This window comes from Mytilus edulis, chromosome 2 (assembly GCF_963676685.1).
Source record: "Mytilus edulis chromosome 2, xbMytEdul2.2, whole genome shotgun sequence".
Lineage (NCBI taxonomy): Eukaryota > Metazoa > Mollusca > Bivalvia > Mytilida > Mytilidae > Mytilus > Mytilus edulis.
The window spans coordinates 38,212,890-38,284,978 of NC_092345.1; the positions used below are offsets into that span (position 1 = coordinate 38,212,890).

The 72,089-nt window shown below is 32.5% G+C and overlaps 4 protein-coding genes across 4 annotated transcripts; 2 read left to right on the forward strand and 2 right to left on the reverse strand.

Annotated features, from left to right (window-relative positions):
• Positions 1–800: 800 nt before the first annotated feature.
• Positions 801–3,281, forward strand: LOC139510558 (spore coat protein YeeK-like). The gene is made up of 3 exons (XM_071297121.1): positions 801–1,014; positions 2,357–2,415; positions 3,005–3,281. The coding sequence occupies exons 1-3, from the start codon at positions 963–965 to the stop codon at positions 3,242–3,244; spliced, it is 351 nt and encodes a 116-aa protein (XP_071153222.1). The 5' UTR covers positions 801–962; the 3' UTR covers positions 3,245–3,281.
• An 18,182-nt stretch (positions 3,282–21,463) lies between these two features.
• On the reverse strand, positions 21,464–26,584 carry LOC139510559 (homeobox protein ceh-31-like). The gene is made up of 3 exons (XM_071297122.1): positions 26,075–26,584; positions 24,346–24,547; positions 21,464–21,928 (listed from the first exon to the last, which is right to left on the reverse strand). The coding sequence occupies exons 1-3, from the start codon at positions 26,442–26,444 to the stop codon at positions 21,664–21,666; spliced, it is 837 nt and encodes a 278-aa protein (XP_071153223.1). The 5' UTR covers positions 26,445–26,584; the 3' UTR covers positions 21,464–21,663.
• A 22,188-nt stretch (positions 26,585–48,772) lies between these two features.
• LOC139510840 (putative ATP-dependent DNA helicase Q1) lies at positions 48,773–67,294 on the forward strand. Its single transcript, XM_071297378.1, has 4 exons — positions 48,773–49,084; positions 64,833–65,774; positions 66,413–66,554; positions 67,188–67,294. Exons 1-4 carry the CDS (start codon positions 48,773–48,775, stop codon positions 67,292–67,294), a joined length of 1,503 nt encoding a protein of 500 aa, XP_071153479.1.
• A 1,044-nt stretch (positions 67,295–68,338) lies between these two features.
• On the reverse strand, positions 68,339–71,320 carry LOC139510841 (uncharacterized). Its single transcript, XM_071297379.1, has 3 exons — positions 71,291–71,320; positions 69,651–70,737; positions 68,339–69,081 (listed from the first exon to the last, which is right to left on the reverse strand). The coding sequence occupies exons 1-3, from the start codon at positions 71,318–71,320 to the stop codon at positions 68,339–68,341; spliced, it is 1,860 nt and encodes a 619-aa protein (XP_071153480.1).
• Between the last annotated feature and the right edge of the window lie 769 nt (positions 71,321–72,089).

Consider the following 72,089-nt stretch of genomic DNA (forward strand, 5'->3'; position numbering starts at 1 on the left):
TATGGGTTATGTTCTTCTCATATATTTTCTGATGGTATGAAACTAAACCGTAAAGGGAAGAATTGTGCTTGATGGTATAGGCATAATCTTTCAATTAGTCAAACTGAGGTCTGTATTATCATTCTCATTTTGCTTAGTTTCTTTTGTTACCTTTTCTGACATCAGACTCGGACTTCTTTTGCTGTGCGTCTTGCTGGGTGTTTATTCTACATTGGCTATAGGTATAGGGGAGGGTGAGATTCACAAAACATGTTTAACCCCGCCGCATTTTTTGTGCCTGTCCCAAGCCAGCTTTGGCCTTTGTTAGTCATGTATTTTTTTCCGTTTAATATATGTTTTGGAGTTAAGTGTTACGTCCATTTTATTTGAACTAGTACACATTTGTTAGGAACAACCTGACGCCTGCCCCCGGGTGCGGGATTTTCTCGCTAATTTCTGCTTTTTGGTCCGGTTTTTATCTCTATGACATGTTCCCCATTTCCATTCTTAATTTAAGTTTTTTATATTGATCTATTGTTGTTAAATTCTGTGTCATTTGGTGTCTGGTTGAGAATTGTCTCATTCATGGCAATCATCTTTTTGTTTTTATATGCATTCATTTTTTTGATTTTATATGACTGCGGTTAGGCAAACGCCGATCCTTCTTTTCAAAGTTCATTGTGGTTTTTTTTTCATGACATATTAAGACATAACCTGGCTACCCTTGTTTGACATTCTTCCTTCGTAAAAAATAATGTTTATAAAAACAATAATCAGGTTTATGAAGATTACAATGACAATCTTAATGTTATCTGTAAACAATTCTAAAGATTCATGTCTTTCACCTTGTTCTCATTCTTGAAAAATATTGTTATGGTCTACTTATGTACATATTCTACAGCTGTCTACATTTTGTTGCTGTGTATATATATGTAACTGGAATTATTTGGAGCTATATCGTGTTCCTTTCTTGATACTTCATCATGAAAGTCACTGTAGCTCTTGGTATTTTTGTTGCTGTTTTTGCTTCCATCGGTAAGTTTTGTTTTTATTATCAATTTGAATGTAATTGTAGTTTTATATTCCAGTTTATGGATACTCAAATTTGCTTAATGCATAAACAACTTTTATCATATTTTTTTTATATGATTTCACTTTTGATCAAAACTGAATACACTTTTTACAAAGTTCTGATTTAATTGAAATTATATTATCGTAAATAGTGTTCAGATTATACTATGCATTTAATTAGGCAACGACAACACTCATGAGGCACTCGATATCAAATGTTATTTCCAAGGCAACTACATCTACACGTTTGACTGCACGTGCTATGACCATTGACAATGTTTAAACAATGCATCAAAAATTAGAGAAAAGCTTAAAATGTAGTTATATTAATTGAATAAATTTTATAATCCTATTGAGATATACATGTAATAAGGTTGACCTAAGCACATTTTGAATAAATTACGGATTCCGAAGCGTTTCAATTTTTTGTGCGCACGTTAAATTCTTAGATAAAATAACAATGCACACAGGCATTCAAATAAAGTAACTTTACTTTTCAAAAACATAAAAAGATTTAAGCGATTTTTTATTTTTGAAAATATATTAACATTCATACAGTACACTCCTACAACTGTTCTACTTTTTTCGCAATATTAAAAAAAAATATCGTCTTTCTGCTTTTCCTGACATATTTCGGTCCTACACACGTTCAGTGAATCAAGTTCTGGATCATCTTCTCGAGAAATAAATTACTAATGAATCCAAAACAGAAAACCTAAGACCTTCAGGTGAAATCTACACCAATTTCTGCATATATACGCCTTAAATTAAGAGAAAGATGTAACTGCTGCCGAACTTCTTGATGCTAAAATATATAGTGAAATAATATCTTTTGTAAGTTTTAGACTTTAGGAGGTACACACAGCAGAAATCACTTTACCAGACACATCCGGGTGTTTCGCTTTAATACGACTCTGGGGTTTCATTCTTTCAGTTTTTTGTTTAATTTAAAAATTGATTTGCGAATTTGGTAGCATGGCTATTCATTAAAACACATAAACAAATATATAGAGCGAAAAGATCTTTTCTCGCTGCATTGAAGACCCATTGGTGGCCTTCGTTTGTTATCTGCTCTATGGTCGGTTTGTTGTCTCTTTGACACATTCCCCATTTCCATTCTCATTTTTTTTCTCATAAAACATCGCAATATATAAGCTGCGTTGAACTTGAAGTTCAAGGTGTAACAGTTTTGTTCGAACCAAGTGTACGTTAATAAATGTTAATTCGCATATGAAACTATATGAATTTTTTTTGCGTTTGCGAAATGGGAGCATTTACAGATTGGTCGTTCTTTCTTTTATTTCAGAAGCATATGGTGCGTATAATGGCTATGATGGTGACAGTTATGGTGGTAAAGGTCATGTCGTAAGTTTTCATAATGCTTTAATACAATAATATGTCGCAAATAGTAACAAAACAAGTGGCCCATGATGTTTTGAAAAGTCGCAAATATTTCTGTACGAAAAACATACACGAGCAACAATGAGTGCTTCCGTTTATTTAAATGAAGTCAAGTAGAAAATATTCCTTTACTTTTATATGTCTTTAATCTTTTTCAAACATTTTAATTTAGTCTTTGTTACAAAAGAAGATGACATAACAACAACATAGCATGGTTATGTTTCAAGTTAAAACTTGCTATATGAATGCATACTGAGCTGTTTAGATTCAAATCATTTAAATATTTAATTTTTTAGTTGTTCGAAAATTAACTTTTTTTTATGTTTATGTCCCTTGGGTTTTTGTGCTTCACAACGTTTTATCGTTTTATCGCTTTATGCATAACTTAAAGAAGGGTATTTCAGAAAACACATGGAAATAACAGTATGTGGGTTTGCCCACTTCTTAAGCACGTTTTCTGCAAAAATAACAGATCCAGAATGACCGCTTAATCCTTTGCCGTAAGCTTGCTTTCCTTTAAATGAACTTAATAAACATTTTACATGTTTTACAGTTGACCAGTATTTTCCATGGTGTACACCATGGAGGTCACCACGGAGTTATTGGAGGACACCACGTTATTGGCGTTCCTAGCGTTTGGGCTCGGCCATCAGTTGTTGTTCATCACCATCATCATCACAATGGCGCCTCCCACTACGGCGGGCATCACCATCGTCATCATAGACGTCACAGGAAACATAAAGGGTCTGGAAGCTCATCTAATAAAGGATACGGGCATGGAAAATCAAGTTAAATATATTCATATATTGAGTAAAATAAACCACTTTAAATTATAACGTTGTTACATTGTTTATTATTATTTGAAGTCGGTGCACTGATTTATGTTTGTTCTTATGATACAAATTTTCATGGACTTCATTGGTAAAGGTAATTCACGAAATGAAATATTCAACTAAGTATAAATTCTCTCTATGTCTGTAGAGAGTCTTTGATACAACCACAGAAACACAATTTTCCTCAATCCACGAAAATTGGTTTCCAATTGACTGCATGAATTAATCCGGTTCATTGGTAGCCATAATGTTGAATTAAATATAAAAAACGCAAGGTAAAAGGATCTTATTTACCATCATCTATAATGTTTCTATGGTAGGATTCATTTGACGTCACGTAACATATATATTCACATACAGAGGATATGAATAACAAATGAAATTGTGAGCTACTGCTCAATGATAATATTATCCCCGCCTAAATAAATCGGTACACAGGACGTTGTTGAGAATCTGAAAACGCATCACACGGTGAAGCTGACATATATCATCCCTGATACCAAATTTCAGAAACCCATGTATTGTAGTTCCTGCAAAAAATAACGACAATTTTCAACTTGGCTATCATGTGTAAAATAAAACAAGTATTCGCTAAACAGGAAGTTGTTGGGTGATGAATTTGATAACGCATCACAAGGTTAACGTTTAGCTGACTAGTATAATCCCTGAAACTAAATTTCATTATCCCTTGTATTATAGTTCCTGAGAAAAATGAGTCGAAAATTTTCAACTTGGCTTTCAAATGTAAAATGAAACAAGACTTAGTGTTCGGTAAACAGGAAGTTGTTGAGTGATGACTCTGAAAACGCATCACACGGTATAGCTGACTTTTCAAAAATTTCAGAAATCCTTATGATGTAGTTCCTAAGAAAGATGTGACGAAAAAATATTCATGAGACAATGAGACAACTCTCCACAAGAGACCAAACAACACGGATTAACAACTATAATAAATCGCCATACGGCCTTTAACAATGAGCAAATCCAATACCGCATAGTGAGCTAGAAAAGGCCCCGAAAACTAACAGTCTAATTTATGTACAAAAAAATTAACGAAAAACAAATAAGTTTGTTTTAAAACAACATAAAAAAAAAGACAACCACTGAATTACAGGCTCATGACTTGGGATAGGCACATGCATACAGAATGTGGCGGGGTCGAACATGTTAGCGGGATCCAAACCCTCCTCCTTACCTTAGACAGTGGTGTAACAGTTCGACATAAGAAAGAACTATAAAAATCAGTTGAAAAAGGTTTAACTCTGCAGATGGATAACAAACACAGAGTAGACGTTGACTGGTATTTGTATATCCAACCTACAAAAAGAAACTAAGTTCTGATTTGAGAGTATTCGCAGTTACTGACAGCTAGTTCAAAGCCACTAATAACGTTAAAAAAAATCATGCATCTTAAACTTTATTTTCAGTCAGAACACATCCAACATCCAATGGATTTAATGTAAGGACGCCATAACAGTCAGAAAAACATGACCTTGTGCAATGCCAAGATACAGGTATCGACAGATTGTAGATCCATGAATGTGTAAATGTATATTACAAAAATATTTAGTTTGCTTTCAATTTACTGATCACAAAGTAAATATTAACATCAATAAATACAATATCCAATGAATTAATTACAGTGTCGAAATGGTAACCTTTAAGAATATCAAGTTTATCTAAAGAATCGATAAGTTTATCAGGGTCGTATTTAAATTTCGGGCACGGTAAACAACATTTCTGTAAAAATGAGGATGTGCTTTCCCGTTTGAAAAAAGTTTTTTAATGGTACAACCAAACTTCAAAACCAAATCTTTATATCTATGGAAGAATTTAGTAAAAGTTTTAAGTACTTTGTGGTAACGAAATCCCTAGCTTAATAATTTACCAGTAGTTACATAATTAACGTTCGTTAAAGTCAAAAACGTAACAACAGACACGGGAATAGCTAACTAGTTGTGAAATATAAAACCATAAAATGGTGCAAAAACTATGGGTTAACAGAATAGAGAATAATAGGCACAAAAGGCAGAATAAATTACTTAAAAAATAAAAATGATGGAAAAAAAATCCGAATAAATGGCTAAAAAAGTAAAGAATACAGAAAAATGCGCAAAATTGCAGAATAGATGGCTAAAAAATAAATAATATAAAATAGAATAGAATGATTGCGTGCTAAAACATTAAGAATAGAAAACAATTGCAAAAAATGTATAAAGAATAGAGAGAAATGGCTTCCAAAATTTAAAGAATTTAACCTGACCCTCAGGTATGGACTAGAACAAAATGGAATGACACCACCTTCAAATATTTTATAAATTATTGTAAACATTATTTGTCGCATTTAAAAACAATGGCCATATAAGGACGAACTCACCTTACTTCATTTCACAACAAGGTCATTAAAAAAAAAAATCTTCAAATTCTTATTTCTACCCATAGTATCACTGTTTTTAAATGTGTGCATATGGATATGTGTTTAATGAGTGCCAAGGAGAAAATTCTCCATCCAAGTTACAATTTGTCAAAAGTAAACCATGATAAAAGGTCAAAGTGTGGTCCACAAAACGGATCATTGGCTCACATAATTTATGTTTAAAGTTTGAGCTTTTAAAAATGTTTAATCCAGACACATTCTGTATGTCTTTGTTCTTTGTTAGGAGCTTGTAATTCAACGGTTGACGTAAAACGCTGTCTATCACGTAGAAGGTTTATATATTTGTTCTTTAGTACATAAATCAGGTCGTTGATTTTCTCTTTTGAATAGTTTTACGTTTTGTCATGTCCAGGCCTTGTATAAATATCTATATGGTATGGGTATTGCTGCTGAGTGTCGTATGGTGACCTATACCACATACTCCAAACTTTAAATGGATAATTATAAACTAGACCAATATTATGGGAAAAAATTAGCCTGGCCACCTTCAAAACGTTTTGATATTATCACGTAAAAAAATTAGCTTGGCCATCTTCGAAACGTTTTTCAATTATCACGTAAATTGATGGTATAGAGTGAAGCTATGTTGTGTATGTTGGATACACAGATATTGATTTTGATTAGCGACGTCCTTCGAACCTTGTGTCCTTCGATACAACATGTTCATGACAAAAACATGTAAAATTTACATTAATTGTGTACCAAAGTACCTTCAACAACAAAATTTAGGACTTAGTCTAACCAAATATTTTTGAGTTTAAGAAAATATAATTTAAAAAAATCAAAATTGCTGAAAATGTCTGCGTACGTTTAAAACTCTTTAATAATCGTTTTCTAGGAAGGTATGGAAACTTTTAGATTCTGATCATGTGACTGAAACATAAATCTCCATGGGTACTCTAAGGTCGTAGCAAAGTTATTGCGAAATTATAGATCATAGAATGCCAAATCATCAAAGCATAAAGTTAGCCCATTAACGCATGTTTTGCAGATTTTGACAAATTGTGAGTAGTTATCAAAAAAATGTCAAAAAAGACATTTACTCTTTGATCGGGTTGCTGTCTCTCTTTCACATTCCCCATTTCCATTCTCAATTTTATCGTTTACAAAACAAAAATTATGTTGGTAGTGCAGCTATGTTTTGTATGTTGGATACACAGATATTGATTTTGATTAGCGACGTCCTTCGAAACCCGTGTCCTTCGATACAACATGTTCATGACAAAAACATGTAAAATTTGCATTAATTGCGTACCAAAATACCTTCAACAACAAAATTTAGAACTTAGTCTAACCAAATATTTTTTGAGTTTATGAAAATATAATTAAAATCAAAATCGTTGTGTAATATTCAAAATCTGGTTTAAAACTCTTTGATACAGCCCGTAACAGAGAAGTGATCGAATTGATGTTTCTTTACCGTCAAAATTAGCTACGTTATCGACAAACTTAATTGAGTAGTGACCGAACTATTGGTACTTTAACGTCAAAAAGATTGACAATGCTGACAAACTTTCATGTGTCAATAATCAAGTTTAATACCGATAATATTGAAAATAATTCTAATAATGTGAAACAAAATATGTCTATGCACCATTTCGATTGGGCTAAATGTATTCATTTCTTCAAAGTCAGAACAGAAAAAAAAAGATTTATGGAAGGACGTCTTGATAGTATTATTTCCTTTACAATTTTACCCAAAACTAAAAGAAATATACTGCAGGTAAACAATTAAAAAGGTGTTTGATAGGAATGAAGTTCTTTATTTTTTCGGACTACAATTTGTACCGTATGTGTGATGGATTTGAATTCAATCAATAACTTTGAAATGTTTTCTCATATGTATACATAGTAACTTACAGTAAACAGACTACTGTAACATTGACGCACTCGTCGAACTGTTTAAAAGATTTGTGTTTATGACCAAAAATTTATATACAACTTCATTTATAAAATAATCTGAATTTCATGGCGCGTCGTCACAATAATGAAAGTTATAAAAAAAAATCTATAATCAGCAGATCTGTACTTCTATAAAGAAAGTATTCTTGTACAAAAAAGTATTTATTATAAAACGGTCCTAACTATAGAATAGATAGTTTATCACAGAAATCTTAAACGGAAGTTTTGGCAATTTTAAACAGAAGAGATTTGAAAAAAAAATTAACTTTAAATAAACACTGAAATAATTTTAATACCTCGAAGGTGTAAAGAATAAACCAACAATCTCAATCTATAAAAGTGTCTTCATTGCACTAACTGACGAGTTTATGTTTACAGTAGAAACAGTGGATGTGACTCCAATAAATTCATTATCGTTGTAGTCATGAATATTTATCGCTTATATTAAACTGATAAAGATTTTATCGAGGTCGCACCAACTGTTTCTGCAGCTAAGATCAGTTACATATAACATGATCTCGTCGATTCGCACGACGAAGCCATTGTTTATGACAGAACACACATTCTAGATTATGTATTTTTGTTTCCGTCAGTTCGAAAGTATTTGATCATTTCAACTCCTTTGAATTTCATAATATGTGTTATGAACAAAGACATATGTTCGATTGAACAATGATTTCCTCGTAACAAATGATAGAAATTTCGGAGATCCCGTATTTGATCCTTTACCGTTAAAATGAAAATGCCAATGACAGAGGTTGATTATAAAAAAAAACTGTTTACTGTGTTAAAAAAACTTCGACTTAAACAATGAAAACTTACACGTTGGACATGAAATATTTTGTCGATGAAGAAAATTAAATTATGTCACTTCTGAAATAAGTTTGTCGATAACGTAACTTATTCTGACGGTAAAGAAACACGAATTCGATCACAACCTCTGTTACGGGCTGTATTAGATTTTTAGGAAGGTATGGCAACTTTTAGATTCTGATCGTGTGACTGAAACAAATACAGGGGTTATCGGTCCTACTTCGTTCATCATACTGTTACAACATATACCTAGGTATACATGCATGTCATAGAATATTAAATAATTGTTATACAGTTATACAGTTATATCAACGTTCAATTAGTATATATATTGGCAATCCATATTGAATATTCATATAAATCAAATTGGCATTTTTTTTAAAGGCATAACTGTTACTGCTGTTACGAGGTATACGAACAATTTACTGATAAACTTTTAAATTTAATTACAAATGTATCTATTCCCGATATTTGGAAATGTTACTTACAGAAAATATGATATTTGAAATAATTTAAGAAGAATTGATGTGAGTGCCAATGAGACACCCTTCCACCCATGAGTAAAAAGTAAACAACTGTTGGTCAAAGTATGGCCTTCAACATGGAACCTTGGCTCACACCGAACAGCAAGCCTGTCTTAATTTCTTCTTTCAAGTATATTTTTATTTTGTTATACAAATTGATGGACATGTATTTTTACATACAAGTTTATCAAATATTATTTCAAACAGAAACGCAATATTTGAGGTATCATACAAACAAAGTTAATTGAAAAAGAAACGAAATTTATATTAAATCATACCATTTATTTCTTACGAAACCTAAAAAAAAAAAAGAATGTATACTTACGATTCTCGAAGTAAACTAAATTAATGAAAATGTTTAAACTTAATTTATGTTTTGAAAATTATTGAATATTATACAAGACTTTGTATATTATAAGACGAAAAATAAAAGTCAAGCGGTGTGATTAAAAATATCTGAAATAATATTCAGTAACCCTATCATATTTAATTCTCAATTTTCACTTTCTTTTAATTTAATTTTATTTCATTCTATCTACTTTTAGTGAGTTAAGGGGACCAATATTTCTTTTGGTGTGTTTTTCTCTCAATACAAAGACACCAAGACCTCCAGGTGGAGACTATGTGATTTATATTGTTACTTTTCATGCTTATTGAAATTCACCTCTTTCCTACTTCACCACGCGGATAATTACACCTGTGTCCTTAGTGTTATTCATGTTAGTGGCTGGGGTAGACACGCCCATTTTTGATAGGGTTTGTATGGCTACATTCACTATTTACATGCGATTAGTGTTTATTAAATCAACATTAACATTTGTACACGAGGTCTCCCGGTGTGGAAGGATTAATAGTAGAATACCTTTTACTCTCCTGAAAAAGTGAAATTTTAAACATATGCCTTTTTGATTGTATGGGGCGGGACTATAATCATAATTCATTGTCAAAGATCAGTGTAATGGAGTATCTTCTTGCACAATATTCGTAAATTAATTCAATAGATTAAGATGTTTATTAATTTTTACCGGTGAAAAGTTTTCATATATTTGTCTATTTCTTATGATTAATCTCGAGAATATTGGACTTAATCTTATTAAATTTAGCATAAATCTAAACGTTTTGCCGTTAAATTGTCAAGTGAACGTTAAATGGTTCTTCAAGTCAACCAGTGCTCTCTTTTCTTTACGTCAGTTCATACCTCTGTATTATTAACTTCAGAGGATAAGCTTGCCGCTTTATACTTGCTTTTCATTTTAACATTTTCTAAAGAAAGTTTTGTTAGCGTCTTGTACATGAACTATCAGGCAATATTTATCTTCAAGAAAAGAAAATTTTAATAGAGAAATCTAGTAAGATGGTGAAATGAGGTGGAAGAAAGATGCGGGCATCTAGTTCGGATCTTTCATTTACAGGTGGGATCTCGATCAAATTAGTATTCATAAAATTCTAAAGACTAAGACCTTTTTAATCATCGTTTAAAACACAAATGTGTATAACTTTATGATTGCTTACAAATTTAAAAAGTTTTAATTTGATGTGATTAATTTGTAAATGGTGGGAACAGTTCACTTACGCTAGCAACATTAACGAATTCATTATACCTGTAATAGTATGCATTGAAAGTTTTTAGACTTCAATAAAACATGTCGATCTTATGTCAGCAAACTATCAGTTTGTGTAAATCTATGCAATGAGCAATTATTTCTTTTAGATTGAATTTAATTCAAATCACATATTTCGTTACATCACTTAAGTTCTCAACTCGATGTCTTTTTAAGAAATTTGTGATGCCTCAATGACCATAGGCGATGCAGTTTTTGATGTTGTTTAGTAGTGTTTGATGTGAATATTGTTTTTTTATATTATATATAAAAAAAAAATGAAATTCAAGATGGACAAATTACTTTAATATCGATGCAGATCTCTAAAATGATGTCATATCATAATTGAGAAAGTCCATTGATAAACTTCTTAAACGAATATTGATGATTTATACCATTTGTGACCTACCTTGACATTTCTATAAAGTTGTTGTTGGTTCTAATATATGCTAATGAGTCAAAACTGTTCTTCATTTGGGCGTTTGTATTCTTGTTTTCTACAAGTTTGAGATAGGAAAGTGGACTGCTCTCGATATTAAGGATAACGCTAGCAACTCCTTTGTTGTAATTTTGCTTAATCTCAAATTTAATGACAGTGATCTATTTCTTAGAGCAAAATTATGACAAAATCAATTTATAAAATTGTTGATATGATTTTTATGTCCTTTATGGTTAAAGCTTCTCAACAGTTTTTATACATCCTTTGTGTTGAGCGTACCTGCTAAGGGTAGATCCAGAAAAGATCTTCGGGCGCATGCAATTTTTTTAGTTTTTAGTTTTTATTTTTTTTACCTTTTGGTGTGACTTTCACTCTGACTCTATGTTAATAAATTGATGTTGTAGGGATATAAAAAAAACAATAAAAATATCGTAATACAAGAAAAACTTGAATCAATATGTCTTTTATAAAATAGAAAAATCAAAAGCTCAAACACATTAAAGGAATGGAAAACAACTGTCATTTTCCTGGCTTGGTAAAGGCATTTCCTTATTTAGAAAATGATGTATTTAACCTGGTTTTATATCTAGCTAAACCTCTCACTTGTATGACAGTCGTATCATAAACTCCAATTACGTTGACAATAATGTGTGAACAAAACAAAACAAGCAAAAAGTAAAATCACAAAAATACTGAACTTAGAGGAAAATCAATTCGGAAAGTCCATAATCACATGGCAAAATCAAATAACAAAACGCATCAAAAACGAATGGACAAGAAATGTCATATTCCTGACTTGGTACAGGCATTTTCAAATGTAGAAAATGGTGGATTCAACCATATTAGGTAAACATGTCAAAAATAGAGGTACATCAGTCACCATTGTGTTATAATGTTAATCATTATAAAGAATTTCACTTTGACATTGAAACTTGCAAAATGTGTGTTAAATTATGTTGTAGAAGGATAAGACTCATTATTCCAATGTATGAGTTACTTCCACATATTTTCTCTAAGAAAGTACCTAGTAATAATGGATGAGATGTTATCAGTTATTCCTCATTATATCGTTTTTCAATATATTGAAGATTGTTTGTATTTCGCATTCAGTCTTGTATTTCGTATGTAAAGTTGGAAATGGGTTTACAAATATGTATCATGATTTACTGCCACTAATTTAAACTATATTTTCATAAAGCATTATGAAGGAGTTTTGCTACTTTTTTTTTTTTTTTTTTTTTTTTTTATCAATTATTTGGAATCCTCTTGTTTTATCTATGTAGTGCCAATAAAATAATGGGAGCTAACCCCTACTTTTCTTTTCAAAATCTTATTTATCATAGTTTAAAAAACCTTTTTTGTAAATTTTATAAAATCTTTGTTATTCAATCAAAGTTTTTGAAAAATAAAGTTGTTAATGTTGAATTTATGAAAAATCTAGAGATAAACATTGTCCACAAAATTTTTAAAAGCGAAAACACGGACCTGCAATTTTCTTCTACTTTTTAAGTTCTTTTATCTACATTTTCGCCATGCATTCGATATTGGTATGCATTGAATATGATATCCATATAATTGGTGTTATTAAATAGATAAATGAGAAAGACTGGATTGACAGATTGTAACTTGCTTCACATCCAGTGGTGGTAATTTCATGCATTGCAAAGTTACGGTGGTATGGGTGTCTTTCGCCATCTTGGATTGTAAAATCAGAGAATCTAAAGTCCAGATTTTCAATCTAGTTAGCAAAATTTAATACAGGAATGACCTATCCTTTTAATTACATTGATGACATATATCAATATATACTACGTTTTGGCAAAGTCTGAACAAATTCTATCATTCTTAATTAAGACTCCAATGTCACCTTAAGAGAAAATTGGAAAAGATTTATATTGTTAGGTAACTTGGTAAACATCGTCTCATTTCGTATGCAAGGTATAAACCTACAATTGAGCGGTTTAAAACTACAACTTATAAAACTTACTTCATAATTATTGCTGTACCAAAAAGCATTTGTTGCTAATTTTAGGGCACCAACGTTTTTAAATCATAGTAACATCAATTTAACAAAAATGTAGTGATTGCTTGGTTTGTATACATCTGTTCGCAATCTATCATAATAATAATAACAAATTGTAAGAATATAATTAAGTAATGACTGTAATATTTTGTTTTGTTTATAATATATGCACGTTATTAAGTGTGCACCATATTTTTTATGTTATTTCTTCATGAACAGAAAAAATATTACAGTTATTTCGTATAATTTAATTCTAAATTCCATTTTAAACCGGAGAAAACCACGAAATTACGTTGGTGAAATCATGGTCACATGACTAAATTATGTATATGAGCTGATAAACAAAACAATGTCAGCCAATCAGAAGACGCGTTACACCCAACATTAAATTATTAAGGCATATCTTTAATTTTTTTTATATATAAAGATTACGGATGTTAATACTGGTAATATATATTAGACCACAATTATCCAAATAAATAATTTATGTATCTTTACTTAATCTAGAAAACATGATGTATATCTGTAATTAGCTATAGCAATTAAACTATGTTTAACCCACCATTTTCTGTATAAAATTATTGTGCCAAGTCAGGAATATTGAAGTTGTTTTGCACTTGTTCTGTTGACTGATAGTAAGTTCTTGATTTGTCGGTTTTATGGACATCCCCTTTCTGAATTCGCCATAAAATTCAGTATTTAAAAATAAAAAAATCTGAAATTGGCTGTATTAAACGTACTAACTATCGGTTTGACTTTAAAGACGGCCTATTGAAAATATTCAATTATGAAAAATCTTGTGATTTAATTGATTTCTCATTAAAATCATAGGTGATATAAATTTAATCCCGCTAGTTTTTAAAAGACACCACACATTGACATGCTGCATAATTCCTAACAATATATTTTTAAGGACTCGTTTAATACGGTAAAAAAAATACAAATTGATTAAACACAAAAAAACATGTTCAAATAATGTTACAATGTTCCGTTTTTCTTTCTATTTAGAAATATTTTTGAGATTTTTGAGATTTATTGTGCAAAGTCACCTTCACCTTCAACAACTTAAAGACAGTATTTTCATTGGTTTACGTATTAATCACCAGAACAGCAATATAAGATTATTGAAAGCGAATTGATAACTCAGAAACTGTACTTCAATCAGATCGACAAAAATCATTAAGCTAGAACAAACAGGAAACACGACAAGACATGGACGGAGCAAATAACAACGTTGAAAACACAAAATCACCAAAACGGATACAAAACAGACAACCTTATAATTATCAGTTAATGTGCAATGATAAAACTCGAAACATCAAAGTTAAAGAAATATAATGCAGGAGAAAAAAATCTGTATACCGTAATGACAAGAAATACTCAGCATCCCGTATGCGTCACCTGTCATATATGTTACTATACAAAGTCATCATAGATCGTTCATTGTAAATATTATTTTAGAAAGAGACACATTGTACTTTTAAAAACTTGTTTCTACTATAACAGACAACTATTTATTATGGCGAGTAATTGATTTAAGATTATTCTACTTATAATTTCTGCCTGCAATTGATTAACAGCTATTTTACCCATAGTCGCTTTTTCATCCCTGCCTATACAAACTTTATATGAAAAAGCATGTTTTACATTTTATATTATATTGTAGAATCTCATATCCAGAAAGTGCAATTAAAAATGCAATTCCGGGATGTTTTTTTTTAGATTCCACACTGTCTCCACCTCACGCGTTAGACATATATGTACTCATGTACGGTGACCAGACTCAATTTTTTTAAGATTTAATCGTCAAAGATACTATATGGCTATATTATATATCATTGGATTCGGAAAAATGAGTACTTTTGAAATATCGATGTCGTTCAAAAAAAATGTGGTAACAGTTTTGCATAAAATAAGGTCAAAGATCAAATTCTGTTTTTATTTGTTTTCTTCCACACTTCCAAAATTTGAAGATATATACAACAATTTAGGTTAAATTTTAGAAACAGACATTTCTTCAAATCAATTAACAATGAATTATCTTGAAAGTGTAAAAAACAATTAATTAGGAAATCGATTTATTCTGGAAATAGGCGTTTTTCAAACGCTTGATCTATTATACACATATTATGTTAAAGTTACAGTAGTTACCTTGCCGGCTGCCATTCGACCTCAGCAATAAAGGATAAATATTATTATTTTACCCGAAGCCTACTACCATGATTGAAGGCGTGTTTTGCATAAGTTCATTCATGTAATACTTTTAATCTAAAAAGCACTCAATACCTCGAAAACAGTTACAATTGAAAACTCAAATCAAACAAATCCACACAACAGAATTATGCCAGGAGTATCTTTTGATTCATCTGTCAAGGAACATGATTTGAAATATCTACATAATTACGACCGTTTACAGGAGCAAAGCTCAAGACATGTAAAATTTTGTTGCGAACAAACAAATGACTTTTCACATGGAGATTTTCCCTTCAATGAAATCACAAGATCCTGCAAGAATTCTGCTGACATATGCCCTTTGAAATACACGGGGTGTAATGAATCATTTAACTCTCACCAACCGTATTCTAAAATTGACGGAATAGGGGGTTTAGCAATGTGTAATGCGGTCCAAATTTTTAGTTTGAATCGAAGTAAGTAAAACATGCTGCTTCAGTGTCGCCTCATGGGGAGGTACTCTGACTAAACTTACATCTTTTCTGGTGGCAAGCTTGATGTGCATTTGATAATTATTATGATTGGATGGTTTCAAAGAGATTTTTCAAATCATAAAGCTTTGGAATTAAAACTTTCATGCCCAAACAAGGGCTTCATCTTTGTCAATATTACACAAACTCTAAAAACCTATGAAATAGTCGTGCGTGTCCTTCAAAGTCTTGTATACAGTTTGCTTACCTACTCCAAACAAAGACGAAGTTGTGTCGCATCCGGTAAGTGCATGTACAGCAGGCAATAGTTTACAAATTGTTGGGGAAAGACAGACAAATATACATGTAGTTAATGAATGGTGGAAAATCTTCGCTCATCCTTTACACTGCTTATGTTCCCCATCTTTACCCACAACTCGCTTGTGTGTCTCATATATTTATAGTAGTGAACACTATAATTTCTCACATTTGTATTAGAGGTCCGTATGATTGTTTTTCTGCTATTTCCCATTTCTCTTAACTCCGGGTCTAAGTTTAAGGCATTAAGTTTCGGCCTCCTCTTGATCATTAGAGATAGACAAGTTAAGAAAGCCATTGCTGTAACAGTTTTGGTATAAATAACTTTAACAATTTCGGGATTTACACAACGTTCTGGCAATGTAAAACTCACATGAGGTGGAATCATAGGGGATTTGTCAAAGTGTTCCAGTTAGGAATACTTCTCTCCTAAATAATCTGATGGAAGCTGTAGACTTTTTACGGCGTTTCCTTTCGACAGACTTCATACAGTTGTTCATGTCGTAGCGGTCAAAAACATCTGCAACATCTGCTTTTGTGTGTGTTGTAGAAATTAATTGGGACATATTTTTTTAATAGCTACAAGGTCAGCGAATGTTTTACCTTTCTTAGCATCAATACATGATCTCTTATGTAAGTTGTGAGTGATGGTGCAAAGGAAGGCAGGGAAAGTCCACAAGTGACTTCAGATTTTAATTGCTTCACAAAATCAGACTTGCATGACTTTCTCATGGTGCCGTCATCTTGAAAAATTAAAATTGGAATGGAACATACAGGGTGCGATAGCACATGTTCTATGGTAACATCATCTCTACCTTTTGTCAAAATCAGTGCACGTCTAAATACAAGTTATGGATTTATGAGACCTAAAATTATTTTCCCCAAATTTAAATATAAGGTTTGTTTTTGTTGTCATGTTAGCAAACGTTTTTAGTTTTGCCTTTGATATTGAACTATAAAACTCCGTACTGTACTAAAGAAAGAGCACACGTGATGAAATGTTTAGACATGTTCAAGCCTTCCCCGACAGCGGTGAGCAAAAAATCTCGAATAACTCTTGTAGCATGCATTCTAGAAGAGATATTGATATGACATGGAGGATGGGATTCAACAACAAAGGGATCAGATCAGTCATGGTTCTTTCAGATGGTCCACAATGGCAATTACATATTCTTCATCTCTTTTCATTGCTGTTAATTTTGTTTCTTCTTGTGAATTTGCATCATTTCTAGCCCCTTTCAGCGTTACACAACTAAGGGATTCTATGAAATGTCTAGTAAGGATCAATCTAACAAGCGCAGACTTTTGATTTGTTATGCCTTCAGTGCCACCTGATCCCCTTGAGGCTTTTATAACGTCTTTTCTGTCGCCATGTCGGTCCATGTACCGTTAAAGTGTCCAGATTTATGTCTAAAGGCAAAGTAGCCATCTATGAAAGGTGATCGAATATTCTCAGAAAGTTGAAGCATATCGAGTATGTAAACTGGCATCCACCTTTAGTAAATGGTACGGTTGGTAACAAAAAAATAAGGTAACATTTGAGATGACGATCTGAAGGAAGTGACCAATTTCCATCTCGTTCTGCTCTATCATTTGAGAGCAAAATGTCTACTGCTTCAAGGAACATATCCCAGTTTTTGAATGCATGTATGTGATACAGCACATCTCCATTACTTATATGTCTCTATAAGAGGCTGTATATATGAACTTCGAATAGATCCGTCATATGACTGTTAGGACTTGTGTTTTGCTTGAATTGCTAAAATAATGCTTCTGCGATAAATGAATTTGATATTATTGATTAAAAAGGGGATGAAATGTCATATAAATGTTAATTATATTACATTTTGCGTTAAAAAAAAAATGATAAAATTGAATTGAAACGTACTCTATTAAATGCAAAATATTCGTAGTGTTTATCTTTTCCATAGACTCTTTAAAACGGGTTAATTTTGCTAAACGTTATTTGAAATCGTTAAAATAAGGTGTAACAACAATGTATATAATAACTGAAATTATATCACGGATGTTATTTTACAATGTAGACCTCAAAACTTTTCTAAGTCGATTTTTCGTTCAAGTAAACTAACGTACTTCAAAGTCCATTTTACGAAAATTGCACCGTACGATTTTTTGACGACAAGTCAAAATGTTGAGTTTAACCTTTGAACTATCAATACTGTGATTTTTAGCCATATAGTCCGAATGACAATTAAACTCCTTAAATAAGCGACTTTTTCTGACTTGGTCACCGTACTATAAAGGCAATTATCAGGTAAAGGTAGACATATTTTATTTCCATGTTTGAACTTGTTTTAAATTGATTTTTGTTTTTCCTTTTAAAAACAATTTAAGAATAAATTGTTTTCAATACGATAGAATTTCGAACTTGATTTCATCATTCTACGTACGTACACATTTAGTGAATTATTAATTTAAAACGGTTCTTCCAATATCCTCAAACTTGTTGCAAAATGGTTTCAATGTACAATAATTTAATATTGTTGAAATGGTGTGTAAATCAATAACCTTCAAAATTATTGTTATAATTGTGTTTATCAAAGTTTCATCTCAACCGTCTTCAGTAACATATGACAATGACCTGGTTTAAGTTCTACTAGAAAGACTTTGGTATTTGTTATTAAAGAGGCTCCATGTGTAATACTATAAGTGAATTGTACCATAGTCTGATGTATAAATACTTATTTACTGTAGACTTCCGATTAATAGACAATTTCTCAACGTAGCGCGTTAATACTATTATTTTGGATAATTTTAGATAAAAGTAAACGCGAGACGGTGAGTACTAACGTCCTTCGATTAATGACGTATTATAAATGAATTGCAAGACTTTGTTTTTAGTTTAATTATTTCTTTTGACTTTGATTCTTAATTCGCTTCACATGAAATTTCTATACTTTAATACGATTAACCTGACGTACACGTGCATAGTTCCATGTAGCAACATAATGTGCATAAACTTCAACATCTGTGATGCAGTGGCATATAAAAAGAAACATGTTTGTTCCTTGTAAAATATATTTAATAGGATTTTGCCTTCTAACATGAGACATTACATCGTGTTTATCAAATAAACTTTGCAATTAACCATGTAAACAGTGGCTTTTAAGTTTTTAAAGCTAAATAAAAATATAACATGTATAATCATATGTCAGTGCACATGCATGAATATTGAAAAAGTAAAAATAACAGCTCATTCTTAAATCTCAAACATATGTTTCTTTTGATCTTAATTTTTTCATATTATCATTATTATTCTTATTATTTTAAAGAACATATTTAAATATTCAAATGCACTACATTTCTTTTAATTGAACGAATGAGTTTTAGAATCTAGTTGAAACCCTGTATCCTTCGTAGGTTTATCATAAGTGAAATATAACTAGCGTTAAAAAGGATAGTCAAGTAACTTTGGTGCGGATTTTCCCACTAACTTCTTAATTTTTTTTAAATATGGAAAAAAAGTTTTTATTATATATATAACCTAATACTTCTCCAGCGGTATGTATATGGACTTTGGCGTCGATATAATCTGAATTTTTGAGAATATAGCATGTGTTCTGCTTTAAATTTAAATATAAATGCATTTTGGAACTGAAATTGATTCACGCTTTTGCAACAAAACATTTATAGTAAATGTAGAACAATTTTGTATTACTTTAATTTATTATTTTGCTAAATCAAACTTTTCAGAAAATCATCAGGGCGTTCATTTTATCTTTTAAAATACAATTTAAATCACCATGAAATGAAGCACTCAGCTTACTTTGTTTTCAAGTTTTTGTTCCAAAAACAACACAAGGATATGGCAGACACCGATCAGTTAACATAAATGTTACTTTAATATATTGTGAACTAGGCAAACATATAAAAAAAAGCTTGTTAAAAAGATACCGTGATATATCGGTAAAACACATTGCAAGTAGTTTTTGAAATATAAAAGAAAGGTTTATAACATGATCATAGACCAGTCGGTTAACAGAAATATTGCTTTTGAATCAATAGATTGTCCACAATATGGTAAGCATGAAATAAAGATGTTTAAAATATTGCTTGTATCTGTTATAAAACTTCAGGCACTTTTTGAATGTGAAACATTTATTCGGATATTTGCAATCTAAAAGAAGTTTTCAAATTTGTGGATGTGAGCGTGCCTGGTGAGCATACACAAAAATGTAATATAAAGTATAATTTCCATGTGTTCTTGAATGAGTACTGTTTAATTGTTTTAGGAAGACTGAAACTATGATAAAGTAAAAAAAACCGGATTATATGTATACATGTAACATTATACATTCATGTCAGGAAAAAGTAATCCTAAAATGGCACAATTTCAACGCCTCTATGCTATTTTCGAAAGAATACTTTAAATCATGTCTTTGTTAATGATCTATTTACAAAATATATATTAAGAATATTTCCGTAAAAAATCAAAACAACACTATATTAAAAATGCGATACGTCCAAAGCGCCCTTCTTTATCTCCTTTCACCAGGAACGCTCAAAACCAAACATTTTAGCGTCGATGATGCATGAGAACCAAAACAGTTGAATAGTTTTTGACTAAAAATGGTAAACAAAAAAAATCAAAGCAGAATAATCAAATAATACGTAGAGAGAAACCAAATATTACCTCCCAACCCTACAATTCTACGAAAATTGTCATATTAATTAACCTTCCTGCGTTTATGTTTCAGTTGCACGAAGCTTGCTTATTATTGAGTTTGAGGTCGTATCAGTTGGTTGAATTCCTGTGAGAAGTGTTTTTTCAGCATGCAAAACATATCATGCAATACGTTTATTCGAATTGTGTGTGTACTTGAATGTGTTTCATCGTCAGAAAGCTTGTATAGACACAATGCTTGTATGTACAATAGAATGCAATTATAGAAATGAACATGTTAACTGAATGTGTTTCATAAACGATTGAAAATAAACATGTTCGCGACAAATTTTCTGGCCAAGAGTAAAGGTATGGATTGCATTAATATACCAGCTGCATTAAAAATAAAACATTACGATACACACTTAGAATTTACTGCAGCAGATATCTGTTGAGTACTTTTGGGGATTTTGTTTTTCATTTTGATTTTATTCTTTAAATACAGTCTTATATAGTTATAACATGATCAATATTGTAGTCTGAACGTGGAAAATTAGAAGATATTCTGTCATTTAGTTGTTTTAATAATGTCATTTAGTATCAGGAATTCTACTGTAGTAAAAGGTTTCTTAATTGTCGAACTACCATATTATCTAACATCACCGATTTACTTAAGCTTAATACTCCGTTTGGAAAAATTAAATAATAAGAGAAAATACTTAACACTCAATAGAAATAGATGCAAGTGAAGGTTCAAAGTAAAGAGCATAGTCAATGTTAAATAATAGTATGCATGTGAAGATAATACAATATTTTGTTTGTTTGTGTTTATAACAATATATATCGACCCATTATAGTGCAAATTAGTATATCAGAATTTCTTTTATTAGTTAAAACAAAACATTATTTGAATACAAAACTTGTGATGAATTCAGTTGAATTAAGACGGTAAAGCATCCATACCCATATCATACAAGCTATAGTCGATCTGAGCACATTTTTATTTTCGATAAGAAATAACAGTAAACAATATGCTATTATTTTCCTTGAATTCCACTACCTGTCTTCTTGTGGGCGTGTCTGTGACATAAGAGAAGGTAAAGCACCTGACATAAATAATGAAGATAAATACTGACTGCTGGTTGGTATCGGACATCTCGGTCTCACTACAGACTGTTCTATATTGTTCACCAGTGATGTTATATTCGGATGGAAAGTTGTCCAATAATTGTTACTGTGAATCATCCTTTGTACAGTGGCAAAATTTGTTGCTTCCGTTAATAATTCAAGTCCAACAGCGGTTTGTCTTTTCCATTTGGTTCTGGAAAAAAAACGACATATATGAGTATAAGCATCTATGATTTTGATATATAGTAAGTAATTCAAAATTGTTTGCTTCAATGAATTGTATAAAACGACAAAAAAAATACATACATGAAATTATGTTCAATTTTAATTAAAGGGTTTTTAAATTTGTATAAGGAAGTCAAACAAGGATCCACTAGGAAACCAATACTATACTGAATCTGACAATTTCTAAGGCTGAACAATACATGTTTGGGTCATGTTAAGTCTTTCAGTTAATTATCAAATGTATACACGATGGTAAATTCAGTACTATTCAGAGACAAAGCTTGTCGTCAATTAAAATAGGGTTAATCTTTGTGAAACTGCTTAGTAGATGTGCAAAACAACATACTGAATTGTCTGAAATGGTATTCCACGATTTCAGATTGAAATTAAAGTGTCTGGACAGTACTGAAACATTACAAAAATATCTGAAGATCAACTTAAACTCTTTATAAAACTTAACGGTTTTAGTTTAAGACTTTTATTTTCAAATGACCGCCTTAGCATTACTAAATTTGGTTACTAGCGGAAAGAAAACAACAACACAAAACAGACATGTACCGCTAGAATCATGAAAATAGAGTTTATCAATGTTCAATTCTAATACATTCATTTTAAAAGTAAAACCAAAGGCAATCGAATACATTAAAAAATATGACTGTATGCCGTCTACTGTGTGAGAATCTCTTGGTATGAATGACACAACGAACATTCCATAACAATGAATGGACTGATTATATGTATCTGCATTCAGTTTTTGAAATAAATTACTAGTTGATTGACAAAATTAACAAAGCGGTGTGCGTCTAGCTTTTGCAGTCATTATTAATGCTTCAAAATAGTACGACAAAACATAAGTGGATGCAGAACAATTATCGTCAAGTCATGGTGTTTATCTTCGACCTAAGATTGTTAATTGCCAAGTTTATTTCTTCTCTGCCAGTATATATCAAACATGAACTTCTAATTATATTATTAGTAAACGTTGATGAATAATGTTCATGTTTGATCTCAGTTTGTTTCACTAACATTGTAGGTAGCAAATATTATTAAACTAAATATTATTTGATGTAGGTATTTATTTGTACATAAGAATAATTACTCATACAAATTTTTTTTTTTAAATAAACTTTATGATACCTATCCTTCATTCTCGATGTCTCTTCTAAGAAATTGTTGCATGTATTTTCCGAAAGACCACAAGTATAAGGCTGTGTAGTGGTGACACAAGCATCTCATTATTATTTAGATAACAATTATCCTTTTATCAGTACAGGGTTTCAAAGATCTAATTATTGAATTACGATGAAACATTATACGTCTTGATATACATTGTTTTTATTTTTTCCTATATACATGACAGTTTAGAAGTCTAATATTATTGTCCGAGTTGTTAAATGAGGAAGCAAACAAGTCAAAATGCTTCAAAATGAAAAACAAAACACTGTGTCAAAAACGGCTGACAGCAAGCAATGACAACCACTGAATTAGAGACTTCTAACTTAGAACATGTTGATTTGATTACATATGGAATTATTCTTATGTTGCTTCTTTACCACTGTCCCAGGATAGGAGAGGATTGAGAGATCGCACACATGTTTAGCAACGCCACATGTTATATAAGCAACACATAAATAGGATTTATCCGTTATCATTTTTTATAAATGCTAATAATAATATGAGCAACCATTTTAGTGGTTTTCATTCTATATCATTATTAATTTAAATGTCATTTGGTCTTGTGGTACAGTAAACATGGTAAATATGATATCAATTTAGAATTTTTTAATTTGTGTTTCTTGTCTTCAATGTTCTTTAAAAAAAATGTTTACTGCTCCATGAAACGAAAAAATGTTATATATTTGTTTCGTATAACATCTTTGATATGTGACACTGCATAAGTTTAATCGATATCAATTCTTATATTTTTCGACTTTGTCTTACGCAATCGCTTTTATACTTCTAACAACTAACATTAGAAAAATGCGGAAACTAACAAATTTTCACATTTTCATACCATTCTTTTCATATTAGATAGAATCGTTTGCCTTATTGAAAAATAAGTTAGGATTTTTTGCCATAAGATGTCCTTTACATTGAAGTTCGAAGACTGTTACTATTTCAGCACTTTTGAATTAAATTCTAATTTTTCCAAAAGTTTTAATTTTGCAAAAATGTCATCGTGCATGTGAGTATGACGAACAAATAAATATAAGTTAAAGCCGTTAAAATTTTCTTACCAAAACGAACATTTAGACTACAACAATTACAATTATTATAGTGTTCAATTTCTAAAAAAAAACGCTAACAAACCATTGTAAAAATAACATTATGTATTATTCATATTATGTGAAATACGCAGCATCTTTATTGTTATAATATACAAACCTTCGATTTTGATACCACGTTTTGACTTGAGTATCTGTTAGATGTAACCTTTGTGCAAGTTCCATTCTATCCTGAACACTCAAATATTTTTGTCGCTCAAAACTCTTTTCAAGAACACGCAGTTGATTGTCTGAAAACGCAGTTCTTGCCTTTCGGGGTTTCTTTGGCTTGTTTAATACAAATGTTGGAGATTCAGAATTACCTGTTATAAATAGAAAAGGATCATGTTATTGTATTCAGTGTTAATAAAAAATTTGGAAAGTTTTATTTTTTTTGCAATTTTTGTGGATTCTTATTTTTATAATGGGACTGTCTTGTTTCGCCTTTTGGGTTTGTTGTTATCTTTGTTTTTTCATTGTTTTTATTTGATTTGTTAAAAAGTATCTCCTCGAAGATGCTGCATGTACAAATTGAATTTCGTACAATTTATTGTGTTATTATTTTTGGACTACTTTTCAATATATGTCAGTGTTGGAACATGTAAAAGTAGGCATGCTTATCGTGAATCTAATTTTAAACTTGCATCCTCCTGTTTAAAAAATGCTACGATTTTTATATACAAAACTTTCGATATCAATGTTGTTAAATTTTGATTTTAAAATATATTGTTTACGATCCATTTATCTTATTTATAGTAATTATATTTATATATATATTAACAAATATTAAATATAGTTCTGGGTTAAATTTTCATGATTTTTATAAAAACCGTAAAACTAAAAAAAAAAATGTATATAGATATTGATTTGAAATGTGTGTATTTCTGTTCTGTTTGTATAATATTCCAAAAATTGTATCGCTGAATTGAGTTAAAATAAATATAACAACTATTACTTAAAATGTATGTATATTCGTTTGCGTAGGAAATCAAACTTATCAAGTTTTCTTAGTAAAAATGTTTACTATATATTCACCCTTCATAAGGAAATTTTAAAAGATAATGGAAATTTTATATATATATAAATACATGGGTGGTATTTAACTAAGAAAAACCTAATCGAAAAGTTATCGTTTAAATTAATATTATTGTGCCTTTTATAAAATATTCTTTGTAAAACAGGCAGAAAGTATCTGTTTAATTTAATAAACCAGACCCATGTAAAACAATGTTTTACACAATGTTTTACATTCTGCGGTAAAAATTAAAAAAAAAACGTAAGGGAAACTTTAAAAACAATTTACTTCCAGTATGATAAAAAAAAAGAAAGTCCTAACAAAAGGCCATACAAATTTTTTCAAAATTTTAAAATGCCGTTTTTCATTCAAAATAGGTTTCCTGATTTAAATTGACAGGTCATACTGTTAGCAGATAATTTCGGTTTAAATCGAGTACAATTCATTTTTTTTAACGAAATCTCTATATTATTATCACTATACTGTTAAATATGACTTGATAATTAAACATTTCAATATTATCAATGTTAGGGAAAAGCATAATTATAAAATTTGAGTGTATTTTAATAAGATTAAAACATAATTCCTCCTAAATTTATCGATTTATTCATCATTCAGCAATATTTAATTTGTGTATTAGAATAATCATTAAATTTAAAAAAAAAAATCAGCATCGGAATAAATTTTCAGTTCTTATTGGACTTTATGTAATAATCTCGTCAACTTGCAAATAAGACATTTATTTTAGCTGCTTAAACGAACTATTCAAAAGTGAAGATATTGTCATATCAAAGTCAATTAACCCCTGACCTAGCACAAAAAGCAATTAACATACCTCTCGATCTATCGAATGGACTTCCTACTTCCTCATTACTACTAGAGTTCGAATTCGAATCAGATTCGTAATTTAATTCTTTTGGTAATTCATTGGCATCTGGTCGTTTAGATATGTTATCATCTTTACGCAAAATGTCATTAATAAGAAATGATGGTCGATGCTGTGGAATTTGAGGAACTTGTAACATGCCATGCGAACTAGCGCCACAAGCTAAAGGTCTTTGACTGTTTATGTTACTAAGAACCGATGGTTTGTTTTCTGAGTCAGGTTTGCCACTAGTTGAATCACACAAGTCCTTATAACCATGTGAAGAATTGCAAGAAGTGCTTGCCGTCTCCGAAAGAACTTCTGCTAATGTTGTAGACATAATATATATTTTGTATACTAAATTTTGAAACTCTATTCAATTATCAAGACGAAGTCATTATATTGATGTGTTAGATTTTCCATTTCCAGATGAATGTAAAAGAAAAAGATCTTAATATTTTTCTTAAACGAATCAGTTAAGAAGATTAATTCAGTTAAGATGTTACATGCAGTTCAGGGGTCACAGGCATTCATATTTTATTTTATTTATTTAGAGTTGATGAAAGTTCATACTAATATTATAATATTATTGACATGAAATTGATACCTCCCGTGGCTGTGAAATGATTGTCGTATTATATTGAATCAACCAATGAAATATATTTTTTTAACACAGACATCAAATCGTACCTAATACAGCTGTCAATGGGCGGGACCTATATTTCAGGTATCTAGTGAAGTTATTGGTAAGGCTTTAATATAGTTTATAATTCATGGTGAAATATTTACGTAATTTTAAGTAAATTAAGCATATTAGTCACACTGTACTCTGATTATATGCAATTAATAATAATTAATGGATCAATTTTCAAGTAATAAAATTTTCGAAAAAACCCTGATTTTACTTCTTTAAATTAAAACAAAATATTTATATACTTTTCTAATGAAGTATAAGTATCTGTATAAAAAAATTAGTATGACATTGTATATGCATGTAAAAAAAAAAAAAAAAGATGTTGAATATTCTTCCTACCAAAAGAGCTAACCTAAAAATAGTTATTGTTAGTTTGTTTGAGAAAATAATAGTTATTAAATTTACATTTTGTGCTGTAAATTTCATGAAGCATGAGATTTTTTAAGATACAGAAAGTTGGGCAGTATCCTGGATTGCATTGTGTACCAAACATGAAACAATAAAAAAATTTTTTTTTTAGTTTCTTTATAAAATGAAATAAAATATATGTTTTTGTAGTATCAAACGTATCTGATACAAAAGGAAAAGAGGTAGAGTCAATTTCCTTTGAATTTATTTTAAAGGCGATCCTTTTTTAATTTTAAAAGTCCTTAAATTTTTCTGAAATTCACAGTATCAGCAGTTCATATGAGGTACTTACATGCATGTTTTTATACTTTTATGTACATTTATAGATACCTATGTATGGTTTAAAATTTCAGTTTTGTGCAATGTTGAATAAGTATTAGGACATTTTTAACAATAGATAGCATTTTCAATATTGTTTATCAGATTAAAATTAATGCATTTATGTTAATGATGCCTTTCGGTTTCAAATTTAGAAACAACACGTTTAACTTTCTTTTATGTCTCAAAATTAATAATCAGGAGACAACCTTGTAAATTAATGCAAAATCTTGTTGTAAAGTTAAAATGTTTAGTTTATCGAAATACCATCAACAAAGTATTAGCCAATGTAAATGAAAAACAAAATTCTCGAAAGTTTATATATTTTGCCAATTTTTTTCTTTTCTTATTAAGTATCAATGGCTTTATTTATGTTTTACTTATCACGTGTATCAGTACAAATGATAGATAGAAAAACAAAAAAATCCAATAGATTCAAAAATCAATTATACTATTGTTTCAGTTCAAAGACAAATTGACCTTTAATTATTTCTTAATGAAATCACGATAAACAAGCCAATTTTCGGTCACGTGACATACGCTTTCTATGCGCTTGATACATTCAGTGTCTTCCCTCTTTTCGTTTAATAGCATCATAGATTCTACTGGTAGTGTAGTTGGTAACAATCTAGTACAATCGAGAATCATGCTAGTAATAGAGAGTAAGTACTATAATAGATATTTGAGTTCTGGTTTGCTCTTGAGTTTAATTTATATAAATCAAAATTAATATTTCACTACTAAATATTGGAATTCCAATATGTACTAGAATGGTTATGGATCACGTTGAATTCAAATTAGTACTCAAGCATAACTCTTTCAGATACAAACTAAATAATGCTGATTCTGGATGTCTTTCACTGCAAAACTTGACAAAATATTGATAAAAAATGTCGATTTCTTATAAAATCTCAGAAGTCTTTAACATTAATGTAAAATCACAAAAAATACTGAACTCCGAGGAAAATTCCAAACGGAAAGTCCCTAATCAAATGGAAAAATCAAAAGCTCAAAAACATCAAACGAATGGATAACAACTGTCATATTCCTGACTTGGTACAGGCATTTTTTTATGTAGAAAATGATGAATTAAACCTAGGGTTAAAGCTACATGTAGCTTAACATTTCACTTGTAAGACACCCGCGTCAAATTCCGTTATATTGTCATCGATAAGTGAACAAAACAAACAGACACAATAGGTAAAAATGTCACAAATAGGGATATGACTCTAAAACATTCCATCTTAACATAGATAGATTAAAATACGAATAACATTTGAAGTATCTAATAACGAAAACCAAATTGAACTAGTCTTTCAAATTTTCATTGACTTTATTAAGGTCAAAACATTACACCTTTGTAGGTTAATAGTATGAATTTTAATCAAACAATAATAGACAAATGTCAGAAATTTAAAAGGTAGAAGACTATTAAATCCAAAAAAACGACTCAACAATTGAAAAGGAGGCAACATGAAAGAACGAAATGAATGATGCGAATCCGTCAGTTTTGGATGTTTACTTTAATTGCTTTGTCTTTTTAGTGGATTGATGAAATTAGAACATCGGCACACTACTGCTTTTTCTAACTTGAGGAACACCTGTGCATCAAGTGACGGATGCGGGATTTTGTCGCTGTATTGACGACCGATTGTAGGCATTTTGGTTGTTAGTACTCTTTGTTCATGTTTTGTCTTTTTGGCATATTCTCCGTGTCCGTTCTCTATTCTATTGTAACATAGTATGTCTGTCGTATATGAGGATACTACTTACCATACTGTCACCTGAATATGATTTTAAAACTTTTTTTTAACAAAAAGAGCAATATCATGTTGTTGTGATGAATCATGTATAAAAACCCTCTCACATCCGGTTTGAGTTTTTGTTAACTGATCTTTTTATAGTTTGATCTTATGGTATGCTGTAACATCACTGTCTACGGTTAATGGTAGGGAGGAGCGTTCAAAACAATATTTTACCCCTCCACATTCTGTATGTGCCTGTAAAAGTCAGGAGCCTGTAATTCAATTGTTGTCGTAGGTTCATGTCTGTCATATATGTTTTTTGTTATATATAAGGCCGTTAGTTTTCTCAATTGAATTGTTTAATTTATAGACGACTAGACTGTATTCGTTTTTCATTGTTGAATGCCGTACGGTTGCCTATAATTTCTTATATCCACTTCATTTGAACTATGGTTGATAGTTGTCTCATTGCACATATACCACATCTCCTTATTTTTTATAGTATACAACACAATAAAGGAAAAACAAAGTTTGATAAACAGAGAAAAACGACAACCACTGAAATGTATGCTCATGACTTGCTACAGAAAGATACAGAAGAAAGATACAGAACGTGTCAGTGTTAAACATGTTTGAGTGCACACATACCTTTCCTTATAACCTAGGTCAGTGGGTATGAAAGAAGTATAGAAATCTGTTGAAAAGGGCGTTACTCATCATATCGATGCAAATCATTAGGTATAAAAAAAAAACCAAAGTAACGTGTAAGATTTTAATACTACATATTTATACAAAAACTCTATAAAAACTCCCTTAAGTTAATGATATTTAAAAGAGGAATTCTCAAGTGAATATAATATCACTTATTAAAGACTGTCTTGCATGTTTCAAGCCCTCATTCCCGTATGCTTTCATAATACCTAAAACGTGTCCTTTTTTCTTAAATCATTTCTAATGAACTATCGAATAAACTCTGAGCGGCCGTCAACTACCTTTTAACATTAAGTTTAGTCTTTTATCGTGTTTTAATTTTCCTGATGTCGACCATGGAGACAATACCCAATCATTCCTGACACGCGGACGTCTATTGACGGATTAACCGTACCTTTTGTATAGTGTATGTTCAGTATTTTAAGCCCTATTATAAAATTCAGTATCATTTAAATATGTCCAATCTGTTGAAATTATTAATTTGAAAACAACAATAAAGGCAGTGTATAACATGATTTACAAGAAGTGGGAATTACGATCTAGGTGATTCGTTAAAGAGTTATCGATATTCGAAACATACTACAATAAAATGTATTATTTTGATAAATAATAACAGTCCGTATTGACCTTCGCAACATGGCTGGTTAATTTGAGAAACTTACTAAAATGATAATATAAAAATTAAGTTATCTCCAACGTGCTTCCACTTTTTCACGTGTTGTCTAATTGCTTATTTCAGTTTCTTATTGTATTAATATATCTTAATATCTTATCATTAGGGAATTTTATTTGACAAAAAAAACCTACCCTTTTAAATTGCATCTTGCATTATTCTGTAAAAAACTACTTTCATACGTGTTCACTATTGTCCCAAGCCCGTATATTTGTGATTAATACAACGAGTATAATCGTTAAAAATCAGAAAAGTTGATAAGGCTTTTTTGCACTTTATATAGTTAAGACTCATATCATAGATTAATTTATAACATCGTATCTGTGCACTAAACTGCAAAGAACGCTAGAGTAACTGCAAGTTGCTCACTTTTCTGTTGTTTTCTTGGTGTTTTCGGGAATGAGCTTATACATAAAGAACGTTTCTGTTATTTCATCTGGATTACTGTTAATGTCGCTATTGATAATGTTTCTCTTGTTTTGACTCTGTTAACACGGTAACATCTATGGGACCTATTACTAGAATGTAGTGTTAACATGTTGTTTAGGTGTTCATGCATTTTATTTATTTTTTTTATTTTTTGGTTTGAATTTTATTTTTTGAAGACACGTTGCACTTTTAATATATGCAGTTTATTCCTTTTTAATTACATTGTAAGCTTCCATACTATTAAACGAGAAGACCTCATTTTGTGTGTCGCTTCTATCTTCCACAATAAATTAATCGGCATGTCTCTGTGTTCTATAGGTACCATGCATAGTCCCATTGGGATCTATGATGAGTTTATTGTCATCTATTCTTATGATTATTCAGTTTAGGTCATTTTGGGAGAACAACGAACATTAAGGCGTCCCGATATTGTTTCCGTCATCAGACCAACTTTTAAGTCATACAAGACTTCTGGTTTTAACTTTCACATTATTTTCATAAGAGTACCCGGGGACAGGACAATAAGATCCGCGTTGATAGAGACTCTTTATAATATAGCAGTGATCGCCTTGGAAAAGAAACTTGAAATTGAAAGTGTATAGCCTATACGCTTTATCTATAGTATACGTATGTTCATAGTATACAGAAACGCGAAAACAATGGAATTAAACAGAAAACAAAAAAATAACGGACTTTGGAAAAAAAAGGGAGAGGACTTAAAAAAAAATTGTCATGTCTCCTAGTACCTATGAATTTTAATACCTTTTCTGAAATTCTCCAGACATAAAGACTTTTACAATAATTCGATCTTCAACAGTTTACATCCTTTCAACCAATCTCTTAATTCTTGTATTCTAGTATTGTTTAAAATAACAAACGAAATTTTCTTTTCTAAACAAATGCTCACTTAAGACATGTTTTATAGATTTAATTCGTGCTGCTTAATCTTTTGTTTTTGGTGTTGTGTTTTGGGGAAGCTGTCTTTTTAGTTTTGTCATTCTATTTGGTCATCGCGTTGTCTGGTGTTTGGTTACTCCATCGGTATATTCTCATCCATTTTGAATTTATTTCATTTCTTCTATTGTGCAACAGAAGTTAGATTAAATTCCGACCAAATTGATTCATAATTTGTTTCATTTAATTTAATTTGTATCTCAATTATGAGGAAATAAAGACATGAATGAATGAATGAATGATTTGAATCTTCATGCGTCTAATACTATTGAAGGATAAAAACAAATAGATTAATGCATACATTGTCTAACAGTCACCAATAAATTAAAAAATGTATTTAAATCAAATTCCTTGTACACAAAAATTCAAACATTTTTTGAAAAAAAACAAAAAAACTAAACATTTTTTTTTTATAATTTATAGACTAGTAACAACATAAACTTCTCTAATAATTATTTCAAATATTTTGCCTATTGTTTCTGAATGTATAATGTAACGTAACCTTGCCAAAAAAGTTTATACCATGATTACTAATTATTATTAAAAAAATCCATGATCAAACTTTTTGATTTACGGGATTACCACAATACTGTTTGAATCAATTATCCAAATTTTAAATGAGTTCAAATATGTAAAGGTATTTTTGGTTTTTTTTTTTTTTTTTTTGGTGCAGGAAGCCGGAGTGACGGAAAACAAGACCGACCTTCGATAGAACAAGCTGACAGTCCTAGTCAATTAAGATTGCAGTAGGAACTACTTAGACCACTCAGCCCTAGGTATTTTTGAAATTTTACTAAAAGTCATAACATAAATTAAGGTAAAAGGACAATAAATATTCAATTATTACTTATTTTTATTTATTTACTGCAATACTTCTCTTCAAGTACAACAATAAACAATGACAAGAATAATATAAGAAGGCAAAAGTTAATATTCATTTTTCTCTTACACCCATTTATTTATCTTTTATGTGTATTTGTTTTTGTTTACTTCTAAGTAATATCATGTCTTGCCATGATAAAAAAAACATATATCAAGGTACATGTACATTTGCCCTCAAGTTGGCGTTATCAATTTTCAAAGTAGCTATACAATATGTTTCTAAAGTTAAAGATTTTGAAACGACTTTGAAAATGACATTTCACCTAAGAATTATACAGATGTGAACTTACATGGATTGCAAGAAATATCCATCAGATCAAGTAAGACGTTTAAAGATATAACTACCTAGCTATATGAAATATTTACACATAAAATAAAAGCAAAGATGTATCTATGCGACACACACGCACTTTAAATGCCATTGACAAAACCATGGCAAAGAAACATCTCCTTAATTGGTGTTCCTCATCTTAAAGTAACATGGAGACCTTCAACACGGAGCGAACTTCCTAGTTCAGGTTTTGACAGGATTCTAGCTTAAATATGAATAAAGAAGACATGATATGATTGCCAATGAGACAACTCTCCATAAGAGACCAAATGAAACAGAAATTAACAACTAAATTAAAGTCGACCAAAATACCTCTCTGAATAAAACAAACATATTCGTTGGTAGTATTACAAATGTACATGTATCAATAATTTCAAAGTATTTTTTTTATATGCAAACGATAGCGTCGTGAAAGAAAGGGTAATGTCAAGAAGGATTTTGGGGGAAGTTAAGGAGAAAGTACCATGCTCAATCTTAGCCACATTCGTTTTCTATTGAATTAATGGTTGTAAGTATATACTAAATTCGCCCTTTTATGTTTTGTGATGAAATATCTATTTGATTTTTTATCTGTTTTCGTTTAGTGTCTTTTTCTCATTGTTTATCTGTTTATAGGATATTTGAAGACGTAATCCCATTAGATGTTATGTAGCATCATGAACCGGTAAAATCGATGAAATTTAATGATCTGGAAAACAAAATATATGATGATGTAAAGATTGGAGATACTTTAAACCGTTGTATGTATGATTAATCGCTTATTATCATTTTCCGAACATGATTCCAGTTTCATGGCTTTGTAAGATTAAATGGCAATGTTCACAAGATTACTGAGGCCAATCGTTGAATTCAAAAAAGAAATGCCATGTTGGACGCGCTAAACATGTATCCTAATTAAAATTTCATGAGCAATCCAATACCAAATAACTAGAATCAAACTTTTAAATAAATTTTTGACGCATATGTTAATTTATTGAAGTCGAAACTGCTCATTTCAAAATAAGACCTTTACAACCTATTTGTGGCATTACATTCATTGAATAAAAGTTGAAAAATGTTTTTTTTTTTGCAGACTCTAATTAACATGTAGCTTTTTGAGAAACAATCAGACAAGTGTTGCATAATTGCAAAACCTTATCTTCGATTCAGCAGTGAGACAGGATAACAGGCAAGACCTCATACGAAAACTCCAACATTTTTATTTTAGAAACGAACTATTTCACGTAAAGACCTTTATTTTGTACTCAATATGAACATGTTTCTTGTATACTAGCATACATGAAGCTGGAAATGTTTATAAGTTCACCCTGGTGCTGGTACATATTTTGGATCGAAAATATTGAAAGATATTGAAAGACACCTAATTATACCCCTTTGAAAATTAACCGCTGTGGTTTGTCAATAAAACTCAGAAACCGTAAGTCATAGACACTTTATATCATCATCAACGATTATCAATTCGTGTGACCTTTAACATGTCTCAAGGTCAAATCTTAAATTGACTTTGACATTTTGACTTTTTATAATGTTAGGAGATACTCTCTAAAACATAAGGATTATACTTACAAATCCGTATAAAGTGGCAAAAATTTGTGTGATTTAGGAGCAACTTGTTTTAATTTTGGCCGTAATATGATCTATTCTAGAAGGCATAACTCACATTTACGGTCTTCGAAAAAAACATTATTAGCTCTAACTGTGAAACCAAAGGCTCTAGACCTATGTGGTATTTTGCAATGACATTGGGGACCAATGCCTTTCACAAGACTATATAAGGTCAAAAGTTATAGTCATGTTGTAGTTTTTGTCCTAATTTATGGATTTTATGTGTGCTTTTTTTTACGGCACTCTACGTCTATTTGAATGTCTAGTTTGCTATAGAAAAATGAAAGACTTTTCAATTGTTCACGGACAATATTGACATTTTAATTGGTTATAGATATGTATGTGTTCTTTTTAAGGGACTGTCTGGTGTTCCAAAAGTATACATTCGGTCTGATTATATTATTTCCAAGTGTTTATCAGAAACTGAGCTAACGTTAGCGAAAATTGAAACATTTTATTATACTAGTTATCAAAATCTTTTGTCCAAATAAAGAATTATGACAGATGTTGCATTGGCTTTAACTTTCCAGGTATTAATATCAATAAAACCAACAAAACGATTGTATGTGATTGCATTGACAAACAGTAAATATGGAGTAAAGTAGATACTATCATTGTATACAAAACATTAAGCTAGTCTGGCTTGAGCGGGTTGTCACTACAATGCCTGATATTTCAATCGTCGATGGTTAATGTATTATCCTTTTTCTGTTGATTGTTTATTGTTTACAGCTGTAATGACTTAATTTGTTTCTTTAATTACGTGCCTTTTCGGGTTTAATTTGATTTATATGTTTGCATTGTCTTCGTAAGTGTTTTCAGAAATTCCAAACATTTGAATTCATTAAAGTCCATTGCTCATACACATGCATACACGAGTGTCAATTGGATCATATATTAGATTACGTACAATATACAATACACGGAATAAGCTGTTTGACAAGACTCTTGATCTTACTTTACCTAATAAATAAAACAATTCTTGATGATTTTCTTTAGATCTGAAATATGCGTTAATCGATTAAGAAAAACATGACAATAGAATAGTATGTATCATATAAGTCGGTGTATATACATGAAGCATGAAGACGCCATTTTGTTCACATTTAGGCAGATGATGGTGGCTGTGGTGAAAACATCAATCCTCCAGATTTTAACAAAACGTTCAAGATTGCTAATCCTCTTCTCTAGTAATGTTCGAGATTAACATGACGGAAATTCAAGTTTCTAATATAGATATTTATATTCTCGTTCAAGATCTTGAAATAATAATAATAATGGCGATGGTACTGGTTACGGAAATTTCAAATATTTTTTCTTTCCTATTTAGTTTGAATTCTGTAAACACTATAGAAAATTAGGGAACGAAAATTAGTCATAGATATTGTTTCCTCGACTTATATAACTCAGTTTAGTAAAAAGAAGTAACAGTAAAGAGATACAATAGTAATTTGTACAAATAGAAAAAAAAATAAAATATTACGGTGGCGTCATGGCTGCGATCATATCATACATTATCAGCAATGCTATTGGAATACCAAGTTCAAAATGCTCTTAAAATTTACTGTGTCTCCAACAAATCCTAAATCTTAATAGTCATTTCAGCTTATCGTCCATCTAACAGTGGCATTGAATATGCAATGTCTCTGTGTTCCATTGTCTGAGACATTTTTTTTATATACAACAACAATCTGTATCGAATGTGATCTCAACCTCCCTGATATCAACTGGTCATCAACACAATCACAGGTAATCAGTACAACAAAGACATCAATGACACCTCCTTTTCTCAAAAGAACGACCTTGTGCTTACACAATCGGTTTAATTTCCAACAAGACATCTAAACGTCATGGAATTATTCCTCACCAGCAGACCATCCCTCATAAATATGTGTGAGGCAGTACCTGTAATAAGCGACCATGAAATCGTTTTCATAGACTTCAGCATAGCTGTTATTAAACAAAAACCGATCAAAAGAATAATCCAAATGTTGAAGAACGCAGATATAACATCCTTCAAAGACGATGCAAAGTTGTTGACTTCAGAATTTAACAACACATTCAACGTACGGTCCGAAATTAACAACTTGAAGAAAAGCAAGATTGGGAAAGCAAACAGAAGTGTTGTGACATGCCATTTTACGAAAAATCGACGATTTGAAAAACGATGAGGAGTGGGCCAGGGTAGATCTATTAGCAACATTTTGCAATCGATTCGGAGGATATTGAAAGAGGAATTCTGAATACAGATGAGTATACTTAGAAATTAGACTAAACAATTGCATATTTTCAAGTTAAGACAATTCGAACAATCATACAAATCAACAGCCTTCTTCATCTTATCAAACATTTAATTACAAAGCACCACCTTTTATTCCAATTTCATGTATTGAAAATCAACAACATATTTATATCATACCATCACTTTCAATGTTTAGGAAAAAAAAGTAAAATCGCCATAGTATTTAGCAGTATTGTAAAATCCCTAAAATACTGAACTCCGAGGAAAATTCAAAACGCAAAGTCCCTTATCAAATGGCAAAATCAAAAGCTTAAACACATCAAAACAAACTGTCATATTCCTTACTTGATACAGACATTTTCATGTGTAGAAAATGGTGGATTGAACCTGGTTTTATAGCTAGCTAAACCTTTGACTTATATGAAAGGCGCATCAAATTTCATTACTAGTATATTGACAACGATGCTTGTACAAAACAAACAGACATTATAGGTAAAAATTTCAATATATAGCAGTCAAAATTATGTTATAATTTTAATCGCTAAAAAAAATGTAACAAAGAAGAACAAAATGGCATATAGAACAAGCATATTAGCAAAAATTAAAGACAATTATCCACAAATTTACCATAGTACAATAACACCGCATACTATAATTAACTTTGCCCAATTTCAGTGGAAATATTCTCGAATAGCAATCTTTCTGGGACTCATTCGAATCTGCAGTACATATGAATCCAAGTCTACCGGACATTCAGAAATTTGATGATTTAAAACCACAACTTGAAGTTGAAGCATCTCATACTATTGATGGTTACACATTGACAAACGCTAATTTCAAGGCCGCAGTTAACGTATTAAAAGAAAGATACGGACAATCTAGTCAGATAACGCAAGCACACATGAAAGCAATGCTAGATATCACACCACCAAATAATGGTTTATACGTTTTTAATGACCGAATAGAGGCATCGTACGCGGATTGGAAGCTTGTGGCCATGCGGAAGACACTTACGGCATATTGCTGGTCCAATTATTTTGCGCTTGATTCCAAGAACAACATCTAGCACGGGAACATGGATCAAATACTTGCACTTCAGAATAAGAAAAATAAAATCGAAACAGGTCAGGATTACGGTTTCCGACAAAGCTATTCTACCACGGCTACATGTACTTTTCTCGTTAAAACACAATCTTACGGGAAAAAATCATATACGCGAAGAAGAGTCGATTATGTTAACAATAACCAACGTCTTTATATATACTGTCAAGAAATTCACACACGGGTGAACTATACAAAGATTACAGACTCAGACGAACATATGAATATCGTCAAATGCATCAATATTTGCATTAATTGTCTCGGTATGCACAGAGTCAAAGAACTCTACACATGTTAATTATCAAAATCGTTGTAATAAATTACTTTGCTCTTCATGGGCCCTTTAATTGGAATAAAAATATCTTACCTTATCTGTATGCCGTCATTGCAAGAAAAACCAGCATACTAGCTTATGCAATGAATCAATACTCGGAAGAACGGGACCATGGATCAAATACTTAGACTGTATCTGATTTACGAAAATCTTTTTTGTCAAGTACACTTGTCCAAAGTCGCACTTACTTGTATTAAATCGAAAACGAAGAATATGAACACGAACATTCTACTGAACTATCACAATCCTTAAGCCCCAGTCCCACTAGACCACGATCGCACCACGCTCACCAAGATCTAACATAAATTCAGATCGTGGTGAGGTCGCGGTATGAGCAGCATGAAAATGTCAATTTCCACTGCTTTCACGATGCTGCTACGTCCTCAGTTTGCTTCTACAACGATCCCCCTACGATTATACGACGTTTTCACCGCGCTTATTCTGCGACCTCACTACGCTTATCAAGATCTTTCTACGCTCATCACGTTCTCACTACGACCATACCACGAGTTATCCGATTGCAACACGATCTTACCACGTTTCTACTGCGCTTATAGCACGTTCTTACCACGATTATACTACGTTCATACTGCGATCTTACTACGTTCTCAGCAAAAACGTCAACATCGTGTTCCATATCATTACAGTTCCATTCCTTCTGTTTCTGATTAATACGTAGATTTTTCTGAACCAATACAGTCATGCCACGAAAATCTACTAGAACACGTGGGCGTGTTGGTAGGGGTTGTGTAGAGGCAAAGGGAGTTCTGATAGTAACGAATCCTGATCCAGCAGAGATGACGGACCGATCAATGCAACCTAAATTACAACCTATTGCTGGTTCATCAAGCTCAAATGACGATATTTTAGTGAACGATAGCAGAGATGACACACATGTGTCAATATTAGTAGATATAGGAAGATGTGGTATGAGGCAATGAGACAACTCTCCATCCAAGTAACAATTAATAAAAGTAAACCATTCTAGGTCAAGGTACGGCCTTCAACACGGAACATTGGCTCACATCGAACAGCAAACTATAAAGGGCCCCAAAACTACTAGTATAAAACCATTCAAACGGGAAATACAACGGTCTAATCTATATAAAAACGAGAAGCATGGTTGGGAAAATGGACAAAAAGTTCTTTTTACAAACAGACAAACAAAACCTTGAGAGATTTCATATATTTTATGTGAAAATAACAATAAGAATGAAAGTCGTAGTATGAACGTAGTGATGTCGTACGAAGAGCGTGATGAGGACGGCAAGGGCGTGCTATACTCGTACTGTGGTCTTGAACAGCGTGGTGTAAACGTGGTATGGTCGTAGTGGAAGCAAAGTTGGGTGGCGTTGAGAACGTGATTGTCGTAGTGAGGTCGTAATATATAACGTCGCTGTGAGATCGTAGCACAGTCTCTCCGAATAGAATCACGCTTTCGCTACCCTCTCGCTACGATGGGACAGCGACCTTTGTGATCTTTTGACGACCTTATTGCGCTCTCACTACGCTTCTACTACGACCTGTGTTCATCACGACCGCACCACGATTGTTTTGAACATGTTCAAAGTTGGCCACGCTCATCACAATCTTGAAGACCTCACCACGTGCTACGACCTTAATGCGATCTACACGATCGTACTACGATCATCAAAATTTGCATTTTTTTCGCAGATCGTAGTGCGATCGTAGCCTAATGGGACTGGGGTATTAAATGCAAACATTTGTGAATGATAAAGTGGGAAATCCAGACGACGACTATAAAAATACTCGACTCATCACATCAAACCAGCGTATTATTGAATACCACATCTGCATCCGTTTGGTCCGATAGTATAGGTATTGACGTAAACATCTTTTTCGATGAAGGTGCCCAACGAACGTTCATTACAGGAAAGCTTCGGAAACACAAGAAATGACATACAACAAGTAGGTAAAGGTACGTTACTGATCGAGACAGAAACGAAACAGAAAATACCAATTGATGTACTTGTGGTAACGAAGATAGCTACTGTTAAAAAATCATAATCGAAAATTCGACTTCAAGTTGAACTATCCGGTCAATTAAGGCAAACAAGTATCTTAACACCTTATGACTATATCAATAAGAACAATGCACATATAGGTTTCGTTGAAAGGATTGATAAAAAGGGATATAACAGAGGAAAAAACAGTACATACCACAAAGATGCATGTGACGAAGTACCGTACAAGACATTTGTCCAAGACGTCAAGCAAGTTTAAAAGGTGGCGAGGTCGAATCAAATCGAGATATGATGGAGGACATATGTAAACTGTTAGAAAAACCAACAGAGCCATACCTCATACCAACAGTTGTTTCCATTAGAGGACATACCATCAGATACCTCCAACCACACTGTCGAACCCTAGTATCCCATCATTCCTTCTTTCTGAGTGTAATCAGAATTTGGAACTACCTGTCACAGCCACTGGCCATTTTGCCAACCCTTGATGGGTTTAAACAGGCACTGCATACCTTCACCATTTCCATAAATGTAATTATTGGATTATAACTTTAATTAACTGTATATAGAGGAGAGCTGTTCTGCTATGGTAGACATATACCTATGCGTCAATGTGAATATATTTAAAATGAGTCCTACACTTAATCAGAAGGAGAAGATATTTTATTGTTATGCGTTTACTTTTCTACATTGGCTAGTGGTATAGGGGAGGGTTGAGATCTCACAAACATGTCTAACCCCGCCGCATTTTTGCGCCTGTCCCAAGTCAGGAGCCTCTGGCCTTTGTTAGTCTTGTATTATTTTAATTTTAGTTTCTTGTGTACACTTTGGAAATTAGTATGGCGTTCATTATCACTGAACTAGTATATATTTGTTTAGGGGCCAGTTGAAGGACGCCTCCGGGTGCGGGAATTTCTCTCTAAATTGAAAACCTGTTGGTGACCTTCTGCTGTTGTGTTCTTTTTTTCTATGGTCGGGTTGTTGTCTCTTTGGCACATTCCCCATTTCCATTCTCAATTTTATTTAAACTATAATTAATTGTTTGATAATTTACTACGTAAACTATAAACACAAATAGTTAATATTTTTTGTTACAGATATTTGAATTTTGTATATAAATGACACCTAACATCCACGCATGTAACATTTATCTCAAAAAATAAAATAGTAGTTATCTTTTTGTAATACAACAAGATAAATAAACACGTTACGAAAACTGGCATTAAATTTCACATTAACCAAATTGACAAAAAATTACGTTCGTATAACTTTAAATTTGGACAAGGTACAATAAGGGCCATTTTTTGGTCCCCTCTTGAAAGACATTAAATTTTATAATTTCAATAGACGAGGAATAGATGCTTTAAAAAAGGGCAATTTTTTTTGGTAATTCATAATTTTTGGTTGCCTAGCAACAGATTAGACACCTGCCAATAATATGCTATTTTAAAGTCATAAGAAACCTCAAATTAAAAAAATTAATGCATATGTATTTTCATAACTCAATGGATAGTTTTCATTATAAATCTTATGTACATATACTTTTTTTCTGAAGAAAATTCTTTAATATATTCATATTTAGAAGAAGTTTACTTTATTTTAATTGCTTCCTTCGAGGAAGCAATTCCACCCACATATTTTCCGTATGCAAAGTGACCTCAGCGTGACCCATCTCGTAGAAATCCGGTGGTCGCAATACGCATGGATGTCCTTAAAATAAACTATTATCTGAATTTACATGTTAAACACGTGCTCAATTTCCATGCTTTTTTGTTGATATTTTGTTGATTGTTGACAAACAGGTGACAATCGTTAAACTTCGGCTTCAAAACACGAACTTAATCCCCTTCCCTTTCATGAATGTGACCTACCGAATTAGACCGGATTTGGTATCACATTAGCAACACGACGGGTGCCACATGTGGAGCAGGATCTGCTTACCCTTCCGGAGCACCTGAGATCATCCCTAGTTCTTTGGTGGGGTTCGCGTTGTTTATTCTTTAGTTTTCTATGTTGTGTCGTGTGTGCTGTTGTTTGTTTGTCCTTTTCATTTATAGCCATGGCGTTGTCAGTTTGTTTTAGATTTATGAGTTTGACTGTCCCTTTGGTATTTTTCATCCCTCTTTTAATTACCTGCCATATTTTCACAACAGCACTAACCGAATGGAAAAAAATTGACGATTACACGAAATTTATGCAAAAAAAATGATTATTCGTGCACAGAAGACTAAGTTTATGATGTTTGTATGCATTGGTTCAAGAATTGAAATAACATTATTTTTCACCGGTCACTCGTTTCTTATGACTTTAAACATTATTTAACAAAAAATATCGTATTTTCCATATGAATAAAAATGTATACATATATGGAAATCTAAAGCAGTAATGTTTTGTTTATCTATATCATATAAACAAGTATTTATCAACATCTTAACCACCAGTATGGCCCTTAGCAATAATAATGTATATTAAGCAACCGTAGACTTTGGTATATGTTCATGGCTTATGTAAACAAGAATGTGTTAACCAAAGCTATGTTTCTATTGCTAGGTACTGTTAGGACAATTGTACAAATATTACAATTTGTTTTGCTTGTTTTTTCGCTAATAAACTACCTAGCAACCGTAATAATTGCATATCAACGACCTTTTTTCATTTATGATTTACGTGGATGTTGTATTTAAAGTCCCAGTCCCACTAGACCACGATCACACCACGCTCACCGCGATCTCAAATAAATTCAGAACTTGGTGAGGTCATGGTAAGAGCGGCATGAACATTTTTGTTGCTTTCACGATGCTACTCCGTCCTCACTACACTTCTACAACGATCCCGCTACGATTATACCACGTTCTCGCCGCGCTTAGTCTGCGACCTCACTACGCTTATCAATTTCTGTCTAATATCTCCACGTTCTCACTACGACCACACCACGAGTTATTTGTTTGCAACACGATCTTACCACGCTTCTACTGCGATTATAACACGTTCTTACCACGATTATACTACTTTCATATCGCGATCTTAGAGGCGACATCAAAAGATCAATATAGGATGAAAAAAAAAAACTTAAATCAAAAAGTTTGGGATGTGGGATTAAACTACTGCAAGTTTTGTTTATTCGACATTGTTTTTTACATATATATCCATTTGGTCAATCAAGTTTTTCAAATTAAGTTAAGAAGGGGGTGTTCAGTGAAAAAAACTAAGTAAATTAAGTTTTGTATCCCTCATTGAACTTTTGATGTCGTTCGTTTCTACGTTCTCAGCAATAACGTCAACATCGTGTTCCATAACAATACAGTTCCATTCCTTCTATTTCTGATTAATACGTAGATTTCTCGGAAACAATCGGTCATGCCACCAAAATCTACTAGAGCATGTGGGCTTGGTGGTAGGGTTTGATGTAAAGGCAGAGGGAGCAAAGTAGCGAATCCTGTTCAAGCAGAGATGTCGCATCGACCAATTCAACCTAAATTACAATCTTATTGCTGGTCCATATAGCTCAAATGACGATATTTCAGTGAATGATAGGAGAGATGACACAGGTATTGCAATAGATATAGGAAGATGTGGTATGAGTGCCAATGAGACAACTCTCCATCCAAGTAATAATTTATAAAAGTCCATTATAGGCCAAGGTACGGCCTTCAACACGAAGCCTTGGTTAACACCGAACAGCAAGCTATAAAGGGCCCAAAAAATTACCAGTGGAAAACCATTTAAACGGAAAAACCAACGGTCTAATTTATATAAAAACAACAAGCATGGTTGAGCCGTTAGAGCAAATGGATAATTACATACACCATACAAAATCTAGGGAGTTTTTTTATATACTCTATGTGAAAATGACAATGAGAATGATGGTCGTAGTATGAACGACCTCAGGTCGTAAGAAGAAGGTGATGAGGACGGCAAGGGCGTGCTAGAATCGTTCTATGGTCGTAAACAGCGTGGTGTAAATGTGGTATAGTCGTAGTGAAAGCGTATTTGGGTCGCAGTGAGAACGTGGTGGTCGTAGTGAGGTCGTAATAACGTCGCTGTGAGATTGTAGCGTAGTCTCTCCGAAAAGCATCACGCTTTCGCTACGCCCTCGCTACGATGGTACACCGACCTTTGCGATCTTACTACGATCTTAGTGCGCTATCATTACGGTCCTACTACGACCTGATTTCGCCACGACCGTACCACGATTGTTTTGAACATGTTCAAAGTTGGCCACGCTCATCACGATCTTGAAGACATCGCAAAATTTGCACTTTTTCACAGATCGTAGTGCGATCGTGGCCTAGTGGGACTGCGGTATTATATTTCTTTTAATAGTATTTTGTCGTCTAATACCCTAGTCCTACTAGGCCACGATCGCACTACGATCTGTGAAAAAAATGCAAATTTTGATGATCGTAGTGCGATCGTGTAGATCGCAGTAAGGTCGTATCACGGTCGTGGTGAGGTCTTCAAGATCGTGAAGAGCGTGGCCAACTTTGAACATGTTCAAAACAATCGTGGTGTGGTCGTGACGAAATCAGGTCGTAGTAGAAGCGTAGTGAGAGCGCACTAAGATCGTAGTAAGATCGCAAAGGTCGCTGTACAATCGTAGCGAGAGCGTAGCGAAAGCGTGATTCTATTCGGAGAGACTGCGCTACGATCGCACAGCGACGTTATAACGACCTCACTACGACCATCACGTTCTCACTGCGACCCAACTACGCTTCCACTACGACTATACCACGCTGTTCACGACCATAGTACGATTCTAGCACGCCCTTGCCGTCCTCATCACGCTCTTCTTACGACCTGACTACGTTCACACTACGACCATCATTCTCATTGTCATTTTCACATAAAATATATAAAAAATGCTCCCTAGATTTTGTTTGTTTGAATGTAATTATCCATTTGCTCTAACGGTTCAACCATGCTTCTCGTTTTTATATAAATTAGACCGTTGGTTTTCCCGTTTAAATGGTTTAACACTAGTAATATTTTGGGTCCTTTATAACGTGATGATTGATTTGAGCCAAGGCTCCGTGTTGAAGGCCGTACCGTGGCCTATAATGGTTTACTTTTATAAATTGTTACTTGGATGGAGAGTTGTCTCATTGGCACTCATACCACATCTTCCTATATATATTGATACATCTATGTCATCTCTGCTATCGTTCACTAAAATATCGTCATTGAGCATCATGGACCAGCAATAGGTTGTAATTTAGGTTGGATTGGTCGGTCCGACATCTCTGCTTGAACAGGATTCGTTACTTTGCTCCCTCTGCCTCTACATCAACTCCTACCACCATGCCCACGTGTTCTGGTAGATTTTGGTGGCATGACTGTATTGTTTCCGAGAAATCTACGATTTAATCAGAAATAGAAGGAATTGAACTATATTGATATGGAACACGATGTTGACGTTATTGCTGAGAACGTAGTAAGATCGCGTTATGAACGTAGTATAATCGTGGTAAGAACGTGTAATATTCGCAGTAAGATCGTGTTGCAATCGGATAACTCGTGGTATGGTCGTAGTGAGAACGTGAAGAGCGTAGAAAGATCTTGATAAGCGTAGTGAGGTCACAGAATAAGCGCGGTGAGAACGTGGTATAATCGTAGCGGGATCTTTGTAGAAGCGTAGAGAGGACGTAGTAGCATCGTGAAAGCAACGAAAATTTACATTTTCATGCCGCTCATACCGCGACCTCACCACGATCTAAATTTATTTTAGATCGCGGTGAGCGTGGTGCGATCGTGGTCTAGTGGGACTGGGGCTTAAGTAACTGAGCTTTTATAGATTTATCTCTGTCCGACTATGGATGAAAATAGCTTGGTTTTCACTTTGAACAAACAAGACCCCCCCAAAAAAAAATTAAAGCAAATAAATAAATAAATAAACATTACATACGAAAAAGTTTTTATCAAAAATGAAAATTATAGCGACCTTCATGCAAGACCTACTCATGAAATCATAAGCATAAAGATTAACCTATGCCCTATAGAAGTTACGTTAAAAACAGACTTCATAAAAAAAGGACGAAAGATACCAGAGGGACAGTCTAGGAATTTTTAAACCCTCATATTTGGGTCCGATTATTGGCCCTGTCCCAAAGAGAAATATGCCCTTTTTTTTCTCAATTTTCAGCTCTAAAATTTCCAGTTGTCTATCGTTGTATAAAGACATCGTTTCAAGATTTTGTTGGTGTCGTAGTGTGGTATTTTGTTAACAAATGTCTTGAAATTTGTTTGTCAATTTATGCAATTATAACTTATTCCTTCTCAGAATGCAGAATTTTGCACATATTATTTCAAAATTTTCTTCAGGACCTAGTCCCCAAACCCTACTTCCAAGTTGCAAACGGCTGATGCTGTGTGGCATTGGTATAAATAAACTGATATATTTCCCAACAATCCAACATTTCAAGAACTTTATTCCCAATTGCATGGGCCCTGGGCTCCTTCCCCTAAATACTAGGAAAATCACTGCAGTCGAACTCATAAATCGAAAAAAAACTGACAACGTCATGGCTAAAAATGAAAAAGAATAACTGTTACAGACAAACACTAGTACACATGACACAACATATAAAACTGAAGAATAAGCAACACAGGGAAATGGTTAGATGTAAAGTTTTAAATTGAAAAAGAGTTTGCGAGTAATATATATATTATAGCAAACGTTACAAATCATAATGATCAGATTGTTCATGAGTGTTTTTTTTTTTTACCTTTTTATCATGTATTGATAATTATTCATTTCAACTTTTAAAATACAAGAATCATTTTGTAAGGACATCTGTCTGCATTGACACAAGTTACACCCTTAAAAATTCGCGTGCGTTTGAAACTATATGATGTATATGGATAGGTACTTAATTCCTTAAATATTACATTTCCAAAAAGCCTTTTTGTGCTTAAACTAAACAACCCAGAAACAGCGGAAATCAACGGCATAAATAGAAAAATTAGACTAGAACCGTGAAGAATGCCCCTAAACATCCCATTGAAAAAGGCTAAAAAAGTATGTGTATTGACAACCGACTAAATTGATAGCTACATGTATTATAATCAAAACAAATACTCCAGCCATTCTATCTTGTTGAAATATTTTTTAATATTATTAGAAGAAAAACGTATTGGACAAAAATATCTTGTTAGTGAGGTTCGAACGAAAATCGTGGCACTCAAAAGCCGACGCGATACCACTACACTACGTTGTCACAATGTCTCAAATTTGGTAAATATATGTATTTATAGGCATACTGTAAAGTCATGATAGATATGAAAAAGGAAATCTGGGACTAGGGCTAACTACATTTACCTCCTCAGGACTATCTCTCAATTTGTTTCCTTTACATGTGGGAATTATTAACTTGTTCTTTTCGGCGGTGGTCTTTGGAAAGTCGTATGAAATTACAGACTCGACCCAAGGTAAGAGGGGGTGGAAAGGGTATTTGGAGACAGGGAAAAAGGGGGCGGGATAAAGAACAAAGGGGTGGGAGAAAGGAGAGCGGAGGCGGGAGAAAGGAGGGAGAACTATCAAAGGGAGACGAACTTCAATGTAAAAAAAAATAAAGAGGTAAAAAACGAAAAAACGGTATTCTGCGCCTAGAATTCGATTCAGACACAGTCTCTGTGATTCTGAAAACTGATACCGAAATCTGCAACCAACCACATGGAATTGCCATAGTAAGAACTGAATTAATATACTCTGACGTTGGGAAAAGAGCATTATACAAGATCAAAGACATTGAAAATGTATCACTTAACCAACCAGATGTTGTTTTGTTCGCTGGGAAAGGAGAGGAAGGAAATGGGGATGGTCTTGGTAAAGATTGCCATTTTCGCAACCATCAGGAATATGTACTGAAGGCAACACTCTGTTTTTTACAGACTCTGGATCGAAAAATATCAGACTTGTAACGCCTGTGTCACCAATGCACAAATACCTGTCTGTACTCCGTGATATTTACAAGTAATTTTCTGTGCATACCGAAATATTGGGAAGTGGTCATAGCGATGATATTAGGATGTCAATTTCTAAGTTGAAAGACGTTGAAAGTTTCTTTGAAAACTGCACATCGGAAGCCAAGACACTTTTACATTTAAAAATTAACTGCTTGCAAGGACCTACAGTCAGTTCATATGCTTCGAACAATGTTGGAGTCTCTTTCCGAGCAAATTACTGATATATAATCAAAATTCTTGGAGAAAGTTGATATTAATTCAGCTCTTACGTTAGTTAATGAACAATTGTACAGTATGTTGCGGTTAAAAACAGAAACACCATCAGTTATTGACTGTGCAAGCGATTTTCTCAGAGGTGTCGTTGAGTGTGTTAAGAGAGTATCGCTTTGTGGATATCATTATTTCCCATCAAAGAAAACGTCAGGGTATGAGAGTCCAAAACAGTATCTATCCCTTGAACAGTTTCCAAAGTTTCAACGTGACAGGCCGTCCAGTGTTTCTAAAGAAGACGTGAAACTATTTTTTGAATTTAGGGAGAGATATGGAAAAGGAGTACAACAGCGAAGCGTAAAAGCCGATACAACGAAGTTTAATGCAGGTACAAATGTACGTTGCCTCTCAACATGTATCAAAACAATATCCCCCCTAATTATGCATCGATAGATCTGTCTGTTACCGACATTAGAATCAACGAAACAGCTGAAGACCCGTCACTTACAGAACCACGCACAATTGATCAATTGCAAAATTGAAATAAACCCGTACATATTATATTATATTTTATAGCAAAACTTAGACAAATATCTAAGGCCAGATATATGTACACAGGTTCATTAGTTTTCTTGTCTTATGCCTTCACATGTGGGTATCTGTTTCCTCTAAGTATTTGGCGATCTTCTACAAATCTAAAAAAAAAAAAGGGATGCTGACAATGTCAGAGAGATACACTCCCTCCTCTTAACAATATTACATGTTCTTTACGCGTTTTCCAGGTCACCTTAAAATATTTACCTTATTCACTTGCCCATACAAAGTAAGGTGTTCTCGAGGACAGGGAAAAATAGAGATGACGCAATAAAAAACTATGTCTAATTTCATACTCCTCATACATGACCATATATATCAAAAATGAGTTTCTTGACATTGGGGCATGCACAATGCACCATTGACAACATTCCAATATTGTGTATTAATTTGCGTACGAGTCGGAGGCAGGCCTTGTTCGTAAAATCAGTATATGCTTTAATAAAGACTTATGCCACCTACATATGGTCATATATTAAGTATTAAAATCGATTGATCTGAAAAAAGACGGTTGTTAAGGAAGGAGGTGGAAGCAGAGGGGCGGGAGAAAGGAGAAAGGTACCCCCTTTCCACCTCCTTATGTATCCTGTCCCGAATTCACACATTATTCCAAAGAACCCCAAAAAGGAAAAATAATTTTCAAAATTATTAAAACTTTTTTCGCTTTATTTTATGATGTGAATCAACCAGGGGACAATTGCAGAACGCCTGTTTATCGTATGTGCTGAGTGCATATGTTTTCACTATGTAAGGTGTTGATTTAAATCGATAAAACACAATCCACCTTGATATAAAGATATAAAAAATACAATTTTAAACTGAATGATGACAAAATCTTTAACTGAAAACCATGAGCACCTATCAAAGTGTTCTTGCTTTAGTTGAGGGTGTCTTGCCGTAACAGCCGAATGCGGATATTTTCAGCCCTTTCTCCGATTTCGATCCGATACTACTATTTGAAGCAAATTATTGTTTTTTAACGAGATTTTTTTTTAATTTTTGAGCACCTCCGCCAACGTGAGCCAATAATTTCTTTTCATATTCGGAAAACCCCGTTTGTATGCCATCTTTATCACTAATTATTACTGTGGCTCACGTTGGTGGAGGCTTTTAAATACGAAGGATTGCAGTCGACAAATGAGCATTTTTCTATCTTTTGATTTTATCAACACACTTTAGCCAACCCAAATTCAGGTTTCTGCCATACTAGAAGACAAATTAGGCATGTGGTACCGAAGAACAGATATACAAAGATATTTTATGTTGCTCAGTTCATTTATAAGATGAAAATTATTTTTGACAAAATAGGGGGCCAAATACGACCCTTATTGCACCTTGTCCTTCCAGTTAAGCTGTCTTACATTAGTTGTTTTGTTAAAAAATAAAGGTATATGTACACTAAAAGTTTAACGAGGAGAAACTAGATTTAAACCTTTTAAATAACAAATTTAAACAGATATTATTTTTCAAATAGATAACAAATTAAATAACCCATATATCGGGATAAAACACAAGAAAATTTGAAATTTAAAGCACTAATTTTATAAACAACTATAATAATTCTTCGAAAATCTTAAATAGAGTTATCTTTCTTCGTACTATTTATTTGTATTTCAGGGTCATATAATTCATTACATAATATTACTACACAGTAAAAAGTATCCAATGATCCGGAGATCATTTTAATATCTATAGAACCGTAAAAAGCAAACATTTTTATAATATAAAATATAACTTTGCGAAGTTATTGACTCGATCAATTACATTTTAATACAATGTGTTGTCGTTTCATCTTAATTTCAACGGGTATATCCAAAACCACTTTATATTATTGCATTTATAAAATAAAGCATACGTGGTATGTTTGCAAATGAGATAACTCATCACAGAAGACCAAATAACACTCAACATGTGGAGCAGGATCTGATTACCCTTCCAGAGCACCTGAGATCGACCCTAGTTTTTGATGGGGTTCATGTTGTTTATTCTTTAGTCTTCTATGTTGTGGTATGTGTACTATTGTTTGTCTGTTTGTCCTTTTCATTTTTAGCCATGGCGTTGTCAATTTATTGTCGATTTATGAGTTTGACTGTCCCTCTGGGATCTTTCGTCCATCTTTTAAATTAACATCTATAGCTAGGTCATCGTAAGGGGTGCACGCTAATTAATATATTGGCGAGTTTTGGAAGTGTCTATTAGCCACTCGATATCTCCGGAATCACGATTCTCGAAACGTCTCGAAAGTTTTCCATCATTTATACAGAAGTTGTTAATGCCTTTATGGATAGGCTACCACATGACATTGTATATTTTAACAATTTAACAATGCGGTAGAGTTAATTTTTAGATTTGAAAGTAAACAATAAAGACTAGGTTTCATTCTAAAAAGCATTCTTATGTTAGAACCTGTTTGCTTTTAATGGTAATGCTTATTAAAAATCAAGTACAATGATCACGCAATTATATAAGTTATGCTTTAAGACGGTCCCTCTACGCGTTATGTGTGTAGTATTTAATAAACCTGTGTATAGTTTATTGATATTCAATGACCCAGAATCATACAACTGATTGTTTCTGATTATTTCTTATTGTTTATCATTTGATATTTAGCATTTTGACCATAGCATGAGATAATATCGGAAAGCATGAAGAAAATTAAGAAAACGATATTTCTGTTTTTTGGGTTTTTTTTTATCTAAGGTCCGGAACACATGGTCGAAAAGCAGAAAGATAATCAAACAAAAGGATTTTTCTGTTAACAAAATATCTAATTTCATTTATAGATACTAAGAGAATATTCATTCTAATGCAACAACGTTTGTAACGTTCATTTTGATTGGATAACGTCACTTTCTTACATGGCATCAATTGACAATTGATGCTATGGGACATACGCGCAAGCGCAGACGGCATATGACAGATTTTAAATACATGTTTTAACGTTGTTTTCTGTCAGTTTCATTAGAATGGAGATAACAATATTGTATTTTAAGCTCCGACGGCATCAATTTGGGATTTGATGGTCGCAAATACCCGTTTACTGTCTCCGCTAACGCGTCGCCAGTAAACTTAATTTGCGACCATCAAATCCCCAATTGATGCCGTCGGAGCTTAAAATACAATACAGTTATCTCCTAATTGTTTAATTGTTGAGACTGAATTTATTCCCAATAATTATAGAATATAATTAAAATTGTGATGTATACTAATATTTTCCCGCGTTTCGATCAGTAAAGCGGGACAGTGTTGTATTGTCGATATGGGCATTGTCAATTTTCGGTAGGCCGAAGAAAATCTATCCAATCAGAGGACTGAGTTGTGGTCATATATAAGATGTTGTTGTCTGTGGTAGCTTCAATTCTAGTCGTCGTATTGACTGTGTCAATTTTCGTAAACTGATTTTGAACTGACGAGGTCCGAAGTCATTATCCTGAGATACTAGGCTCGAGCATCGATTCGGGCACAGGTTTCCGTAATACGGTTTTTTTTCCTGGTCGGCCTTGGCTATCAATGAGGGGTAATTTTATTAAACGTACAGTATACAATATTTTGCTGTGTTGTGTACATAATGAAATGATTGGTAAATGAAAATGCAAATTGATTACTGATTTATATGTCACGATTATAGATGTATTATACAATTATATCTGGCGTCCATCACGTACGACGGGCTGTCGGCAAATTTGAATTTGTGTTTGAGTTTTTAAATTATTTCTTTTACTGCCATGTGTACAAAGAAGGTGTTGTTGGTGTGCTTCAATGGCAGAAAAGGGTGTCATATGTGTGTCTGTCGACTGTATTATAGAGAATACGTGCATTATCTATCTCACAGGTTTGATCAGTCATTGCATTTATGAAAATTACATGTAACGTAAGTTAGCTTAATATCTAAATTTTTAAACAGTCGTTCATTAAAAATACTTAATTGCAAGGTTTCAATTTACTAGGATTTCGAATCTTTACATCTCACAAAAAAACTTAATATTTTAATATTTTACAATAATCATAACAAAATTAACTACTATATTCGGATATTCATAAACTTCTATGGAAAATGGACTTTAGATTTATCTTTACAACATCTACCATGAGTACAGACAGCTTCAACAACGAGTTGAGAACATGAAAAGGCATCCATGCAAGAAACAAAATATAAAGATATGACAGAAAATTAAATGCATACAGATAAAAAAAATAACTGAGTGCTCAAATTTATATTGCGATTGGTTTGCGCAATTCCCATTATATATCCGAGTTGAATATGATACACAGATTTAAAGCCAGAGATTGGGTGATGTTGAACAGGCTACACAACATTTCAGTGATAGCGAAGATGATCAGAGAGAACAAAAATATTAAAACTTGACAATGAAATCAAAGAAGTTAATGATAAATCAATTCACAATTAGAAATGTAAAACGTTTCAACAAACAAATATCTGAATGAACGAAATTTAGTAGAAAATGGGAGGAAAATAAATCTAAAAAGTGCTTCCAGAACTGGAAAAGAGGGGAACAGAATGCGCCCTATATTGGTGAAGTTTACAAACTATTTTGAGGGTCCAAAGTAATAAATGGGATTCGTAAGAGCACCGTTAATCAAAAAGACACTAATTATGGTATTTCCGAACAATTGCCAGTTGAAATTTTGAAATGAAGAAAATATCTACTGCCGAAACTTAGAGAACTCAAAGAAAAATTATAAAGGCATACTTTGTGAGAGACAAACTGTTCGTAGCAGGTAAAGTATAATGTAGGTCCATAGAATACACGCAGAGAACATTCTCGAAAGTTGGAACATTCATAGTTTTGTTTCTTGTATTGATGACAATGACTTTCTTAATTTGTTAATCAGGGTTAAAGGGCAGTAATAAGCCACACTTCAATAATTTTGAAAATTATGGTCGTTTGGTAGATGTAATAATATAGGGGTTAGAAACGAGAACGGAATATGTTTTACTGTAAACCATATATTAAGAAAGGGATTGAAATAGACAAAGAAATTGAAAATGGTATTTTATTGATAAAGTAAAAAAAAGGAGTTTTTTTCAATATGATACTGATGTGTTTTGTGTACATACCCCGTGAGAAGTCTTCATATTATAATGTAAATTACTGTGACTGTTTTGAAATAATAGAACTATTGTTTTTTTAAGAAATAGAGATAAGGTAAATCTACTTGTTTGTGGTGATTTTAATAGTAGAGATGGGTTACTAGATAAATCTTAGATCTGATCATTTAGATAGATATGTGAGAAGCGTAGTGCACGATGAAAATCCCATTGTGTCAAAATGTAAGTAACAATTAATATAATATCCATGCCGTATCAACCGATATATCTGATGACACAAATGAATCATCCTGAACATTGTTTTTTCACATATTTTGTCACTTTAATTTGATATTTTAACGTTTAATTTTGAATGGAAACAGTCATGTTTCATAACCCGCCTGCACTCATTGCAGTAATGACATTTCGAATGAACATTAGTTTTAAACAAATTTATTTATAGTGGATTGGGAACAAGTTATTGCAACTTATATTAATCCCTTTCAACTTTTGTGGGTGCGAGTGCTGCCTTGTAGCGGCGTTAGCCTACTCTTTTTCGAAATCTACAAGGGTGTATTTTACGTGCTAGAGATATGGCTCTCTCTTAAAACACGGGTCAGCCATTTATCGTCCCCTTCTGACGGACTATAATCGTTTCTTCAAGACCATACTTGCAAATGATGTCAAGGGAGAGCCAAAAATCCAGTCCCTGAAATTTTCTCCCCGGAGCGGGGATCGAACCAGGAAGTGTTGGTCAGTAGTCCGATGCACTGACCACTACACCACGGCTCTCTTTAAATGAACATTAAACTGGAATCACCTGAAACGTTATCATTAATTGAGACAGTTGAAATTAATTTTATGAAAACTCAGTGATATGTCGGATCATGGAAAACTTAAACGAAATTTTACATGACTGAATTTTTTTTTTATTTATCAGCAATGCATTTCGGATTAACTTTTAAAACATTCTATTCTATAAAGTATCCCAGGAATGCTTTGTATCGAGGTCAGATATCAAGTTATTCTGTTACGGTTATTTTTAAAAATATCTATTTTTTACTGTGATTATATAGTTTTGAACGAGAAAAAGTATATTTTAACAAAACGCATTTGACTAGCAGGTCGAACAACATAATATATATATGCAAAGAAAATAACTTATAGTTCAGTAGTATTAATTTATTCTCCAAAACCCAGCTTGTAAGGTTTGTACATGTCATTTGATGTGTTTGTTTTAGTGAAAATACGTTAAGGTTTATGTACCCTTCTGTAGCCATTTTTGTACGAATTTTTCAAACATCAATTGTATCAAAACTAAAGATATAATAAATAATAGAGATAGGCCATTTAGTACATGTTCCAAGGGGAAACTTGATGCAAAGCATTATTTTTTACTGTTTCATTGCATTTGATAGAAAAGGAGGATTTTGTGGCAAATAAATCAAGATTTTTATAGAAAATCCACAGCCTGTAATACAGAGATTTTTGAAATATAAATTACTCACTTGATTTTCTATGATGTGCTAGTGTTTATTTTTTACAAAAAGTTCTAAGTAACCTGTAAATTCCCAAACACCTCGTGCTGAGTCACTAAAGTCGAGCGCACCCTAAAAGGTGTACTTGATTTTGGCCATATTTATACTTGTCTTAACCAATAACTATATTTATAAACTTGTTTTAAGGAAATCAATGCTAGCACTGCATGCAATAATCCTATATCTATCAGTCATCAAATTGCCAAATATGAGAGTACAAGGATAAAAGCTGTGAATTTTCTATAAAAATCTTGATTTATTTGCCACAAAGTCCTCTTTTTCTTTTAAATGCAATGGAACAGTAAAAAAATAATGCTTTGCATCAAGTTTCCCCTTGGAATATGTACAAAATGGCCTATCTCTATTATTCATTATATCTGTAGTTTTGATACAATTGAAGTTTGAAAAGTTCGTACAAAAATGGCTACAGAAGGGTACATAAACCTTAAGTACATGTACACACTCTGTATTATATAGTAAATTTATGATTATTTTGTCAAAATGACAGGATGACAAATAGCTTTCTCAATTAACAAACATTTTTTTTTTTTTGGGGGGGGGGGGGAATTACAGATTCAAAACAGTGAAGTGAAACATATATACCAGAGAAAAATAGAAAGCAACATAAACAACTAACAAACATTTCAGATTAGACATGACTATCTTTGGCCATAAGTCGCCCACTTTTTTACAGTTCTTAGGCTAAAGCTGATTTCCTTTTATTAAATTATTTCAATGAGATATCTTCAAGAAGGAACTTGGTAATACTTTTCTTTATATACATATATATCTTTGACCATAATATTTCATACAGCAGACAACCCATGTTAGTTCTTTGTCATTATCCTTTGATTAATGTTTCAGACCACCACATACAGGGTACACACAAAAGGCGTGGTTACTATTAACACTTCTTCCAGGAAGTGATCCCATCAATTCATTCAACAGTCGGCTTATCTCATTTTCAACATTCAAAATTGGACAACTTTGGTACCATCACTATTTAAATTCAAGCTCTTGAGGTAAAATTATAATCAAATTGACAAAGCTTCCCTTGAAATTGCCTTAAACAATATCTACATTGCATGCTAATTCAGTGAACAACTGTATGTTAAAAAAAAATTAAAAGCTTACATATCTGAAATTAAAACTTGAGATTGACAGAGCTTGCTAAGTAAAATTGGGTTGTGTTTAACTGTGACTTTATGCAATTCAAATGTTGAAAAAGTAGCTAATGAAAAATACACAAAAAAGGACTACAATCAATGACGATGCAATGACACTAGAAAAATAACTCTTCCAGCAATTAATATGACAAAATCAAAGGCAGTAACCAAACTGATTCACAGTTATTTTTTAACACAATCATTTTTGTTTTGTTTATTTTACCTACATATTAAACTATTATAAATACATAACAGTTACATAAGATAACAATTTCAAACTTCCACAACATGCACTTCTATAAAACTGAGTTTTACTGTGTGTTTATTTATTCTGAATTGTCTAGGGAAACTATGGGAGGGTTGAGTTCTCACACAACATGTTTTTTCTCTCAGCCACATTATTTCACTTATCCCAAGTCAGGAACCTCTAGCCTAAGTTTGTCTTCCATTTATGTTTTTTGTTGTTGATAATTTTGGTTCATGTGTCTGTATTGGAGTTTCAAGGGTGGTTTAAATTTTGCCGAACGAGTGTACAAAATAATTAAGGGGGTCAGCTGAAGCCCACCTTCGTATGCCGGATTTACTTGCTATGTCGAAGACCGATTATAGGGGCCTTGTTTTCTCTTTGACACATTTCTTGATTCCATTCTCAATTTTGCGTTTTTAAAATTCAAGCTGGAAATATTAAACAAAAATTTTAAGTTTTCATTTGTTATACACCTCACTAAGGGTATCATGTTTTTTTTCAGTCTGTGCGTCCGTTCATTCATTCGTTCGTCCGTCTGTCCTGCTTCTATTAAAGTTTTTGGTCAAGGTAGTTTTTGATGAAGTTGTGAAGTTGAAGTCCAATCAACTTGAAACTTAGTACACATGCCCCCTGTGATATGATCTTTCTTATTTTAATGCCAAATTACAGTTTTGGCCCACATTTCGCGGTCCACTGGACATAGGAAATGATAGTGCGGTGGGGGCATCCATGTACTATGGACACATTCTTATTTTTTAATTAGTTCGTAAAACATAATATGTCACACGACAAATCGGTTATTATTGATATCGAAAACAAGAGGAATACATAAATGTATGCTATAATTTATATCCTAATTCAAAAGTTTTAACCAATGTTTTTTTTTCATTTCCAGTTAATGGTGTCTCAATACATATATTCAACTAAATTACCCAATTATTTATACTGATAAATAAAGGATTAATTTTATTAACCATTAACAACGGAGATTTTCTGCGTTTCCAGTTTTCGACGTTTTTTTCACTAAAAATCACTCATTTCACCTCAAAATTACTTTAATATGAATAATAATAGCTAAAGGACTACATAATAGTCTATTACGATAAGGTTTCCTGTCTTCCACTAGATTTAGGTCTAAAAATGCAACAATAAATAATAAATTTTTTTCCAGTTTTCTGCATTTATTCTCTAAAAACCGCATATTTCACCCAAAATAACCTTTTCCGCAAATTGTATCAATGTATAATTTTAGTATGTTGTCAAGTACAGGCAAGTCTATTATAATTTGCACTAAAAAAGCTTGTGTTGCAATTAGTTGGAGGTTAAGTGATTTTAGAGCTAAATTGACTAGGCTATAAAAGATGGACGAAAGATACAAGAGGGACAGACAAACTCATAAATCGAAAATAAACTGACAACGCCATGGCTAAAATTTAAAAAAGACAAACAGACAAACAATAGTACACATGACACAACATAGAAAACTAAAGAATAAGCAACACGAACCCCACCAAAAACTAGGGGTGATCTCAGGTGCTCCGGAAGGGTAAGCAAATCCTGTTCAACATGTTGCACCCGTCGTGTTGCTTATGTGATAACAAATCCGGTAAATAGTCTAATTCGGTAGGTTATATAAAAGAGGTTTGTTTATAATTGGCTGATTGTTGTTTGTTTGCTTTTAGTAGCACATATTTCTTGCATGTTTAAGACGAAAATAATTTTGCTCTAATTCATATTGGTTATTTCTGCAGTGGATTAATCTGTATAAGGACAGGAATTACGACTGCCACTTGTCCATCTATAGCGTGGGTTTTGCGATTCAAAGCGGTTTATGGTTGTGATGTAAATATATTCACTGCCTCAAGTATACTTCACTTATATATGCCTCACCCGTTATGGCAGATCTGATTCAGTCCGTTAAAAGCTATATGCCAAACGATACAACTCAAACTATCATGATAATGTACTTTGAATCTTCTGGGAACATATGAAAAAAGATGATATGGATGTGCGACGTGTGTGTTAATTGCGAAACTCAAAGTTGTTGAATGTTAAATGTGGTGTTTAATCAGAAATGGTAATGGAAGTGCTTAATTAGTGATAATCCAGGTTTTTCCAAATGTGGTTCAAGTGCTAAACAAGCTTTTACCACAGGGACTCGGTTAGCAGACTTAAATTTTGTTAATCAATGTTTTTTAATTATTTTTTTTACTCGGTTAGCAGATTTAAATTTTGTTAATCAATGTTTTTTAATTTTTTTTTAGTATTTCCTGTCTATTTGTATTACATTATTCACGTATTTGACGTTAACAACATTATTTCTTTGTTTTCCAGCAATGTGCAGTTTACTATCCATATCCGTATACTGAAAAAAACTAAAGGGATCTAAGTCGCCATCTTGAATTGCCTTCCCTACTTTAGATAAAAAATAATATTGTATTCGGGTCAGAATTTTCAAATTTCCCGGCGAAAGCAACGTAACTGGCAAACATGTCGTTTTTCAGACACAAGACGAAATGGGAGATAACTCTTGTCATTCGGAAACTTTACAAAATGCCTAAATTTAGAAAATGTCTGTAACATATATATGCTGACTTTTAGTTATAAAATGAATTGAATAGCTCTTGATACATTAGTACACCCAAAGCACTTTTCACTTGCCAATGTATGTGTATCCATAAATGGATATGTTCCGACCGTATTAGATGAATTAAGGCAATGGGCGCAACATAATCTGTTTAAGAAATCATTTATTTAACCATTCAGAAAGAAATTTTTTTCAGAAAAAATCTAAATCATATCCCGTCCCCCGTAAAAAAAAACAAAAAAACACCCACACAAAAACACTATAAAAAAGCAAGTGGTACGCAGAAAAGTTAAGTATCCTAAAGATAAAACTATTATCGCCAAGACAGTCAGATGAACGTCGAACCAACTAATTAACCTGAATTAGTTTAAAATTCTATCGGTAGAGTAAAAACCTGTTCTCATTTAAATAAATTACTGCAACACATACATTTGTATTTATATATTTAATTGAATGTTACCTGTTTCATAAAGTAATTGCAAATTGTATAAAGTCGGGGGAAAACATGACCTTGTGCAGTGCCGTAATACAGGTATCGACAGGTTGTTGAACAGCGAAATTAATGTGCATATGCAATAATATTAGTTTGGTTTTAATTTACTTTGGTCGTTAAATCAAATGTTTGATATTGATATGTTTATAATTGTTTATCATATGTTTAGTAGTAAATACAGTAGTTTTGCATGTTTGATAAATCACTGGGGTAAAGCTGATGACCGTAACTGCATTCACGGTCATCCCAAGATGTCGGATGAAAAAATAGGTCAGTATATGTATTGTCTGTTACAGTGTTTCTATATCATTTTCTTTACAAAGGAGACATTGATACGATGTAAATTTATAAAAGATTCACACGGAAATCACAAATTACTTCCGAGAAATGTGCATGAAACAGGAAATTCGATTTAAAAAAATCGCTAAGATGACCGTAAATCACATTCGAGATGACCGTAACAGAATCAGCAATTCATAACAAGGGTGGCCGTACTTGGTTAAAAGATGACCGTAACTTGTAAAGGATGACCGTAATTTCTAAACGATGACTGTAACTTTTAACGGATGATCGTCAATTCTACGAAATAACCGTATTTGTATAACTACTTTTTTTGTATCAGTTGAAATGATTAATGGTGTTGATATTAAACGTATTTATATGAGAGTACTATCCTATAGGTAGGAGAAAATAAGACGTGTTTTAAATACAAAGTTCACCATATATATCTTTTTTTACGGTAGAGGGTATAATTTTTAAAATGAACATATACAACAAGACATGCACATGAAAAAGTGAGGAAAACATGCAACAAAAGCGCGATCAAATGACACCTTACAAGTATAATAAAATAAAAAGTCTGCTGCAAAGCCTCCAACTAAAAGCCAAAAGATTTTTTTTATTTCTGGAATTCCTTGTAATGACATATAATAAATGCACTTTATAACAATGCCAATGGATGTACACCAATTGATATTATATCGTCTTTGATTTGTCTTCTATTTTGTCTTGCAAGTAAAATTTTAAAATACTACGACCAAACTAGTAAAGGCGATCTCCCGCAAAATAGATCATTAAAATAGTCTTGTGCGTATACACGGCTGGTAATCTACACACGCAGAACATTTGGTTCTGCAATGAAAACCGTGAGAGGATTTTCCGGTTGTGCTTGAGTGGAGTAATTGTCACCGCTTCAAAAGGTATGTACATTTCTAAATCTCAATTATCTTATTCAACTGATCAAAATATTAAAAATCGGAGAATGCTATGCTGTGGTGAATACTTGAACGAAGAGATACATGTATCATTTACTGTTGTACGTAGAGTTGAACTCCTACAAAAGCAGTTGTCCCACGATAAATTGCCTAAAAAACTGACATTTCAATTTTGAAATGGTTCTATTTACAGACCTTCAAGTTCAAATTTAGGTTTTTTTCGGGCAATGGGTATGAATGTTGATTTTGGCGGCGTGTGCGCTGTCCTGTGTTGATAGACGTCTTAATAATTCCAAAAACTACATTTTTTCATTAAGTCATGCGTGAGGGGATCGGTTCTGATTGAGGACATCGTGAATGCGTGAGGGGAGGTACAAATCATTTCTTTATATTCAAGCTATGAGTCCTTGAAACTTACTTAAATTTGGCTACATTGTTCATGAAAAAACACATATGTGAGTGTGCTTAAAAAAGTTTATGAGATTTGATTTTGAAATAATTGTAGGAACCTAGGTTTGATAATATGTTTCACGAAGAATAAAGACAAAAAATGTTGTCAACGATTTTGTTTTCTTGCTACAAGTAAAAACTAGACCGATTATTTGCCCACATCGATGTTGGTGAATAATAAATTCTGTATATCTGCCTTTGTTGTTTCGAATATTTGGTGATTTTGGGCGAACAGATTTCGTCTAATAGGTGTCGAAGTTTTCATCGGCGATATAATTTTCTTAGATATATTTGGTGATCTCTGTGACGTATATTTGACGACAGGACTACTCCCAGAGGGTAACGTTCGCTTCTAGGGCGGGAATAAATTGTATCTCCATGGCTTTTTGTAGAGAGTCAATTTCAGTCCTGTTTTCCTTTTTCCTTTGAACAATGGCATTTTCTGAAATTGAACAAATAATTAATAGGTTTATTTCATTGAATCAGTGATCAGTTTACATCTATTAAAGTATAAGGATAAATCTGTGCTTTTTAATCAGCATTGATTTGATCACATTTATTGAGTCAACAAAAGTCACAAAGCCAAAGATTAAAAAAAAATGTTTGTACTTCCCCTCACGCATTCACGATGTCCTCAATCAGAACCGATCCCCTCACGCATGACTTCATGGAAAAATATTGTTTTTGGAATTATTAAGACGTCTATCAACACAGGACAGCGCACACGCCGCCAAAAACAACATTCATACCCATTGCCCGAAAAAAAAACCTAAATTTGAACTTGTAGGTCTGTAAATAGAACCATTTCAAAATTGAAATGTCAGTTTTTTAGGCAATTTATCGTGGGACAACTGATTTTGTAGGAGTTCAACTCTACGTACAACAGTAAATGATACATGTATCTCTTCGTTAAAGTATTCACCACAGCATAGCATTCTCCGATTTTTAATATTTTGATCAGTTGAATAAGATAATTGAGATTTAGAAATGTACATACCTTTTGAAGCGGTGACAATTACTCCACTCAAGCACAACCGGAAAATCCTCTCACGGTTTTCATTGCAGAACCAAATGTTCTGCGTGTGTAGATTACCAGCCGTGGTATAGCGTATCACAAGGGGCAGGTGCGGATTAAGCCGTTTAAAAAAAAGGTGGGTCCCAACCCAGGGTAAAGGGGGTTCAAACTATGTGTCCCCATTCAAATGCACTGATCGGTAAATAAAAACGGGGTTCCAACCCCCGGACCCCCCCCCCTCCCTTGGGTCCACCACTGAGGGGAACCTTGTCAATTTGTATATACAGTGATGTTATTCATATATAAAGACAAACTGAGATTTTAATCTGCTTCCTCTGGAACCATACACACTGGCTCGATTACCGGATATTCATATGTTTGATTAGTGTTTTTTATGCTCCATTCATGGGCATTATGTTTTCTGATCTGTGCGTCCGTTCGTTTGTTCGTCCGTTCGTCTGTTCGTTCATCCGTCTGTCCCACCTCATGTAAAGGTGCATTCACACGATACGATTTTCCGTTCGATTTTCTATTCGACTTGACACTGTCGCACAGGTAAATCGTACAGCATTCTGTTCACACGATACGATTTTCCATTCGATTTTCATCAGATTTGAACAAGAGTGCTTTTTTTATATTTCTAAACGCAGCAACTTCCGAAATTATCTTTATACGCAAGTATTATTAAAGTTTAAACAAATATTATTGAGTTATTTATTGGATAGTGATTTGATAATGAATTTCCAAGGACTATTCCTAAATTCTCCAAAATATTTGTTTCGTCTAGCCAGTTTTTTTTATGTATACCTATAGCTTTTACTACTTTATCAGATTTTTTATATTTCTTTAATATCATTATCTTTAATACATATTGCACTACCAACTTAATTGAGACTACCATAGTGATCGTACTGGCCGTAATAAATGTTTCTTCGCAAACCTGTAATTTCCGTTAAGACTAAAAGACCAAAGCTTGGCGAAATATTTAGCACAATAAAGAGTGTAGTATGAGTTATAAGATTACCTTGAATAATTTTTGTTTATACTAGAACACACCCGTGATATCACGGGTCCGTGACTGAATTAAAGTAACTATGCGCAAGCCTTATTTTAGTATTAGTATTGTCATCTGATAAAGTCATGCCGATTATAAGATACACAGTTTTTCTCTGCTTTCAAGTCTTTCTGTTTGAACCCGTCGAACTGAAACAATAATATTAATTATTTGGAAAACAAAAGGTCCTGGAATGGAGTATTTTTTTAATCAACAGCATTGTCCTATATAAGTTATAAATAAAGTTGAATTCTTTACTTCGCTGTTTTACGTCATGCCCACTAACAAATTGAAAACTGTACCTATACGCCTTATTTTTAGTCCAGATTTTTAGTATTCGTATTGTTATCTTAGAAAGTCTTATTGATTAAAATACTACAATTGGTAACAATTTGACAATTTAGTAGTGTCAACCCTGTGGTTTAATATGACCCGTGTATATAGCATATTAATCCTGAATACAACGTTTGGTTGTGCGCCTGTCAGATGCGGAACGTACAGATAAGGTAATAGGTAACAGGTGAATATACTATTGGTATCGGTAGCGGACTCGACCCGGAACTTCTTAATTATTGGCAATATTATAGCCTTTCTACAAGTTAACTGGCCACCCGCTGATTGATACTTCGACACAAACAACGGGTCAGTGGTAAATTGATATCGGCTGATTAGACCATCGCATTGGTCAATTGATTTTTCAGTGACTCTAGAGATATTCCGATACGTAGCGTCCTAGATAAACAAGGCTGACTTTGAAAAGAAAATTAGACTCGTGAATGAAATAAAGTTCGTTTTGGCAACCATTAACAAATTAAGGGGCACTGAATTTAGAATTTTGAAACCAGCTCAGTTTCTGTGTATCAGAGAAGCGTTGATTCGGGACACATTAGCCGTTCTACCAACAGGATATGGAAAATCATTAATATTTGAGACACTGCCGTATTTCAGAAATTCATCTATTCTTGTAATTTCTCCGCTGAATTCAATCATAGAGGAACAGTTAGTTCGCTATGGAGATAAAGCTGTACATTTGAACTCAGATATTGTACGTTGCTTAAAAACTGGTGTATTATCTGAGACTTGTCAAGCTGACATTGAAAAATTGAAAAGTTGCAAGTTTTCTTTCATCTTGGGTCACCCAGAACAGTTTATTGACAAAGCTGTGTTTGGACTTTTTAAGTCAGAGAAATTGCAGCGTAAAATCTCACATATAGTTGTGGATGAAGCACACTGTGTAGTTCAATGGGGTCATGGATTCAGGGAAAAATTCACTGAACTTGTAAAACTGAGGTCAATGTTTCCAAAGGCAAAAATTTTGGCTTTGACTGCAACTGCTACAACCAAAATGCAAAATGAAATAAGAAAACAGCTTGGAATGAAGAGCGCATTGACTATCCAATCATCAATGGACCGACCAAATATAAAATTGTCATTGGTCAAAAGACCAGCTGGATGTGGTGGAAAAAACACTGTCAAGGAATCTTATGATTTTATCTATCAACCATTAGTAAATGAACTACAGGCAGACAAGTCAAGTTTTGAAAGGACAATAGTTTATTCAAAAATAAACTGGTGTGGCTATGGGTATGAGGAAGTGGTCAGGCCGTTGAAAAATGGAGACAAAGAGGACAATATTGAGAAATGTGTTGCCCAGTTTCACAGCCCATGTACATCAGAGGTAAATGTCTTATAAGTTTCTTTGGTGTCATTAAGAAACTATTCAAATTCAAAAGAAATTAAAGATTTCTGTCCCATATCATCAAAATAAGAAATAAGAAGTTATAAAACATTTAAATTGCTAAAAATATATATTTCTTTTCCAGGTGAGGTTCCATTTATGCATGTACATGTATGTTCAGCTGGGTCTGTCCAGTCATCCACTGTATCACACCATTAATTTTAAAACAAGATTTTAAATCAAATATGACAAATCCAAAATTACTTTCAAAGCTTACACGTAAAAGTATAATTCTATATAGCTATATATATATAGTTTCATGTACATTGAGATTTAAAATGAACGGCAGCTCTGTCAAGCCTGTCTGTAATATGGTGTACATTTTTGTACCACACCATCAACAATTTTGAAACTGAACCAGATCATTTACAACAAACATGTTACTGTACTGTTACTCGTTTAGTCTGAGATTAAGAGTTGTCACTTCAGCAATCATACTATTTTTTTTGTTTTTATAATTTGTAAATACACGTATATAATACTGCATCGGTCTGACAATGTACATGTACCCATAATTTTTTTTGGTGTTATTGTAGTATGATAAATTTTCAAATATTTCTATTTTTTCAATTTTCTAGATGAAGAGCAAAGTTTTGAGCGACATGGCAAGTCCTGGAAGTGACCTTAAACTGCTTTTTGCAACCGAAGCATTTAGTATGGGAACAGATTCACCAAATGTTAGAAGGGTTATTCATGCTGGAGTTCCAAAAACACTAGAAAGTATGTTTCAAATACAATTGCAAATTAAGTAGTCTATAATAAGATATAAATTTTAACTGATCACTCGAGGATGAATTTCATTGAAAATTGGATTTTGTCCTCTTACTATATGCTTTCAGCAGTTCAGATATCATACCGAACCCAAAAAAAAAGCCTCATTTTCGACCTGTACACTTCAATGACAAGTTTTTGATAAAAATGAAAACAAACAGACAAGTAACTTGCATATATGTTTTAATATATATATATATATACATGAATGTATTTCAAAACATCATAATTCAGTGGTACAAAAAAAAACAATAAATAATAAACAAATATATATATATACAATGTCTATACATATGTACAATTAAATTCATCAATTTATACACACAAAAAAACCCAAATTAAATACTGTAATACAGTATTGGAATGTCCATTTATCAAATTTTGTATAAATTTATTGTTTTATACAAAAATCTACCAGTAAAAACCCTTGTTAACTTTTCAAAATTTGGAATGTTCTTCATCGAAATTAACCTTTATATATGTACATTTGTACATGTGTGTTATACAAATGTTTTTACATGTATGCAAACATAAACAATGATAGATATAAACAATAAACATGTTAATTTATTTTCATTTCAGTATACATACAAGAAATAGGTAGAGCTGGAAGAGATGGTAAATCATCAACAGCTATTTTGTATTATACTGTAACAAGTCTGATATTTCACAAGCTGTTCCTGGTATGACAGATGGAATGCGAGAGTATTGCAATTCAAAAACTTGTCGACGTGCCTATTTATGTGAACATTTTGGTTGTGAATTTAGTGAAATGAATATCAAGCATGAATGTTGTGATTTATGTGAAATGGAATGCACATGTAATCAGTGTTCTGAAACAAAAAGTGAAATTCCAAGTGAAATGGAACAAACAGACAATACCATTGATGTGCCACAATCTGCTACTGATGTTGGTTTAAAAAGTTCAATATTAGCAACTGTTATTGACTATTTTGAATCCGAAAACGAATGTCTTTACATGCCAAATGCAGCAATTTATACAGGTCTCACCAAAGAGCTTGCAAATTTGATATCTGAGAACTATCAAGCCTATCTTTCTGGTACCATAATACTAGAACAATATCCTAAAATTGGTCCAGAAATTGCAGAAAATATTTCAATCATTGTTCAAAGTATTATGCTAAACAATTCAAATTAGTAAAATCTTAATTAATCATCATTATATTTATTATTGTTCTTTGCAGACCACCAGTTGTATAGATATGGTTTTAGGCTTAATCAATTTGATTTGTATCTTTTTCAATTCATGCACTAATACTGGGGGAAAAAACGTTAAGGTGATCAAAAGGTTTTTTTCTGCATTGAATAAAGAAATGTCAAATCATAGTATAAAGAATAGAACTGGGGAATGTGCCAAAGAGTCATCGACCTAACCAAAATATACAAAGTCAACCAATACAACTATAGGAGCCAAAAAGAATATTGTAATTGAAAGTATTGCATATATATAGCTGCAGAGCAGAAACATGCCTCCGAACCCCACACTGAGAAATAACCTTATTTATTTAGATAAATTTTTAGAAAAGAATGATTTGAAAAAGAGAGTACATGTATCTTGGATAAACAAAAGAAATTTTATCACATTTAAAAAAACATATAGATCGATTCTTTATATCTATATATATTTATATACATCTATGTTAAATCTGATATATTACATGCATATTGGTAACAAATTAAAAAATGTTAAAGTTAGCATGATGAGTAGAGAATTAATTTCCGAGTTCAGTAGCATGTTTGTAAACATTGCTTTCTATCCAAGAATGAAAATGATGCACATCCAAAAGCTTGTCCATTCTGCTGGATATTGTTTTAAATGAGTCATGAGATCTGCCTGCTGTAAAAGTGAAAGGATTTACATTTTGCAGGTCGAATATTATGTCCAATTCATCCTTGATGGCATCAATGCTGGAATGTTTTTTACAACGAATGATTACTCCTGAAGTTTTGTCAAAATTATCAGCAATATCTTTTATTGCTGGAAGAGCACTTGTTCTTGTCGTTATGTTTTTATCGGTCTTATTTGAAAACATGTGTTTAATGTTACGTTTTACGGACTTCACAATGTACTCCATTTGTAAATCACATGGTATATGGCTGTCTATTTTCCCTTTAGTGTTAACGAAGAGTCCATAAAACTCTTCATGTGCCTCCTGCTCTGACAATATGCACAACTGATGCACCAATAATCTTAAAATTGCATATGCATACTTGGACAAGTTGTTGTTTGCCTTGAAATGTATCATGCAAACTTTCAAAAGTCTTAGACCGCGTTCCCTATCTGGCAGTTTACAAAGATCCAGTATTGCCTTGAACTGTAACCCAAGTTCAAGACATAAATGTCCATAATTTTTCACTTTGTCTTCTTGTGGTGTTTGTGATTTCTGTGCCTTTTTAATCACATAGGACCGTCTCTTTCCATTACTCAGTTGAATTGGAATGACAACACCATCAACTGAAATGATAAAATTATTTGTAAAATACATTTGTGAAATTTATTAAAGGGGCATGTTCACCTATTTGACACAAATTATCATATAAGATTTTTAACAATCATAATACACAATGTTAAACATTTATCCAAATTATAAAAAAAGTGTAAAATAATCAATTTACATTGAATTTTGTTTTTCTCTTCCTATTCTGATTTTTTTTTTTATCTTCACAACATTGCAATTGAATGAGAATAAACATGATAAATTGATTTTAAATAATCATAATTCCTATTCAGAATATTGTTTAACTTTTTATTCAACATTTAATTACTTTTTTTTTATTTCTCAAAATATTTGTTTCTGTAATAACCATGTTAACCTTTAGCCCATTTTGTTTACCATGTTTATTGATCAATTAATGTGATTAAATATTAAAATTATATCAGAATTTCACTATAAGAAGCTACAAAATTTATAATGTACCATTGATTTCAAATAAAACCTTAAATGCTCAAATTAAGAAGTATGGAAACAAACTCAATTTCTCGATTTCTGTAAACTTTTTATGTATATTAATGATTTAACATACCTTCAACATTATCCTCTTGGTTTTGTTTGTTCTCTTTATCCCACACATAGATTTCAACAATTTGTTGGAACATATCCATCACCCATTCCTTCTTCTGGTTCTCTGTACAAACATTGTCAGGTAATGCATTTTTTCTTGGTGCAGAAAACAGACTTTCCATATCAAAAAAATGTGTAATGGCCTCAACAATATATGCATCTGTGAATGACACAATAAAGTCCTTATCTGCATCAAAATGATCATTCACATTTGGGTTCAAATTGGTTCTTAGAACCCTATTTGCTTCACATTTTAGGGTGCCTTGTTCCTGCAGTCCTTCCTCACTGTACAAACGTTTGAAGATCAGTTTTACATAGTTCATTTGCATATGAAATAATTCGAAAGTTATTGGAGAAAGATGTTCAAATCTATTGGATGGTGTGGCAGCTCCTGATCTTAATCTTTTTGCTCCAGAATAACGCTCACGCGTCAACTGGTCACCCCCACAATGAACATGCGTATTGTTGTTAAAATCCAATCCAGCTTTTTCATAGGTGTCACTTAGGAAATTTTCATAATAGTCCATAATCTGAACAACATCATCATATTTCTGTTCATTCAAATGGAGCACGGGTAAAGGAAAAACCTTGTTTTTCTTCTTCAACTGCTCACTATATTGACCAACAATCTGTTTTGTAATTAATTTTTCAAAAATCTTAAAGTAGGGAATATGTTTGAAGGCAACATGAAGCATATGTATGGCATATTCCTCCTTAATATGCTTCCATTCATCCGACGAAGGAAGAAAAAGCTGATGGTCTACTTCATAGAAAAGTTTTTGAGGTTTAATTCTGCTTATATTTTCAAAAGATAGGGTCTGAACAATCACAGCGGATCCAAAAGCATGATGCATTTTACCATGGTTGTCTTGCCTCTCGTCGTGAACATTTGTCTTCCAATTAATGTTGTCTCCTACCAAGCGAATCCTTTTCTCATCTTTCAGAGCATCAATGACAGCGGAGTTGAAATTTCCAGAAAATTTGTCCAATATGGTCAAACCATGACCATAGCTCAAACAGACACCTATAGGTTGCAATCTGTCAAATACCTGTTGATGAGAAATTCACTTGTTAAAAATGATTTTGTACCAATGAAAACAACTTGACAACAATTTCAATATTCATTCTATTTGCACAGGTGAATAGGCTGATTTAACCACAGGCGTTTGTGGAGTGGACCTCCCCCTTTTTTATTTTTTGTGTCTATTACTTTTTATTTGAAAATATTCTTTCATATCTGAACTTATTTTAACTTATTTCAGGGTATTTATTTGAGTTACCTACAATGTCACGCAGTTTCACACATTTGGAAACCAAACTTATACATACATTTATATGTTACTGCAAGCTTGCTGGAGAATATTTGCAATTTAAAGGAAAAACAAGACAATTTCAAACACCAAAAATATCGACATCTTCAGGCATCGTCAATCAATGAGAAATACAACCACACATACTATTGTTTGGGCCTTGATGGTTTGGTAGATAGTAATATAAGTATTAACATAATCACTATCTTTTTTTTTTTTAATTTTCACTTGATGCACAACGATGCACGTAAGACTTATATGAAATTTCCCATGGAGTTCCCTCCCTTCTAACTATAATCTGTTTCATGAAGGGACTAGTCATTTTCTTTCATATGGGGTTTGGGATGAGGGGGAAAACATCTGAATATAATTTCTCTTCTGTTTTGAAGACCCCTTTCCAACTACATAAAAATCTGACACCATAATTACTATAATTATAGATTTGACTGGAGAGCCCCCGTCCCCCCCTCCCTTAGGTCAGTCAACCCTCCCTTTCTCTTATAAAAAGTTCTGGACCCGCCACTGTTTTCAGATTAAAAACTAAACATTCACTTTTAATATATAATTATAGATTTGACTGGAGAGCAACCCCCCCCCCCCCCTTTTAGGTCAGTCAGCCCTCCCTTTCTCTTATAAAAAGTTCTGGACCCGCCACTGTTTTCAGATTAAAAACAAAACATTCACTTTTAATATATAATTATAGATTTGACTGGAGAGCCCCCCCCCCCTTTAGGTCAGTCACCGCCCCCTCTCTTATGAAAAGTTCTGGATCCGCCACTGTTTTAAGATTAAAAACTAAACATAGATTCCTTTGGGAAGAATGGATATATAAATAGTGATTAACAAGTAACATGAATACTATAAATGTGAATATTACTCAATTATAATCAGAGAAAAAAAATTATGAGTGGTTATTGTTGTAGGTTGCTGTCTATCATATTTCTTCAGAATCAAGCTGTTGGTTTTCTGGTTAATAGAACAGGTGAGTCTGAGTAGCTTAAATACATGAGCTTTAATATCTTCACTTGAATATAATACCCGATTAGGCCGAAATAGAATATACATTTAGTTTACTAGGAAAAATAATTGTA

What these genes read in the sequence shown, in the direction of transcription:
- LOC139510840 (XM_071297378.1), top strand. Translation starts at nt 48,773, where the DNA reads ATGTTGCGGTTAAAAACAGAAACACCATCAGTTATTGACTGTGCAAGC. An exon ending in AGTTTAATGCAGGTACAAAT is followed by an intron (nt 49,085 to 64,832) that starts GTACGTTGCCTC and finishes GTAGCGTCCTAG; the next exon opens with ATAAACAAGGCTGACTTTGA. An exon ending in ACAGCCCATGTACATCAGAG is followed by an intron (nt 65,775 to 66,412) that starts GTAAATGTCTTA and finishes TCAATTTTCTAG; the next exon opens with ATGAAGAGCAAAGTTTTGAG.
- LOC139510559 (XM_071297122.1), bottom strand. Translation starts at nt 26,444, where the DNA reads ATGTCTACAACATTAGCAGAAGTTCTTTCGGAGACGGCAAGCACTTCT. An exon ending in TCCATTCGATAGATCGAGAG is followed by an intron (nt 24,548 to 26,074) that starts GTATGTTAATTG and finishes TATTTATAACAG; the next exon opens with GTAATTCTGAATCTCCAACA. An exon ending in ACGTGGTATCAAAATCGAAG is followed by an intron (nt 21,929 to 24,345) that starts GTTTGTATATTA and finishes TTTTTTTTCCAG; the next exon opens with AACCAAATGGAAAAGACAAA.
- LOC139510558 (XM_071297121.1), top strand. Translation starts at nt 963, where the DNA reads ATGAAAGTCACTGTAGCTCTTGGTATTTTTGTTGCTGTTTTTGCTTCC. An exon ending in TGCTGTTTTTGCTTCCATCG is followed by an intron (nt 1,015 to 2,356) that starts GTAAGTTTTGTT and finishes CTTTTATTTCAG; the next exon opens with AAGCATATGGTGCGTATAAT. An exon ending in ATGGTGGTAAAGGTCATGTC is followed by an intron (nt 2,416 to 3,004) that starts GTAAGTTTTCAT and finishes CATGTTTTACAG; the next exon opens with TTGACCAGTATTTTCCATGG.
- LOC139510841 (XM_071297379.1), bottom strand. Translation starts at nt 71,320, where the DNA reads ATGACTAGTCCCTTCATGAAACAGATTATA. An exon ending in CCTTCATGAAACAGATTATA is followed by an intron (nt 70,738 to 71,290) that starts GTTAGAAGGGAG and finishes TCTCATCAACAG; the next exon opens with GTATTTGACAGATTGCAACC. An exon ending in CCAAGAGGATAATGTTGAAG is followed by an intron (nt 69,082 to 69,650) that starts GTATGTTAAATC and finishes TTATCATTTCAG; the next exon opens with TTGATGGTGTTGTCATTCCA.